The sequence below is a fragment of the Centrocercus urophasianus genome, unplaced genomic scaffold, assembly GCF_019232065.1.
Source record: "Centrocercus urophasianus isolate 14NV4802_14NV808 unplaced genomic scaffold, USGS_Curo_1.0 seq_15, whole genome shotgun sequence".
NCBI lineage: Eukaryota > Metazoa > Chordata > Aves > Galliformes > Phasianidae > Centrocercus > Centrocercus urophasianus.
The window spans coordinates 36398570-36470658 of record NW_024884697.1 but is presented as its reverse complement, the minus strand read 5'-3'; the positions used below and the strand labels follow the sequence as shown (position 1 = coordinate 36470658).

Genomic DNA, 72089 nt, shown 5'->3' with positions numbered 1-72089 from the left:
GTCCAGTCACTTTTGCATCTTGGCTCTGGACAAATAAACTGTAAATCAGAATGGCCAAAAATTTGCCCCTCTGGGAATAAATGAGCTAAGGCAACAAAGATGATTCAGAATGGCCAGGGTTGGGAGGGACCTCACGGATCGTGAATTCAGAGTATACAGCACCTCTCCTATGGGGACAGGCTGAGAGCTGGGACTGTTCAGTCTGGAGAAGCTAAAGCTCAGGGGCTTTTTCATCAGTATCTCTTAATATCTGGAGGGAGGGTGCAGAGAAGATGGGGTCAGCAGTTTTTCAGAGGCCCAGTGCCAGGATGTGTGGCAATGGGCACAAACCAGAACACGGGAGGTTTTCTCTGAACACCACAAAGCACTTCTGTGCTGTGAGGGTGATGGAGCGCTGGCAGAAGCTGCCCAGAGAGGTTGTGGGGTCACCTCTTTGGAGATCTTCGGATGTCACATGGATGTGGGCATGGGCGCCCTGCTCTGGATGCCCCTGAAGAACAAGAGTCGGAGTGGATGGACACAAAGGACCCTGCCAGCCCTGGCCTTTCTGGAATAGTGATGCAGTGAAATTGGATATCCTCTGGGCTCAGGGCACTTGTGTCTTAAGTCACTGAGCTCTTAGGGCTGTGAAGGAACAGAAGAGAGAAGCAGCCCAGGAAGTGCTGAATGCCAAAGGAACACAAATTGTGGGCTGACAATCACAGAATCACAGAATCACAGAATCACCCGGGTTGGAAGGGACCTCAAGGATCATGTAGTTCCAACCCCCCTGCCTAGCAGGGCCACCAAACACACACATTCAGATCAGGTTGCCCAGGACCCCGTCCAACCTGGCCTTAAACACATCCAAGGACGGGGCATCCACAACCTCCCTGGGCAGCCCGTTCCAGGGCCTAACCACTCTCCTTGTATAGAACTTCCCCCTAACATCCAAACTAAATCTTCCCTCCTTCAACTTGGATCCATTTCCCCTAGTCCTGCTGTTGTCAGCCCTTTTGAAGAGTTTACTCCCCTTGTGGGTGTAGGTTCCCTTCAGGTATTGATAGGCTGCAATGAGGTCACCCCGCAGCCTTCTCTTCTCCAGGCTGAACAAGCCCAACTCCCTCAGCCTGTCCTCATAGGGGAGGTGCTCCAGCCCCCTGATCATCTTAGTCGCCCTCCTCTGGACCCTTTCCAAAATCTCAATGTCTTTCTTGTACTGAGGGCTCCACACCTGGACACAGTACTCCAGATGGGGCCTCACAAGAGCCGAGTAGAGAGGGACGATCACCTCCCTGTCCCTGCTGACCACCCCTCTCCTGATGGAGCCCAGGATCCCATTTGCCTTTCGAGCTGCCAGAGCGCACTGCTGGCTCATGTTCAGTCTCTCGTCCATCAGGACCCCCAGGTCCTTCTCTGCCGAGCTGCTCTCAAGGACCACTCCTCCCAGCCTGTACGGGTGCCTGGGGTTCTTCCGGCCCAAATGCAAAACCTTGCACTTTGCCGTGTTGAACCTCATTAGGTTCACCCGAGCCCAGCCCTCCAGCCTGTCGAGGTCCCTCTGAATGGCATCCCTTCCTTCCACCGTATCAACCGCACCACTCAGCTTGGTGTGGTCAACTTGGTGACAAGTGATGAAGCAACTGGAGCATGGAGACCAGAAGGCAAAAAAAAAAAAAAAGCAATAGCTAAATGAGATGCTGCACTGCTCTCCCCCCAGTTGGAGAGACTATCCTTCTGGGGATATTCCCAGGCCAGTTACCTGGCTCTGATCTCGTTTCTGTCTGATGTTTTTCTTTATTTCCCTATACTGGTAGGATTTACATTTGCTTAGAGTGGAGGATCTGGTTGGGACAGACGTCTTCGTCAGCTGCTTATTAAAATTTATGATGAGATAGTACAGCTTGTGGAGTCCTTCTGAGCTCCAACAGGGGCAAATAAAAATGTTGTATGTTTAGGATATTTTTACTTGTCACTTGGCAAATAGAAGCTCTACTTACCACCGGGTCTTAGCAAATTCCTGATAATCTGCATGCTCTGGAGCTGTCATTGTTCAAAATCTGTGGCACCCCATCTTTTGCAAGCCATGTCTAGAGACAGATGCAGGGAGAGGGAGCAAGAAAGATATGTAAGGAATATATATAAGGAAAACATGTTTTAACAGGAAAGGTTTTATATCTACATGTTAGCATAGTGATTGTGTGCATCAACAATCACTGCAAATGTGGAACAATAAAACCTCTGTCCTGCTATCCAAGATTCCTGCATGCCCCTTTGCAAGCCCCAGAGCAGGTCAGCAAGGGCAGCAGGTGCCAAATGCAGGCAGGACTCAGCTCTTTATTCCCCCCATAAAAAGTCTACATCTTTCCAGCAAGCTGTTGAGACAAAATGTTTTTGGAAATGGCTACTGATGGGAATTAGGGGCTATATCTATCCTAGCAAACCAAGCAGTGCAGCAGATAGCCATCTATCCTGTTTAACTGAGTATTTGCAGTAACACATTACCTGGCACAGGTTTGACCCACACCAAGTGGTATTTGCCTGGAAGCCAGCCAGATGATACACAGTCCAGAAGGCAGATTGAATGAAATCATCACATCCAGAAGGACAGGGGAGGAGTTTGGTTATAGGAGCACAGACCAGAGTTTGGCACTTCCCTTCAGGATCAGAGAACAGACTCACTCATCCTTATTTATTAACACCAATGTACACAGGGAGACCTAAAGTCAGACTGTGGGTAATTTTTTGTTGTTTCTGTTACCATAAATTGAATGGCACAGGATTCAGTCAAAAAGAAAAAAAAAAAAAAGAGTCAAGATATTAAATAGCTCTTCAAAGGCTCTGAGGCACTTCTTCTTTACTTAAAAGGCCCCTCTTTTTAAAACCCATGGCTAGAAGCCAAAGGAGATTCCCCTGGGAAGCTGGACATTCCCAGAGTGAGGCCATCGGAAAACAAGACACCATATTTCCAGGAAGATAGCACTAGCTCTGAGCCAAGGACGGGCACAGAAGGTTATATGCTCAGGATACCAAGAATGGCCAGAAGAAGAAGGCTTTTCTTTCTTTCTCAAGAAAACAAAAGCAATCAAAAGGAAATATTTTCAGATGCTTATGAAGTGTCTCAGGAAGTACATTAGCATGTTGATTGAGGTGTCAAGTATCTGATACACTGCACAGGGATATGCAGTTTTATACATACATTTTATTTCTACATATGGTTCATAGTCCAGTGGGGAAACTTATCCAAAATCTGAAATTGCTAACCAACTTTCAGCCTGCATTCAGTTTGCTCTTCTTTGTTGTAAATGTAACTGACTGATGTTTGCATAAATGTGTGTGTTAGCATCTCGGATGATATTCGCTGGCAGTAAAACCGCCTTAATTAAGTTATGGCATTTTAAAGTAAATTTATTTGAATTACCTCTGTGACTATGCATAATTTTGATTATTTCCTTAGTGGCCCCTGATGCATCTCAGGAAAAATCATAACTGAAACACTGAGCATTGGTTTAAAGCCTTGTACCTGTGCAAGCTTCCACATCCGCAGTTGGTGTGTGCTGCCTTGCCATCACTGCTTACCACTAAACTCAGGACAGTTCTGTTGACACACGCTAAGTGATGTTCCAAGTCACAAATATCCACAATTTATTTTAGGTTGCACCAAATGGTCATGGAGAATGAGCTTAAGAGAAAACTTTCACTCAGGATGATAGCTTGCACTTGAGCTATAGTGCAACATGCCTAGTGTTAAGGCCTTGCCATTTCTCTGCATTTGATCTAGTTTCCATAGTACTAGCAAAAGTGGGAGAAGCTGCCCAGTGGCACAGCTTATCCTTTCTTACACAGCATTCATCATCCACTGCATCCAGCAATGGGGATATGGGTCTGTGTCCCCTGGGCCCCAAGGCAGATTTGCCAGAAGCCATCTGAGGAGTGCTGATTCTGGAGTGCATGCCTATGACAGCAGCAGGAAAACCTAACACCACAGAGGACACAGTCATGCAAGGAGGTCAGGAGCATTCTGAATAGCAAGCATCAGACAAGCAGGAGTAACACTGGAGGAAATTTCATCCAGAGACAAAATGGGCTGAGATAGCACATAATGAATGATTTCTCAGTTTTACTTACTTCAGTTCTTTCTTTTTTTTTTTTTTTTCCCCTAAATCAACAGCAGAAAATATTCAATGTCTTTCATTCTGCTTCCTATAGTTTTAATAGTAATCAATCACTTTGTAAACTCATCATCTTTTTTATCTTCCATGTCTATGCAATATCTTTTCTGGTTTTTGGAAAATAATATTTATGAATATTTTCTTATAAAATCAAATAAATGTATTAAAAAATCAGCTACACCCTGGCAGGTAAAGTTGAATGCATTAAATTGCGCACTATTTAATAGAAAAACTATTTTTGTTTGAGACCTCCTCTGCCAGCATATCAGCCAATATTCATTCTGCAAGTATCACTTCAAATGTCATTTTCTGGCTTATCAGATGAAAACATTATCATATACAATAGGGCCTTACAAAAGTATCAGTAACACCTCACATTTGCACAATAACCAAATTCCCTCCCTTTTACTTGTTAGGAAAATGTACCCTTTCAAGACAGTTAATTCGGTAATGTTTTGATTTTTCTATCAAAATGTACTACAACACCTGGGAATAAATCCGCATTAAGTATGAACACAAATATGTCAGTCAACGAATAGCACAGATACAAGTGCTCACAATTTTCACCTGCTATGTGCTATCAGATACAGTCTTCACCAGTATACATATACTTCGTTCTTCAAAGGCACCACTTCCCCCAAAATAAATATTAAAAAAAAAAAACAAAACAGGAGAAAGCAGCAGAAAGCATTTCAACATCAACTTCAGGATAATAGTAAGCAGTGACTTAGGGCAATGAATGTACACGTGATAGCACTGAAGTGAATTTGGGCTTGTTGCCCAGCATTTGCAGTAATTTCTGGATGAGTTTTCATGTTGAGCTGTGATTCAAGCCTGCAATGGCTGCAGTGCCATTGCCCATGGCTAGCCTGCTGTCCTAGCATAGGAGTGCAGGGCTGTAATCACTTCAGCCAAGGCACCAGGCTGCTATGGATGGAAAGGCTCTGATGATGCTTCTCCAGCAGGAATGCCTCCAAACATGTAGGCATAGACTGCTTTGAGGACAGGGCCCTTCAAATGAGCAGTTGTTCACTCATTACTGCCTTAAAGCATCTCCTCCCCTCTCATGGGGGTGGAGAAGGGAGCCAGGTCTATTCAGGAATCAGCCCCAGAACCACCCCGCCTCCACCGTGCTTTAGCAGCAGCTCTGCTCCTCAGTCTGTCCACTGTACTGAGAAGCCCTGAGGAAATTCAATGCTGAGATCAGCTGCAGGGACAGAGCTGACTGCACAGCTGCTGAACCCAAAAGACATTATTTTAGAAAGGCCCAGTCTTGTGCTCTGGTAGATATTTCCTTGACTTGAGGTTGAGAGAAATCAAGTTCTGTAGAAAGCAGCTCCTAATCATCCATATCTGGGCAAAGACTCCTCAGCTCCTTGGGGATAAATGCCTCCATCCACTCAGTGGTGAAATTGAAGTAGAATTACAGTTAAAAAAAAAAAATGATGCTGCTAGCAATGGGCAGAAATAAGGAGTTAGAGAACATGATTGGAGAGAAGAGGCATCAATGGCCAGCTATCCAGGAGTTGCTGTTTATATACATGAAGAGCAAGTGAAATGAAATGCCATTAGCACGGCCCCATTGCTGGGCAGGGCTGGCAGTAACATCGATACCAAAATGCAGAAGGCTGACGCATTCAGGCGGTGCTTCCCTCAGGTGTGAGGAGCTGAGGTGACACCAGCTAGAGCCAGACACTGGGGACTGAATGACTGCTCTGTCCCACACAACCTGCTCAAACCTCCTTGAGTCTGCGAGAATGGGCAATCTGCACCAGTACGGATTAAAAGGAACCAAGAGCCAAGGAACTCTCTGAATTATTAACACAAATCCTAGACCCATCATAAAAATCCAGCCTGCAAGGTTACAATTACAAGCTTAGATTGACATTGGTCTTTGATAATATCCAGGCAAGGCTGGCAGGGAAAACAATCAGCAAGGAGTCAAAAGAACAAGTGATTCAATCAATATTGTATTTTATTTTTCAAATCTACCTCAGAAGTTTTGTGACATCACAGATTTGATTCGGTTACTCAATTTCTATGAAGAATTACAGCTAGTCCTTCATAATGTTCTTATAAAAATTAGCTGTACAAGAAAATCAATGCAGACTCATTTAAAAAAGATTAAGAATTGCTCAGATTGTAGATCTCAGAAAGGCATTTGCTGTCACCTAGGGTTTTGCAAGCAGAAGCCTACAGGGAGCTGCCATCATCCCCCTCAGTAACTTTATCAATGATCTTGAAGAAAATATTAAATCATTGCTGATAGAATTTCTAGGGAATAAAAAGGAAGAGAGAAGAGACGATGGGCATATGTCTGGATCATTCAGAAAGGCAGCTTCATTTGAATGCAAACTTCAACGCAGACAAATACAAGGTTACACTCAGAGAATAAATCCCATTCATAAGGGAGGTCATATCTGAAGCAGTGGCTTTTAGAAGGACTTAGTAGCTGTAGCTGATAAGCAGTACACTGCAACAGCTGAAAGAGCAAACCCTGTCCATCACCATGTTAACAGGCAAATGACAAGAGGGAATGTGGAAATAGCATTATGTTGTTGTATATGATGTTCATTACTTCAAAATACAAAATTAACTATGAGTGTCAATGGAGCTGCCACTTTTGTTTCTCAGGTGGCTGGTCTACCCTTACAGATTCTGGTTTTCCTATGCTGGTTCCATGCCCAGTGGCAAGACCAGGCCAAGCTCATTGCTCCAGAGGAAATGGGTAGGATAATCCGTAGGCACCGATTATCCCTGCTATGATGTCTAGAGATGGGGATATGAGGGATATTTTACTATTTAGGAACTAAAGGAGAGCTGGAAAAGAATGATCTGGTTTAGGAAACATTCTCTGGTAAGAAAATCTAGAAGTTTCATCTATTTTGATTACCCAAGAAAATGGTAAGAAGTGGTTTTATCACAGTATAAAAGAACTGTAACACGCAGGAGACGTTTCACAGCTAGCAAGTCTTCAATCAAACAGAAAAAGTTACACGATCCAATGGCAAGGAGCAGACAAACTCAATCCAGAAATTCTTCCATTTCAAAACGGAGAGTAAGTAACTACTGAGCCTTCACTGTGAGCTTTTAAGCCAGGAGTGAATGTCCTGTACAATGATGTGCTATGGTTCAAACAAAAGTCCGAGCTGGATGGAGAAATCACTGCATAAACCTCATTGAGAAACAGACTGGAGCACAGAAGGCCATTCTAAACAATCATTATTATTTTGGTATTTTTCCCAGATCTTGGGATTCAGGTGGAAGTCTCCCACTATCCTTTCTTATATTTCATTCTACCTTTCCGAAACTGTGGCACGACATGGAAAATGTACAAATCCAAATTCTATATATTTTGTGGTCAGGCAGATTTTCAATCCTGGATTTGTAGACCTACAATGACTACTTAGAGAACTGATATTGATTTATTTTTCTTTTTTTTTTTTTTCTTTCAAATACACGGAAACAGCAACTTGCATTAGTATTTTGTACTCTAGGCATAAAATAAATAAAACTAGGCAGATTTTCATGTCCTTTAGCTAACTGTGCATTTCAGAACATTGCAAAACTTTGTTTTAAGGCTACGTCAAGCCATTGTGGTTTCAGAATGATGGTACTTTCCTGAGCATATGAACTTTAAAAGTTGGAGGTTGTCTCTATGACTGAGTGACTTTCTAATCACTCAGCTTCGTACTTAATGCCTATTTTTAGATTCCAGATGCACTAACTGTGTTGAATCCATACTGTAATAAAGAGTCATGTAGTAGGCAGCCTATATTGATTATTAAATGCAGGCAACATGGAACTGCAGTAATTTTACTGTGATTATTATGCAATCTACCATCTAATCTACAAATTAAAATATATGCTACTTTGCCATTAATGTTTCAGCTGCACAGAAGGACTTAGGTTGGAAGGGACCTTAAAGATCATCAAGTCCCAACCCCCAGCTGTGGGCAGGGCTGCCACCCACCAGCTCAGGCTCCCAGGGCCCCATCCAACCTGTCCTTCAGTGCCTCCAGGGATGGGACATCCGCACTTTCCCTGGACAGCCTGTGCCACTGCCTCACCACTCTCTGAATAAAAAATTTCTTCCTAACATCCAACCTAAATCTCACCTTTTCTTAATGTAAAGCCTTTCCTCCTTTTCCTATCACTGTCTGTCCGTGTGAAAATTCAGTCTGCCGGAAGACAAGTATCCCTTCAAATGTTTTTATAAAAACAGAAAAAATTGTAGTGCAAATGTGATCTGCTCCATGGTAAGTCTCCAGTATTTCTTGCTTGACAGTTGAGCTGACTTGTCCCCAGTGCTGGATGAGTTACTTCAAGGCTAAGGGTTGCTTTAGTACTGCTCCCACCAGGCCTTACACTTAGGATAAACAGAATCAAATCAAAGCCAATAATGTGTGTTCCTTGCAGCTTACTCCAAGGAGGATCATTGGTACTTCAGCAACAGATTCCTCACTCATGCATGATATGAGACTATCCATGTGCAAAATTTGTCTTCCATTATCAGTAACCATCTCTCTATGCTATAATTCCATCTGTAATGAAATAAGTAAAAAATCTCTTAGAATATGAGCTTTTGAGTCAGTGTCTTTTCTTTCCCATCTCATTTTACTATCGCTATTCATTCTCTTTCCCTTTTTTCTTACTTAACATCTTATCTTTCTTGTCATCAATATCATTTTTATACAAATCACTGTATTTCAGGCAGCAGCATATCTGCGTAGAATAGGCAGAATATCTTTTGTAGACTCTAAACTACAGACTCACACTGACATTACTCACCTCTCTTGAGAGTTACATATTCTCTTTCCTGGCTAACTTCACATAAGAACAGCTCAGACTCAAAATCCACTTACAGATTAGATTTTGTAAATGCTTTTTCTTTTCATTTCCTTTTTTTAAAAAATAATTTATTTTTCCATTTACTTCAGTCTGGCTTGTCTCCAGAAGTTATTTCAGAGTAAAATACAAGACCTGCTATTTCCTTTGGATGAAATCTTTAAACAGGGATTTGGGAAGCTTTAAAGCACTCAGAAACAAAACACGTGACACCGTATAGGAAGGTTCTCTTCCTTTCAGCTTCTTGGGCCAGGTGGGAGCCCACCCAAGGAGCAATATGACTGAAATGACCCCAGTTGAGCAGAAGCAGCTGGGCAGAGCAGTCAGTACTTGAATTTACCAGGCAGAGTCTAAACCCCATGGACATGGAGGGAATAGTCAGCATTAATTTTGTTATAGTAGAAAGTATTAATTTTATTCCACAGCTTCTGATTGGAAATGTGCCCTGAGTTACCTTTTCCTATGTTCACACCTCTGGAAATTTCTGGGAGCGGAATTCAGTTCCAGCTGTGACATCCAAACTCAGGTTTGTAATTCAGGGAGCAGACACAGTTCCAACAGTAGTTCACAGAGACCTTGCCAGATCTTCCAGCAGAGGTTATCTCAGCTGACCAACTGGGATGCATCCACTCAGGGAGATCAAAGTCACTCTACATGAGTTAGATCTCATCTGACTATGATAGGAGCCTGGACTCACACATTAAGATGCCTAAATCAAGTTTTTCCTACTGAAAAGCTGAGCCTTAATGAATGCATGCTGCCAATTTGTCTAGTAACCTAATAAATCTCTACATCCTGGAAGGTGCTTTAGTAAATTCCCCAAATCAGTTCAAAACCGAAGCTGAGACTGCTAACTAAAAAACTGTTCTATAACAGTGGCAATCTTTTTGCCAGATTCAGAATAAGCAGTATGTATAATAAAGATCCTAAATTATTTGTCATGTTTATTCAAAATGTCTGAAAAAAATTACTTCTATGCAATACAACCTCCGCTTTACAGCTCCATCCATTTCTGTTAGGTTTTAATACTGGGCCTAATTTGCATCTTCATGCTAAAACATGAAAATAGAACTCCTTTCCTTGAACACCCACGTTTTTCATTAATTTCAATAGAAATATCTCATGTAAAAGGAATGCCAAATCAGAAAGTGGTAGCTGCAGTATGAGCAAGGTGAGTAACAGCATGTAAGAGAGGACAGTGAGGATAGTGTCCTTCTATTGCTTTATGAAGAATACTCACTTTAAATCAGGCAATATCATGCCTAAAACTTTTCACTTATGCTTCATTGCTTTATGAAGAATATTCACTTTAAATCAGGCAATATCATGCCTAAAACTTGGAAACATTCTGAGCTTGTTTTTGGATCCCCTAACTACTGTTTTCAGAGATCCTCTTACCAATTTAAAGAAACATTACACAATGCCAAACTGGTAAAACAAGGTGCTGAAAAGGCTCCCCTAATTCCCTACAGAAAAGGGCATACTCATTACAGGAGGCACTTAGAACAACAACCTAAAAGCAAATCTCCAGGCATTTCTGTCTTCAGATGACACTGACAGCGATATCTTAAGGATCTAGCCACCTCTTTGATAGTATACGCCATCTTCTAAACATAAGCTTTAAGGTCATGGGGGTGTATGTCACAGGGTACATACAGAGAAAGTTTTCTGTTTCTACAGATGGTCTCCAGAGTCTTTTGCTTCATCATCCTTCAGCTGTAGGTACCAATGGCACTGCTTTTCCCCAAAACAGTTAGAAAGATGGCAGTGACACTGAATGCAGACGGACTTCAATGACACTGAGCAGATTAAAGTAACAAAATAGAAACCAAGTGCAACTGAAAAAGAAATCACAGTACAATTAGGGCTGTACACCAAGAGCACTAATGTCAGTCTCAGCACAGCAGCACACTAGTTACTCCTCACTCCTTTTGTTAAAGAACAAGTAAGTTTTTTAACTAGAATTTTGCATTTTATTCCTAATTGAATTGTGTATTCTCACTGAGAAACTGCAGAGGACACAAATATTTAAGTATGCGAAAATCAAGCAACAATGCAATGTCGCTGATTACTTTCAGTCTATTTTTCCATCATACACAGCTTCCTTGCCATTACAAGGAAATATCTGCCACATGAATCTGATGAAGTCATTGTGGCAAACTGCAATGCATTAGGTGGCTGTTTGGATTTACAATGTAAGAACATGTTGCTGCACCAGTGATTTCAGTGGGTGAGTTGCCTCTGCTGCAAGCAGGAGCTGCTAGGTCTGCTTTTTCTTCACTAGACAAAGTGGCAAACCTTATTAAGACACTGTCATTCTACAAGTGGCATGCTAGTTTGACAAGGAGCTGAAATTGTTTTTAATAAATCTTTTAGTACTCCTCCTACATAATGCCATGAGTGAAGAAGCTTCAAATGTAGGCTTAAATTAGAATGAACTCAGAAATACTGTGTTTAGGCCATTAAGTAGACTGTGCTTATTGCAGTAGCAAATAGTAAAGATATTTTTGTGCCAGTTCATTGGTTAAAAATGAAGATAAGCCTATACAATCATACAGATGGATCCAAAGCAGAGTACGTAAAAAGAGCAAATGAATTTGTAGATATGCAGAGCCTGAAAAAAGCCCAGTGAAGAAAAATAAAGAAATCTTCAGTGTGACAATACCTGTTACACCAAGTCTACTTGTGAACATTGAGATCCAGCAGTTCTGTTGGGTTGGCATTAAGACAAATACTCTTATCCAGCCCACAGCTACAGACTGAGCAGCAGGGAGTGAGACTCACTCAGTGCAGGGATCCCACAGAGCTCTCTGCACCTCACATTTGTGGGAGTTTCTTCTAAACAGTGAACAAGAAAATACTGGGCATCGACTGTCCTTCAGCAGTTTACCCTGAACTGATATTACCTATGCTATTTATTGTGTTCAGATGTAAACTCTGGTGTGAAAATTTCAATGCTAAAATCTCCAGCATACACAGCATATCAGGCCTTTTTTCAAAAACGGCACTTTTTTTTTTCCTGGGGAAATCTAAATCTTTTCATCCAAGTATATAATAAACTTATACATCTTTACAGCCCACATTCTTTGAAATAACCATAAAATCTTTTAGAGAGGCCGTGTTGTAATAAAACTGCAGACTTACTCTTTGATTTAGAAACAAGCAAACAAAAATCTATATTTTCCATTGAAAGAGAAAAATATCATATTACTTGTCTTAGCTCTGCTTTCTCTTTACTATATAAAGCAACATTAATGATCCACTGAGTAGTCAGGGAAGAAAAAGCCGGAAAGTGTATCTCCAGAAAGCAGAGTGAAATAACACGCCTAGGAGGAGGATGGATCCTCAGCTCCACCATCCTCACATTCTCTCAAGAGAATACCACAGACTGAACCTGCAAGCACTCATGCTGCAGGGAGCACTCCTCTGTAAAGCAGGGCATGGCATCGTGACCCCTTTGCAGTAAAGGCTGTATCTGTGTCTAGGCTGTTCAGAGAAACATAAAACCGTGGGATTAGGCTCTGGTGTATGGACAGCAACATGCTTCCCGATGACCTTCTGTTATCAGGCATCGCATCTCCTCCCAGAGCATCCAGCTCAGTGTGAGGGGAGCTGTTTCTGCATAGCTATTCCAGGAATGAGGGGTTCTGCAGTGCTGTGTTGTCCCTGCGTATTCATGCAAGCAGCCTCAGTACAGCCACAGAGGTGATGGCTTCTGGAGGGATGTAGTTCTCATTGGTATGCTCACCTGGCTTCTGTTTAAATCAGCAAACACAATGAAGATGTCATAGTGTTGAAATGACTAATGATTCTGAATGGAAGGTAGCTGGTAATGGTAAGCAGATCAGAAGCATATGCTTAGAGGTCAGATGATCCAAACACAGCTTATCTTTCTCTGAACATTTATTCCAAACAAAATCCCAAATAAGGGACGTGTGATGGTTAATTTGGGCTTGAGGGAAACATGAAAAAACCTACATGATAACAAAGAGCTTATAGAATCATAAATCATAGAATCACCAAGGTTGGAAAAGACCTAAAAGATCACCCAGTCCAACCGTTCACCTATTCCCAATAGCTCCTACTAAACCATGTCCCTCAACACAACATCCAGCCTTTCCTTGAACACCCCTGGGGTCGGTGACTCCACCACCTCCCTGGGCAGTCCATTCCAGGGCCTGGCCACCCTTTCTGAAAAGTAATACTTCCTCATGTCCAGCCTGAATCTCCCCTGCCATAGCTTGAAGCCATTCCCTCTGGTCCTATCACTAATGACACGAGAGAAGAGGCCGACCCCCAGCTCATGAATGAAGAAAAAAAGATGAAAAATAAAATAAAAAAAAAGGTCAAAGAAATGAACGGTGTCTTGAATCAGTTGGGGAAAGGAAATCTTTAGGACTGAAGAGTTGTATAAGGCCACTGTGCACAGTAGCTTGCACACTTGGCATTTTCCTGGTGCAGGGCACCTAGCTCAGCTGCTCCACGGGGACACTGCACCCCATAGGACACACAAGACTACAGGACTCCTTCAGAAGCAGTGTCCAAATCCAAGCCACTGAAACCCCATGAAAGAATAAAGTCCACTGGAAACTTTGAAAACTGGAGTTCAAAGAGATTTCCAGTAGATCAGAAAAAGGAGAAAAATATTTCATCTCAGGGAAGAAGCTGAGCTGCTGCTCCGGGATCCCCTCTGCAGGTGCCTCACAAGGCTTCTGCTAAGTTTGGCAGGGTGAGGTTTGCTCACATAGCTTCATCCATTTGAAAAAAAAATGCAGATTTAAGCCTCTGTTTCTCCGGCTAGTGATCAGAACTGGCAGCTTCAGGAGAAAATCCACCACCTGAAAGGCCTACTATAGGATGGGACAAAGTGCCTGGCAGGGTTTCCCTTTTCTTCTCCTCTCTCGCTTCTCAGATCCCAGAGGGAGCACAGGTGAAGAGCTTGCTCAAGAGACTTTGCTTTAGATCAAAAAGTTCTCTGAAACAAATCCTGCTTTCAGCTTTTTCATTCATTTCTGGGAACTACCACTATGTCAGATTAAGATTGACAACTTCCCCTCATGGAAAAGCACAGCAGAGGACTGCCTTTACTGAATCACACTTGATTTGATGTTTCTTGTGTTTCTGTGTTTGAAATAATTTCCTACATGTAATTATACACTTAAGCAATATTCATGTGCATAAAACAGCTAACAGTTTTCCTGTTTTCCAAAAGAGATTGGCTTGCCCTAGGAACATTTTGCCTCACTGCTGTATTTGGACTAGATTCTGTATTTAGGATAAAAACGTGGGAAAGAGATTCTGAATTGTAATTTTGAATGAGTCCTACAGGAAGGTCCTACATGAAGCCATCCATTTGTGCATCATATAGAAATTGTGTAGACACAGTGCAGTGCTGCACTTATGTTGAACATACGTATGCGTTACAAAGAAAAACACTGGAAATTCTTTAATGATGTGCCAAATATTAAATGATGCCTTTCTAATTCAGATTCACAGTAAATCTTCTGATTTTTGAGCAATCCATATATTAGCAAGATGGTTACATTTCATTTATCTGCTTCCTGACGAAAATCAGCCTCTGTCAGATTTTGAGTGAATGCAAGGTTTGAAAAAGCCTCAACGGTAGCCAAATCCTGCGGTGCTCACACAGCTAAACCCCGACTGCAAATTGCAAGCGGTTAGCGGCTGCGAGATAATGGTCTCCAGCCTTTGTTAAACTCTCCATCTCGGGGTTTAACAGCACAATTCTGCAGGCTGCAGGGAATAGTCCCGCTTTAATATGACTCATTTGATTTTTTGTCTGCTTTTCCCACTTAGTACTCAATGTGATAGAGCATATACCCCCATGACCTTCAGGGAAATTGCGAGGATGTAAATGAGAACGGTGCTTAAACTAAAATATTTGTTGAGTAAAAGCTCTTGTAAATTAGTCTGCAAACAGCCACAGAGTGATACAAACCGAACAGCTTTTATAGCATACTTTACAGTGTTATTTTAGCTTAGCAGCTGAAGTAGGATTTTACTCATTACAATTCTTCAGTGGTCTCGTTCCCTATGCAGCCAGAGGAGGTTCAGGGCAGCTCCAGGCCAGATTGATATATATACATATATAGATATATATGGCCATAATCCCTTGAAGGCAGGTGGCAGCTCTTGAAAAGATGCCACCTCGTTTGAATAGCATAATGTCCTGGATCCTTGTTTTTTCATACCTGTGGCACCTGTCAGGCTGCCACCCAAAACAGTGGCAAGAGGCAGATCTGTACAAGCACCCAGAAACAGTTTTTCCCCCTAGAATGGCATGAAGATGGACAGATTAATCCAGATGTGCTCAGCCAACACAGGCCTGATAGAAGATACAGTGTTCCAATGTAAAACATGGCCAGGCAAGCTCAGGGGGAACTTCAGCCTCTGCAAGGATCATTAAGTACAGCTGGTCCCCCAGTCTTAAGTGAAAATTAAGTGCAGGTGCTGGGACCCAGCCCAGGGACCTTAGTCAGAGCTGGCAGGTTTCAGTGCGCTTCCAGCCCCCAAAGCCAAGAAAGATGGCTGGATCCCAGCCCCACGGGGAAGGGTGTGTGCGTGCTTCTCTGCAGCTCATAAACATCAAGAGGTTGCTTACAGAATGAGGCCGCTTCTTTACAGAGCTGTAAGGCCAGTCCTGCTTAGCTGGGAGGAGGGCAACTGCTGCTTTTGCTGTGAAGTGAATGGAAATTTCTCTGTTCTTTGCCAAGCAAGGCATAAAGTGATCTGTACAAGAATGGCAGTGCTGATGGTGCTTCTCTGCCTGGGATAAAGGCGCAACCTGCTGCTACGTGGTCCACCAAAATAAGGCATGTGCCATTTGCTTGGAACAGAGGAACTGAGAAGATTTCCTCCATACAAACTTTGGATTGCCTGCAAGAAGCCATGTGTAAAGACCACTGGATGTCTGCAGTCAAGGCAAGGGATACTGGAAGTGTTAATTTAATCAGTGCTGCATTTCTGATCAAAGGAACTCGGAGTCATGAGAAAATCTCTTTGAGAGCACAACTTAATATGATTACCACTTGTCAAGTTTTTCAAATAAGGAAATTATCCATTTTCACTTATAACACCTTCATACCAGGCTATGCAAAGATTTACAGGAACTGAGTATCTGTTTGCAAATCTTCTAGGTCCTTAATCATATGGCCAACTTGATGGCCTTCTTGTGGAAGAACTGAGGAGTGATGCCTTCCAGTATGACTGGCCCTTTCTGTCTGATACGTTGCTTTGGAGGTGATTTTGCCAGACTGGGTTCTAAGCCCTATTCCGTTGGCTTTGGTGCCTCCCTCCATGCACTTTTACATAATCATTAATGGAAAAAAAAGGAATTAAAGGTATGCCTGAGTACAGTCAAAAGCATGAAGTCCCCAGCTTCCTGGGGAAAAGCCAATTCAGGCTTTTGTTTGAATTCTTGCTCTGTAGACCATCAATTTTGCCTTTTACATTGCCATAGTTTCATTTGGTAGAGTTAAAGATTCCTATTCCCATAAATTTATCTTCTCACTTTTCCAGTCTTTTTTCCCATCCATCTTACTTATGGGATATTGAGTAGCACAGTCCCTACAAGTTGGGAATAATAGGTTGAAACCCACATTTCACTGTCTTTGACCAAAAACTTTAGGTTACTACATGAAAGATGAGTTGCAGCTCAAATTACCTGTATTGAGTAGGAAAACCTACAGCATTTACTATGTCTTGCATCAGTTCTCCTGCTGTCAGTCAGCACTGGTGTTAAAAATTGCTGCATTATTGGGGCTGAGAGGCTTTTACATATGTCTAATACAAAGGGAGACAAATACCATTCAGGCCAAAATACAGATTTTTCCAAGTGGACCCAGCTGCCAAGTCTGAAGCAGAAGACAGTTCTAAAGGTACATGAAAATCCACAAAACAGTTTTAGGATAGCTGTTCCAGAACCCTTCGCATTTAATCTGGAAGTATGAGGTTTCAGGTTTTCTTTTACTCCCAGTTTTACTTCAAGATTTTACTGTTTAAGATTTATTTATTCTGTTCAGGCTGTCGTTGCTTACTTCCCCTACCAGTTGTCTAAGTGTATTACTAGGGTAATTAGCTGGGCTGAATACCTCCTTTCCACTCAAGGCCTCTGCTCTGGCCTAGTTACATGAGGGCTATGCACTTGACCCCCATGGGGGGTGATGCACAACTCCCTCCAAACCTGCCAGCTTTGCTTTGGCACTGCTCTGCAAAACAGCCTTCCTGGGGAGAAATATCCACTTCTCATTTCTCTGCTTGGATTGCTGTGATGGTACTTAGTGACTTCAGGTAGCGTTGAGGGTCAAATTCAGGCAAATATTGCCAAAGACAAGAGGTAATGGCCTAGGACAAAAGGCAGCAGCCTCAAATTGCAACAGGGGAGGTCCAGGTTGGATATTAGGAAACATTTCTTCTCAGAAAGAGTGATAAGGCATTGGAACTGGCTGCCAAGGGAGGTGGTGGAGTCACCATCCCTGGAAGTGATCAAGAAATATGCAGATGTAGCACTGAGGGACATGGTTTAGAAGGCATGATGGCAATGGGCTGGTAGTTGGATTAGATGATCTTAGAAGTCTTTTCCAGTCTTAATGATTCTATGATACCGGATCTGCACAAGCTTCAGCCATGTCTCTTCAATGGGATAAATTCTTTTGTCACAGTGGAGCTTTAAAGATAACTTTGCTGGTATTTTTGAAGCGCTCTGGTTTCCCAGTGACTCACAATTCAGAAGAGCACACAAGGAGATGATTACATCCATTTCATGCAGCACAATGCTTAGTTAGAGCAGCACAGAGCCCCTGCACAGGGAACTGGCGAAAGAGGCTCGCTGAACAGATGCCCATCACAGAGCATCCTATGTACCAAGCAAAGCTGGAGTTAAATGGGGAAAACACAGTATGTGATCACGTAATTAGCAAATTTATCATAATGCTTAGGCATAAGGCAGCTAAATTAAGGTATGGATATGTAATCTCAATTTCTAGTCCCTCTCTTAGCTGGCCTGTAAGATCTCCATAAAGACTGCATTCTGTCTTCTTTTATTGATGGATGCTGTATGCGATAAACAATCCTGCAGATAGATTTTCTTGCTTGTGTACATGGCTGCTAAATTCAGCATTTATTAGTGGTGTCTGAGAGGGAGACTGTTGTTATTGATGACAGTCTGTAGAGGCAATAGTTACAATACCGCAGCTACTGCTCTGTAGAAATGACTGGGAGAGAATTTAACACTTTAAAATTGCTGTGCAGGGGTAAGCATTTCTGGTACTCTACATGGCACGTGAATAATTAGGAGGCAGGATAGCTTAAAACAGAATAACTCTGTAGGGTGGTGGTGACTGCCTCTCTATACTGACCTGCTCTGATGCTCAGTTTAGATGGCTGTAATTGCTTGCATGTAGCTGAATTAATGGTGTGTATGATATATTGTAATGCTCAATAAAGGTGTTCCAATACTCTCTGCTCAGGGAGAATATTGAGTGGGAAAGATATACATGAAACAGGGAAGACTGAAGCTCCAATCTTTCATTTTTATTATGGATGGGCCTGAAAGTAGTCACAGTGTTTCATAGCCTGCCTGGAAATAACTGATTTCCAAAGCATTTATGCTTTGCAGCATGTGCCTTCCCTGGGCAAATGCCATAAAGGGCATCATCTGGCTCACTGCTCCTTGAAGACCGCTTCTTTGCTCCAAGCTGTGACTGGTCAATGACCCACCAAGATAAAGCTTATTAATGTGGCATGTTACCATGATGATAAGAAGTGTTGGGAGGAGGAGGGATCCCCCATGCCCTGAAGCGTGCTGTATTTCTGCTCTGCAATCAGGGCTGATTTACATTTGTATTGCTCACATACATTTTAAAATGCATAAAGACTTGAGTTACCAAATAAATGTGATACCAGTACCTGTATCTTTGCAGAGCATTTCTGCTTACCAGCTATGAGATGACACTCCTGTGCAGAAGGGTGGACTGGGAGCCCAATTTAGACCACATTCCTTCCCCAACCTTCCTTTGTTTGTAGGCTTAGCGTAGCAAAATTTTAGACTACCTTCCTCCTCAGAGATGAAGCTACAAGCAGCACAGGTGGGTCCAATTTTACCATCTGTAAGTGGAGAAGGTGATTTGTTGCCTCCTACAGATGCTGAGAGGTTTCACTCATTGCCATTTTGTGCTTTGCATGCAAAATGCACTACGCAAGTGTAGTTTATATACAGATATTTGCCAGAGGCTTACAAAGCTTCCCATATGGCATCTCCACACAGTGCTCATGAGCTCACATTTTATCGGCACAGGACTGCTGCAATGAAATAGTGTCTCTGTCAAACTGGAAGACTCCAAGAACCAGCACTAATTCTGCAAAAACATTTAGAAGGTTTTTAGTTTTTTGTTTGGTTTTTTGTTTTTTAAGCATCTGAAACTCTTCTGTTTTTTCAAATTTTTGTCCTAATTCCCATCTTAAATGCTGTCTTCCCCATTCCTTTAGCTTTTCTCTCTTTCACTACTAGGAAAACAGAAAACAACTTTAGGAGGTTGAAATGGAACTGTTGCACTTTAAAATGAGATGCTTTGGAAGTAACATTCCTATTTACTGTTGGAATTGTTGCTGCATGCTAAAAGTAAGATTTTCATTCACTTCATGTCTCGACCTCAAAAATGTTGTTACAAATTTTTCCCTTAAATGTAGACAAGAAAATCTTTTGTCCTCTTCCTAGGTTTAATAATTTCCTCTGTAAAGAGAAAAACAATGTGCAGAAGGAGAGATCTTTCCTCTTGTGGTCCTGTCCTATCCCTTCCATTGCCCTGACAACAAAAAACATTTGCCCATTTTTAAGAGACGTGCTAAATTTGAACTGTCATATTTATTTATGAGCAAGAGGGATAATTCTCAGTGAAGACTAATGATACACTAAGAAGTGATACAGAAGGTCCTTTTCTTACACTTCTCATCACACTCTCATAGCTCATTAATTAATCTTAGGACATCTCTGGAAGGCAAAGTCTGTGCCTGTACTTCAGTAGGATGTAACATATGGGAATATAACACAGTCACAGGATTTGATTAAACTCAAGCCTGATACCCTTGTCTGACCTTAGTATTAACTGGTACTCTGATTCAGCTAACACAGTCACCAAAAATGCAATTTCAAAGACAGTAAGAGAGAAGGCAAGCGTTGTTTAAGAGAACTATGATTAGAACTGTTTGTAAGTTTACCCATTGCACTCTAAATGGTTTTTTTGGGGGGTTGGGGAGGGGGAGTGAGGGGACAAATGATTTCAACAAAATAAAATTTGAAGAAAAAAAAAAAAGACTGAATATTTTAATAAGGTTTAAAGGTCATTGACTTTAAAATTTTTTACTTAGGAAAAAAAAAAACCAAACAAGCCCATAATATTTTCTTTAAAGGTCACCTGGTGGTAAATTCACAGTGTCTCAGTCATCTCCCCTCTGCCTTTGTGACTACTAGATTTCAGTGCCCTACAATTTAGAGAATATTTCTCCTCACACATTTACCAGTATTGTGGAGGAAGCATTTATCCCACAGGCAAAACTGGAATATCAAGACAGTGAGCTATTTAAGAGAGTGAAGACAGCTTTAATCTGGGAGAAGAACAAGAATCACAAAATCAAGAATCATTAAGACTGGAAAAGACCATTATGATCATCAAGTCCAATCGTCAGCCCATCACCACAATTCTCACTGAACAACATCCCTCAGTGCCACATCCACACGGCTCAACACCTCCAGGAACAGTCACTCCACCACCTCCCCGGGCAGCCTGTTCCAATGCCTCACCACTCTTTCTGAGAGGAAATGTTTCTTAATGTCCAACCTGAACTTCCCTTGGCACAACTCAAGGCCCGTACCTCTTGTTCTATTGCTAGTTACCCTGTAAAGAAGGAAAGAGTTGTGTACAAAAAGAATGGAACCTAGTTAGACCCCTCACCCTCCTATGCGAGCCAAACACCAGTCAGCCCCACAGTGCAGGGCCTACAGTGTGCTGGTAGGTGCCAGGCCTCTCACTGCAGGGCACCTCTAACTGGAGGTGCATCCCTTGTCTGCAGCACACATCCCCATTATCCAGTGTCTTCCTCAGCACCTTGTGGGGACACCCCCAGCTCTGATGCTCCTTTCAGTCTCTTTGCTCAGGAAATACAATCCAGGCTCAGGCTCAGACTCAAGGCCACAAAACAGTTCCATGGCTGAGTCGGGAGACATACTTAAGCATCGCAATGGCCCCATCTTTGCACAGCTCTGAGAAAGAAGCTCCATATGGTTAAATGAGTGTATGAAAAGGTAGAAATTTATAGCTTCAGAATTGTATCCAGGCTGTTATGACGATTTAGAGTTGGGTCAGAACCAAAACCTTTGATCGTGCACAGAGATTTGGGTGGTATTTGAAATCTGGATCCACTTCTGAAGTCTCCATCTGACTCATCTCTAGCTGCAGACATGGTGTTCTACAGTTTTATTTCTATTCCAGAGGGACATTTTCATGCATGCCTTGTAGCAGACAGAGGAGGTGGAGATCTCTCTATGATTTATATGCAAGGTAATGCATACATAACTACATCTCTATTTCTCTAGCACATAGCAAGATATAAATTTAACTTTATTCATTTGCTGCACTAGGAAACAATACAGCTCCCTTGGCAACACACCAGCCGCAGACAGAAGCTAGGTAGAAGAGAGATTCAAAGCCAGTCTCCTAATTGACTTCTTGAAGTCATAAGCCATTTGTATCCGGAGCAGTAATGATAGTAAACAGATAGTTTAGAGACAGTAGAGAAAAAACCTCCAGCAGGAATATTGACCTAAGGGAAACCTGGAATACTTCACATGCTGCCCAAGAGGAAGCGTTTCTTGGCTTGCTTTGGTGGAGTGCTCTGCTAGTAAGGCCGTTGAAAGCAAATTCCCAAACATTCAATATTCTAAAAGGTTAAGACTTGTATATTTTTTTAAAAACTGGTAATTTAATCTCTGTGTAACAGAAGATTATATTACCCTGGAAGAAAAGTAATTTATTTAGCTGGGAATAGATGACCTTGCTGAATATGATTCACTTATCTGCGGTTTCAGGTGAACAGCTTTTTTTAAAATTGATCGGGAGCACAAGCTGTTTGGCTGGCTTTGGCAGGAAAAGAAATGTTTTCTGGAAAAAAAAGGCAATGGCTAATGGTTGCTTCTTTTTGTGGAAAATATGAATTCTAACAGGTGTAAAGCAGAAGAAAATGAATGTGAAAGCAAGAACACATTTACATATGCTATTTTGAGAGCTCTGGGAGGAACTGAATCAGTTTCCACATGGAAAGGCAGCAGCACATGCACCCAGTGGGATATTTCTGTTCTCTAACCAACACATGCATCTTCCTGAGGGGCTATACAGTGATACTGAACCACATTTTGAATTCCTAGGGAAAAACATCAGAACATGTCAGGAGACTGCAGCCAGCTCTGTGTACGCAGCAGTACTGCTGTGCATAGTGACAGAGGTTCCTCTTTGCTGCTCCTTTCTCCCTGTTCTGGTTTGGCAGGGATAGAGTTAATCTTCTTTCAAGTAGCTAGAATGATGCTATGTTTTGGATTTAGGATGAGAATAATGTTGATAACACACCGATGCTTTATTTTATGCTGAGCACTTCTTACAAACTCAAGAATGTTTCAGTTTCTCCTGGTGCCTTCTAGAAAGGAGGCTGGAGTGCACGCGGTGCTAGGAGGGGACAGAACCAGGGCAGCTGACCTAAACAGGCCAAAGGGATATCCCATACTCATCCCATATCCCATCCCATATGACACCATGTAGAATTATGGAATTATAAAACTGGAGGAGTTGACCAGGGGCAGAGGGCTGCCACTGCTCGAGAACTGGCTGGGCATTGGGCAGTGAGAAATTCCTTTATGCATCACTTGTTTTGCATATAACCAAATAAATAAATAAAATTATTCTCCCTTCCTTTTCTGTCCAATTGAATTGTTTTTATCTCAACCTGTGAGTTTTACTTTTTCCTATTTCTCTCCACCATTTCACTGGGGGGGGGGAATGAGCAAACTGCGTGGTGCTGAGCTGTCAGCCAGGTTACACCACAACAATCTCCCTGATAAGAGTCGTTCCTCCTCCGGCCACTGCTTCACTTATCTGCTGAAGCACTTACAAGCAAGGTCAGATTTGGGGTCCTTTGGGGTTACAGTCACATATTTCTCAGCTACGCCACCGGATCCTGTCTGCTATTTATCAGCTCATAGAGGCCTAAGTAATGGGTGCATATTTCCAGATGGACCTCTGTAACACATCCTAAGATGACATAAACTGAGTTAGCCAATCTATAAGGAACCCTGCTTCCACAGCGATTTTTTCTGCGATCTTCATGGCCCTACACCATGCCCAGGGAGAGCCAGTCAGCCTAGGTCACAGTGCTGAGAAGTCACCACCTGAGCAGGGGCTGCTGTATCTGGCCAGGAGGAAGTGAGAAGAGAAAAGCAGGACTTCAAAGCTAACTAAGTCCTCACACTGCTCTGATGGCAACTCTCAGCTGTTGCCTCCTCCTGGAGCTAGGCCATCCAGCAGGTCTGTCATAGAGCAGTCACAGCTGTCTGAAAGGAGACCATGCATTTGAGATGCCTTGGCGCATGAGAAGGGTGTGGGAAAAAAAAAACAAAAAAAAACATAAGACATCTGCATCCTGCTGGAGGTTACCCCAGAGCATCCCAAACAGCACAAGAAATACTCATTTAGGTAACTGAAGCTGACCCCTGTGCACACATAGGATCACAGCATCACAGAATGGCTGAGGTTGGAAGGGCCCTTTGGAGTCCCTCTGGCCCACCTGGAGCTGGCTACACAAGACCTTGTCCAGGTGACTTTTGAAGATGTTCAACAAACCAACTGTCACAGCTCCTCCAACTGCCCTTCAGCACACACCTGCAGAGCTGTGGCCTTAGGAGCCTATCACACCTGTCCAGACTGCCAGAAATGCTGAGGGTGCTCCTGCTTAGCTTTACCTTCAATACTAACAATGTGCTGCTGGCCTATGTTTAGCATGGATTTAATGCCTTCAGAGACTGGGACACATATCTGAAGCTGGCATTACAATAGTGCAGTCAATTACCTTAGTGCAGTCAGGTTTAACCGAATGTTTCAGTGGCCAAAGTAATATCAGAAAATTTGCAGACATTTCTACTCTATCCTTTTTACATCTGTTCACAGGTAAAACAGTACTGCTATCTGAACTAGTATGAACTGATCTCTTAAAATGAGCATTACTGGACATAGAAGTTAGAATACCACATGGATGCTCAAATTCTGCTCTTTACACACAAGAGAAATGTCACTAGTATAAGTCTGAAAAAAAAGAGCAAAATCTACTTTCTCTCTATCCAGCAATGCTCTGCACCACTGATGTTGCTAGATTTGCATGGGTCAGCATGGTTTTCTAGGCCCAGGGGTGATATTAATAACTCCACTATGCAAACAAGAGAACTAGTTGTTACCAAAAGGCATGCTCCCTCTTTCCCTTTCCTCCTTCCACTTTTCATTTGGCAATTTTCCACTTGCTGAGCTATCTCCAGGAAGACAGATGAGCACCAGTGCCAGGAAGGTGGTGGGAACACACATAGAGTACAGGAAAAACCACCGGGATGCCACTTTGGGGGCAAATACCTGTTAAATGACATTATCTGCAGCATCAAACTGCATGCCCACAGGTGGACTCAGCCCCTTCCCAGCACAACTTCCCTTTAGCCAAACTGGTGAAGTGTCTCATGTCTCTGTCTCTGTCCCACGTGCCCAATGGATGGCATTGACTCCAGCAGCAGAGCAAACAGCAGGGTTCTTTGTGAAGGAGGATTAAGGTGATGCTATTTCTTACAGACATTTTTCACTCTATTTGCTCACCTTTTCACTTCTTTGTAGAGGAATTTCAGAACGATCAGTGGAGTAAAGCTGATAGCTTGACACCCAGGACCCATCTTTATGCATGCAGCCTGATCAGGATGGAGGAAGGAAGTGATTTAGTCTTCTAGACTCTGAATGCTGGTGCTTGCTCTACAGCTTGGAGAAGGAAGCACATGTAAATGAATTCCAGGAGCTGGTGAGTAATTCTGTGCTTTTTCAGCTGCATGGAAAACTACAAACACAGCATCTCTGCCATATTTGTGAAATGTAAAATGAAAAGATATTGATGGCTGATATCTGCAGCTGGGTTTGATCTGCTATTTAGATCTCGTTTCAAAAGGGAGAAAGTTAGAACAGCATGTTAGTGCTTAAACAGAGAGTATCCTCATTTCAGGACTTGGACTAAAAGAATACAAAGCAATTCTGCCTTGATTCTTGTGCTTCTGAAAGCCCCCTACAGGAAAGGAGAAATGGCAAGGCAGCATATTTGAGTTCACAGATGCTGAGATATTTGAATTCATGCTGGTTTTTTTTTAATATACCTAGAAAATAATAACAAATAAATGATCCCAAAGCAAAAACGTGGCTGTTCAGATCACCTTTTTAAAAGGATATTTGAAAAGTGGTAGTCTTTCTAGCCTTACTGCCTCCCTGGAGCTCCTGAATAAACTAACCAGATCTCTAGGCCTTTGTACTTTCAAGTAGTACCTTTTGTTTCTCCTTATTCCCTCCCAGTTTAGGTTGTACAGTTTTTTAGTGGATAAACTCAAATCATGCACAAGTATTTAAAATTCTGAAAATCCTCTAGGCTTACAGCAGCACTGAAATATTAACGAGCAATTGTATCCCTCCCAACAAACCTTGTTATACATCTATGTTTATACAAAATACAAATGCCTTATGCTGTCAAGGCAGAGACCTAAGGGAGCACCAAGCACCTTCACATTCACAAGAGAACACAGTCCTCCCTACAGGGTGCTCCCGTGGATTTGGGTTGGATTTCTTCACTTAGCATTTCCTGACTCATAACCTGCATGCTCAGATTAAGAACATCAGCTGAAGGTCTTTTTTGAAAGGTTAAAGTCAGCATTTTGGGAGTCATCTCACCTTGAATTTACTTGAATTTTATGTTTAGATCATTTCACATGAAAACCTGGCTTTACTTTTATTTTGTTCCATGCCGGAGACTGCAGAAGTTGGGGGAGCAAAGCATTATATTACACTGCTGATTGAAATTTGCTGCTTTCACAGTAAATGAGTAAGATGAATTCATGCCTGTGACTGTGGGGCCAGCTCACAAAGACACTAAGTCTTCTTGATAAAGGACTTGCTAATATCATTTTCAAGGCAGAAACTTGGTCACGAACTGTAAGTTTGATGGCTTCCATAGCCTTTTAGTCTGCAAACAAGATAAAAACACCTGAGAGGGTCAATTCTATCCACTAGAGAGAATTAAAAACTTACATTACTGTAATGCTCTTTTGCATCACTCTGGTCATAGCAACCACTCTGAAGCACAATGCAGCTGTTCATTAGGAAGAACTAAACAAAGCTAAACTTTCCTATCATTCTCCTACTGCCTTACACTACAACCCCAAGAGCTTCCATAGACACAAGAGGCTTTTGCCAGCCCTGCCTCGGATCCAGAATGAAATGCCAGGTTCTTTATTTCTCTATCAGTGAGCGGTATTAGCTCTGCACTGTGTCACTGGGAACGTTGGCTATACCTAAAGTTCTCTCCCAGTGCTTCCTAATATTGATGTACTTACTTATTCATTCACTCACTTCTTTTGAGGGAGTTGATTTGGCCGAATGCTGCACCAGGGTCTATTTGTTCCAAATGTAACCTCAGCTTTGTTTTTAACCCAGACTGTCTTTTGCTGATAGTTCAACACAGGCTGATAAAATTTAGCAAACATCTCTTTTAAAAAATTGATGTGCTCATAATGAAAGGGAGCATATAAGCAGATGAAGTATCCCAGCTTTCCTTTAAGGCATGGGTTCACAGTTTATTGTTTTCCTTGGGTTTGTTTTTCCCATCTTCTTAAATAGTCCATATCTACCTGTCTTTTACTTTTCCTTTTCAGAAATGTAGGTTCTCTTGTCTGACTGTCACAAAAACATCCAACTCAAGAAGAAATGAAAGAAGTAGGATTTGTGAACTCTTGTCTGTCAAGAAATCAGTTGAACGTAACACAAAATCTGTTATGTTCTAAACATTTAATCTTCTCAGGATACCGCTGTGTTAGAGGCAAATACTTATTTACTTCCATTATACTCCAGTAACAACATGCACCACACCTGAGAACTAACACATTTTTGTTTAAAGGGGACAGAATCCCAGAAGCAGTGTTTGTAAGCAGATTTAAACCTCGAACCATCACAAACATGTGAGAAGTTCATCATCTGCTGCTGCTGCTTTGGACACTACAGCTGGAAAAACTGCCTGCTGTCATCTATTGATGGAATAGCAGAAGGCACTGGACTAGCAGGAAACCTTCAGCAAGCATTTTCCTTGCTTGGGTTAGAAATCAATTAGATCTGAGGTGTGGCACTCCAAGAGGAATCCTTATTTGGTGACTTAAAACCAGCCGAATGAATTAAGGCAGCTCAAGCCAAAAGTAGGTTGCAGCCTGACCTCATCTACATAGCCCAGCAGAGCAACAAGCATGATTAATGCATAGTACACCCTTCACCTGATGGGCTAACTTGTTAGCCTTATACACCATGAATATGCTTACTGCATCTGCTTTGCCTTCCAGTGGCATGAGAAGCATGAACCTGAGCATTTGTTACCTTCATCCTCCACCCACAGCACCGATGTCTCTTGGCCTAGGTAAAGTAAAGAGCCTTCCAGACACAAAGATGGGAGCAGCAAACATCCATGACTGCTGCTTTCTGTGGCAGCCCTGCAGCTGCAATCACTGCTGTTAGAAGAAAGCAGGGGGCACTGAGGCAGCCCTTCTTAACTGTCAGCTGCCTTTGCCATTGCAGTTCAGTAACACTTTTCTTCCAGGTGAAGGAATAATTCAGAATCTGCTAGGCCTGGTGCTGCATACCTCCACCATAGGCAGCACCCCAGAGGGGATTTCCCCAAGGGCACAGTGTCAGTCAGCTGTCGCCAAAGCCAGACCTTCTGCAAGTTCAAGGTACCTCTGGAAAAGCACAAAATGGCTGTGTCCACCAATTAGACTTGTGAAAAAATCACAAGGATTGAGAAAAAAAAAAAGAAAAAAAATATAAAACATCCTTGGACTTTTAAGTGTGGCTTTCACCTGAGAGCCAGAAACCCTTGGGGTGAGTTTGAATGGCAAGGGCTTACTGAAGGTAAGTGACTGCATCTTCGTAAGCACATAGCACAGCAAGGAAATTTATTTGAGTTTCTTCAAGTCTAGGCAGCAAAAGGATTGGGAGGGCTTCTGTCTGTGAGCAGAGGGTAGAAAAAATATTGCAGAGCACTGTAATGAAAGAAGCAAGTTTTAAAAGGAATCTTTACTCATGATCTGATCCTAGTTAACCCTCGTAAGAAGAATGACAGCAAAGTCTATGAGTTAGTCCCAGTAGCTAACAATAGGGTGGAGAGAAAGAAGGTAGACCATCAAAGAGCTGTGATCCTGTTGGAATGGGTATTTTACTTACTATTGGCATCCTGCTGATTCACTGCTGCCATGATTTTCTTAAAACAAAAGAGCTCTGCTCCTTTCCTCTTACTCATTCCAGTACCGCCTTTATGTGCAGATTCAGACTCTAAGAGCAGAGAAGTACTGACCCCTGTGGGCCTCAGTGGAGATATCAAGATTTGGATGGGAATGTAGGGAGAATGTGGACTCACACCTATTTTGCTTGTTTTATTAACCTCCTAGTTCACTGAATTGGAAACTAATGCTTCTTCTGTCTATTGATAGGGAACTGTTTTCCCTGTCCATAAAAGAATGAGTGTTCTTGTATAGCTCACATAGGCTAGCAACAGCATCTACAATCCCTGACATTGGTTTTGATGTTATTTTATGAAAATATTGCAAAGAATTTTTATTCTGAAACCTGAAACATTTATCTTCTGAGGTAAACACATCATGCAAGAGAGGTAAATGAAGCCAAAGCAGCAATAATGGAATATGCATGACTCTTGGATTTTGAGCCCAGGATGATTGTAATTTATCTCGAAGAAAGGGGCATCTGAAACTCAGTCAAGTAATAAAGAAAAAATGGCACTCCCTTGTTTGACAGGGAGACCTACCCTGCACGCATAAATTTTTTCACTTTGTGTTTCACCTGTTTCTATTAGATTGCCTTTGGTATGTGAACACAGAGAAAATAGACTGGTAATCTGTCTGGAGAGACAAATAAACTTTACAGGTTACCTTAGAAGAGTCCTGTACAGTCAAAGCATCTGCAAGTGTAGGCTTGGTAAGAAAATTTGCTTTACCAATTAATTTCTTAAAAGTCAAACAACCAGAGCCTTTTTCTTGTGATTTAGGTAACCGTTCAGAGATCTCATCCCATAGCTGAGCTCTGCTAGCTGCAGTCTGGCAGACCAAGTGACCATTTATTTAGCATTCATTTCAGATTCTTGCACCTGTGTTGATGTGTACTCAGTATGCCCCTTGCCTCCATGCAGAGAGGCACTGTGCTGACAGCTCCTTGATCAGTGCTACGTACAGCTGAAAGAAAAGAAAAAGGAAAGCTGACATACAGTCAATCCACAGCATGTACTACTCACCAACACTTTCAGAAGTATGACAGTGAGAAATACTGCTTTTACCCCTCCTCCTCTATTGATATAGGTAGCTTCTTGTTTTCATTTGAATACTATAGAAATAATTTGCTGAACGTTTCATTTCAAGGAGAGGTCATATGATTCCTAGCTCATATGGGTGATTTAAATACATTATAGGCATTTAGAAATGTTAGAAGTTGAATTTCTATTTGCTGCTTCTTTTCTATATGCTTTTGCAAGTATTCATGAATTTCAGTTTCATAATATAACATTTTTCAATGACTTTGTTTAGAGACTTAGTGGGAAATTTAACGGCTTGTACACTGCCAAGGCTCAAAAATTGATTTTTAGAGCTCACAGAAACAATTATGTGTGCTTTAGCTCACAATTTGTCAGTCTCTCTCTCTAATTTTGGCAATGGCTTTCTCTCACAACATGCAAAGGTAGTAACATCAGTAACATCTGTTCTTTTTTTTTTTTTTTTCTCTCAGATCTGCAACATAAATGGGACATAAACATAAAATAGTAAATAGCACTCACTAAGGCTTATTCCAGGCCTTCAGTCATCTGACTGTGTTCTCTACTGCCATATCTACTCAGTACGTGGTGTGTACTGGTGTATTAGCAAGGACACTTGTAAGTAGAAAAACCTTCAGCATAGGACTGGATCTCTAAATGCTCTCTACATTTTCCTGCAAAGACAGAATACATTCATAACACTACGAGAAATAAAAAGCTTATACCAGCAGCTTTTATAAATACACGTTGTAAATGAAATTTTAGCGCAAACACAATAAAAAAATGACACAGTTCCTGAGGATTCAGCTCAAAGGCTGAGCACTAACGTGGTCAAGAGACTTGAGCATGGCTATCTCACCTGTTCTTGTTATTAATGTAACAGAAAAATTAAGTCAGCTGTGGATGAAATGTTGCCTGGGACAAGCAAATCTTGCTAGAAACTCTTACACGTCATTCAAATGTCTCCCATCATAACCACTTAGCATTTTCCACTAACAAGCCCTTACTGTATCAGTGATCTTGGGAGCTGCCTGTCACTCACCTGGTCAGAACACCAGAACAATATCACTACAATACAGAAAGCACCAAAAGCTATTTTTAAAAAGCCCACTGTACAAGAGGTAAGTGCTCCCCCATTGAAACTGCTGGATCATAACCGTCCTCTCTTCTGGCAGCATCCTGGGGGACAGACAACTTCAACTGACTTCCATACAGATTAAAACCAGTACGGACGTTGACTACATTTGTTTACTAACTGGAGGTGACTCATACTAGTAACCTACAGCCTTGCTAGTTCTTTAGCAATTTCATGACCCATTCTGTATCTTCTCCAACAAATAATTTGACAGTGCAGAAGGCAACACTGAGTGAAATGCAGTACCTGCAGATGCAATGAAGGAACTTTGCCATACTACAGCCTGGTCATAATATGAAGAATAATACAGCATAGATAAGCACAACAACTGTAATGGCTTGATAAGAGATGTAAGAATGATGAGAAGCACAACACTACAATAAAAATAAAAGGTTACTGCCATTTTAAACTCCACTCATATTTTTCCGTCGCTCACATCCACGATGAGCACAACACAGTTGTACATGGGCCTTTTTGTAAACCAAGGAACCCTTGGAAACACATATAGCAGCCCAGAGTCATGAATACAACATGTAACGTCAGTTCAAAATGAAAATCAGAGCATTGCAGTAATTGTGTGAACTTACATATCCAGTCTTATTGCTAATATGTGTATGTAGTGGCAGATTGAAAGATTTTCTGGTGAGTGGAAAATGTGATGTCAGAAGTCTCAAATCATGTTGCTGAGGGCATCAGGTAAGAACAATTGTGGTGTAGGTCTAACTATGAGAGTAGTATTTACATTACAGCTGTTTTTTATCACATGGGTACCAGAACTAACTATTCTTCAAAAACAGAGTGAAGACTATTCAAGTGATAATATATATGCCTGTTACAATGATTGTGATGAAGATAAGCACTTGGACTTGCAGCAGCACTGACTCACATGACACTATCCTGGTTCCACTACCACTGTTGGAAATTTTAAGGCTGGCTATAAAGTCTTGAGCAAAGAAGGCGCTCTGAATAAAATCTGTACAGTACACAGAAAAGGACTTTATGAACAGTGTTTGAAAATATGAATTAAAAACTGGGAACAACCAGAAAAAGTAGACTACCAGGATGGTATTTATCTGTCTTTACCTGAAGTGGAAATTTAATTTAATGAATCCAAATCACAGGTAACTCATCTTTCTGTATATGAAAGGTAACTAAAAACTTATTCCTCTCCCCAAAACAAGCACTATTCCTAAATACTGCCACTCACCTTCTGCAGTTTGAGTGGAATAAGGGTTATGGCACTTTTTCCAGCTTTTCATCACTCCTTTTCTCACAGTGAATTGCCAAAAAAAAGCAGAATAATGATCAACAAATGAAACTACCGCATATATTTGATAATTTTCTGTACTACTTAGTTTCCACTGCAGATCTATGCTATATCATACAGAGATGTCTGATTCCTTCACGCAACACATTTTTTTTGCTATATCCACAGCTTCATAAAACCAAACAACAACAACAAAAAGAACCCACCTTCATTCTTTTTGACAACATCTTGTTGTTTTGCTACATGCTTCATGGATAATTGCAGCCTACTTCAAGGACCAGTTTATCCTACTGGTAATTTCAGGTGATGCTATCAAACTCGAGTTTTCCTATCTCAAAAAATGGCAGACAGCCTGGCTTTGAAATGTCTTTGGCTCCCTGTTTTCACAGCTCTGAACTTAAAATTGAAAGAGATCCAGAGTAGATGAAACTTTTTTTTTCATTTTTGTTAGCAAGTGATCTACTGTGTGGAAGAATAAATTTCAGACAGTATTTCACGGAAAAAGAAGAATATGAAAAACATATTGTGTATAAATGGTGCCTGCTGTCTGTCTACTTAATAACATGGAGCTACAGCTGTGTGACTAGCTACAAAATGCTATTGTGAAAGCGAGGTTCTAAAACCTAAAACTGCCATGCATGATCTAATAGCAACTTCCAGACACGCCATATCATCTCCACCTCCATCCTCATCTCTGTCATTCACTAGGCTCATAAAGTTTGCTTCCTCTCTGATTCCAGAAGCAACCATCTGCTCATTCAGATAGTCTTAAGGATCCCTTTCTGCAGGGCTTGTCAAGCTTTGCTCACTACTATCTCTGCTGTTAATCACATAGCATTCTTCCATGATGACCTCTGTGGAATGATCTATGTTAAAAATTAAGCAGAGGCAAGTATCTCAAGCCATTCTGCACTATGTCTACTTTAAACTTTGTTGTAGACATCTATTTTGTCTTTTTCGGTTCCTGTACACAGGCTCAGTTACCTGTTGGCTGAGATGATTCTGTCAAGTGCTGCTCACCATTTTATATCTCTTTTCAACAGCAAACAAACAAATTCTCTTCCCCTCTCCCTCAAGAAAGACTGAATGGGGGAAAAAAATGGAATGAGTGAACAGCTGCATCCTAACAAAGGATTAGAAGTGTTGTATTTTTGTTTTTATAAGATAAAATGCTGTGTCTTACTGAAAATATCCTATTCTGAAATAGTTAAGAAGATAGTCATTTTTTTCAGTACTTCATACAATAAAAAAATAGCTCAATGTAGAACATGGCAAATAGAGCTTATTGTGCAATGAATGAGAAGACTTTGAAGAGAATCATCTTAAGATTTAATCATTCAAAGCAGGATTAATAATATGCCACTGGCTGCTGAAACTAACAGAATAGTAAATGGTTCATTAAGACTTCTGCTTTGTTGGGTGCCAGTGCAACATTTCTCCTCAGGGCTGACTGGGATTCCCAGTGGTGTCTGGGAAGGACATTAAGGCACCATGACTGGGCCATCTTTCACTCCTCCATGGTGCCTGTCAGTAAGACAGTGGCTCATCTACAACAGGCCAGGCAGACAGCAATTGTAGTGGTTTTACTGAAAAATACAGCATTTGATGCAAAGTTGAGTTCTCTACTGTTTAGCCTCTAGCTTAATCAAGGTAAATGCAGAAGAAAATAGTGCAAACGTCAGTCTGGATCTGTAACTCCATCTGAAACCTCTCTTCCCGTTCCCCATCAGAAAATCAGCCATCTTTGTTCTAGACTCTTCACCTCCAATTCTTTCCCCACCAGCTCCATTTCACTCTGGACAAACCTGGTCTGGGTATTTCCTGTTCTCCCCTAAAGCAGCAAAACTTTTCTAACTGGAAAATGGAGGAGTTCTTCATGTCACATACTGAATGGTATCGAGTGCTCTAAGATGTCTCCAAACACTCCCAGCTACCCCTCCACAAAGGTGCAAGACTTCCAAAGGCCCTATGTCATATTGGGCAACCCCATGCACAACTCTTGGGTACCATCCACATTTCACTGGATCTCTCAGAGGTCAATGGGCACTTCTGTTTAAGAAGCTGAATTGGGCTGACTAGCTCTATGCCTTCACCTCCTCCTTTCTGCTTCAGAAAATTATCTCCTGTGGGACTTCTCCTGGACAGGAGTGGGTTCACCCTCTGGAGAACTGTTCTATCATTCTCTGAGCATCTCTCACCAGTCAGTTGTGCAGCATGCTGTGTGAGAGGTGGAGCAAACTGGAAAAGCTCAATGCAAGTGTAAATAATAATCTTGTTTTACAGAATGTGGATCAGAAAGCCAAGTTGACCAGCTCACTGTACTGGGCCAGTTGGGGTTTTATTAAAAAAGGTTTTCCCTAACATTACCCAAAACAAGCACAGTTACAAAACAAATCAGATTTACCTCAAAGAGCCTAAAACCTGTAACTGACAAACTGGCCATGCTTGCGTTTATGGAACTGGCTCTTGTCTCCAAGTCTGCATGACATTCATCAGCACACATCCATTAAAATGGATGGGTCTCTGATCCTTAACTGTGCTCATGACTGTTCAGGCTGACTCAGAATCGATATAAAAATACATGAATGTGCCAGACTGAAAACCTCCCACCTCACTCAAGATTTCACTTTCCAGAAAGAACACAGGAAGGGAAACTATGGGGCTATGTGCAGACTCTGGAGAGTGTTACTGGACTGTGCTGCACCCAGGTGCCATGTGTGTGGTATCAGGTCCAATACTGCAAAGAGTGAAACATTAAATCTGTTGGTTTTTTCATGTTTTGGTAATGGCAGTCAGAGTACCACCACAGGCAATCAGGTTAAGTTACTGTGGTCTGAGAAGCTGACTCATCATCTGAAGAATTTTAACTAACCATCTGCATGCTTCTGACTCACTGTAATGGAGGAATAATAGAACTTATATATTTAATTTAGCTTAGCATATTTTGCTCTGCTGCTGCACCAAGTTAGGAGTGCATGCACAGGCCAGGTTACAGCAAATCAGCTTTCCATCTGGAGACTGATCATCTATTCAGCTATTCAGACATTCTGCTCAGCCTATCAGGAAAAGTTTATAAAATATTTTGGTCCCTCAGCATTTTGTTTTCATTTTGTGCTCTGAAAATCCCTCTTTAAATCAAAGATATCCCCTAAGCCTTGTACTCCTAGCTAGAGCTCCAACGAAAGCTGTTCAATTTACAGAAATAGGTTTGAGCTTCTACTCAGTTTCCCACTGAATATTTTTCTGGCAAAATTTTGACTTACTGTTTGTAAATCCTCACAAACTTAATTAGTTTGAGTCAAGCCTAGATTTCTTTGGTTCAGTGAGTGTTCTTCAATGAGAAGCAGAATCTTAGCAAACTGGAAGTATATAGCACAGCTCCCTCTAGAAATAGATTAAAATTCCCCAACTGGAGTAGAGTTACATGAAATGTTTTTTAAAATGTCCAGATTCAGGCTTTTTGTTAAACTTTACTTGGTAGAAATTTCCCCAGCTACATGAAATCTTACTTCAAATTTAGATTTTCACATTTCATTTTACTACATGTTCAGAGGCTAGATTCTATTTATGTTTCCAGAACAGTTATTTTAACTGCATTCTTCTAAAAAAAAAATATGTTCAGTGTTGAAATCAAAGCCAAGATATTGAGAAATATTTTGTTTCCAGGTACAAGAACATTTTCTTCCCAAAACAAACATTCACTCAAGTGCAAAGAAAAGAAATTGCTGGCTCTTCAGACAGAACATGTATCCTTAGGCTATTCTGCCTTTTTGTTCCATTATGTCTGCAACAACACTCAAATTGATCAGAGATAAAAACACATTTTTATTTTGTTTATGATCAAGCCAAAGTATTTGTCCAAATAAATGGATAAAAACATTTGCCTATTGCAGTTGAAGATGTATTTGGTAGTTCTAGGTTGCTTGAATATGATTGATTTTCTTCTTTTTATCCTAGTTCGATAAAATAGTAATGTAGACATATATAGGCATAATACATGGCTGGCCATTCTCAAGGCTCTGAAGTGTTCTATACTATTTCCCTTGAAGTCAGTGTATATTTTACCAGATCAGTTGTACAATGTTTTTATACAGCAGCACAAAGGTGCCTTTGCCTAATAAATCCCTTGACTGTAGTGCCCATTTCATAGACTTTTGCCATTTCATCAGGTTTCTACTACAGTAATCAAACAAACAATCCCCATATATTGCAGTGCAGGAAAAATATGGAACAAAAAGATCAGATTAATAGGCACATAATCACAAAAAAAAGAAATTAAAACGATATATCGCAAAATGGACTGTCTTTGCATTTTTTAATGTTTGGTTGCAGGTTCTTTTCCCCTCATAACACAGAAAAGCATATCTTTTAGAAATACTCAGGATAAGCAACAATATGGAGCACAGGAAATACTGCTTTGTGGGCAGAAGGGACTACTAAAATACTAATAGCTGTTTCAGCCAGAGGAGCCCATACATGACAGGACATGAGATCACCACTACCTCACAAGCCAGTAGAGGACAATCACAGGGCTGTGGCTCCCATTTCAGAAGGAATCTGATGAAAAGTCTGGGACAACTGGGCATCCTGAAACTGTTGTCTAGCAATAGGATTTACCCTCCACTTGAACTACCGACTTCCACCAGTGATACAACAGAGAGCTGAATGAGAGTAACAAAGTACATGGGAGCCCACACTTGTGGGGCTTACTGCAGGAGCAGCCCATTTCATGAGTGGGTTGAGAGAAGGCCCACGTCCTAGCCCCTGTGCAAGGCCTCTTTAAGTCTCACACTAGTTTAGCCTATGTAAAACATTCCTCAACTGACATAATAAATAGGCACAAACATTTCAAGGCAGTTCATTCATTCTCAGCAATACTTCCCCTGATTCCAGCATGCTCAGCTTGCACGTCACACTCAGAGCTGGGATTTGCAAAGTCCCTCTTTTCCTCCGTGGCCACAGGGGAAAGGGCAGTTCTGAAGCCCATGTGCAGAAGGCTAAGCTCAGAACAAGAAACAAGCCTAGAGCCACAACTCAGATACAAAAAATGGCCACAAGATATATCACAAAGCTTGTTTTTAAATTGCATTTTTTTGCACTGATATTCTTAGGATTTATGTTTTTGTACTTTTCTTTAAAGGCAGCTTCCATCTTTGAAGATGATGATGATGAAAGTTTTCCTTGAGCGCTGGCTGTGAGAAAGTTACTCAGGAGAAAGACCAAATGTTATGAGGCTGGTGATAAAAGGAAGAAGCAAAACTGCATCAGTTTCTGGAGGGCCTGAGGGAGCCCAGTGGGCTTCACTTTTTTTGTGCTTTTTGTTCCCTGCCACTCCTTTTGCCAACACCTTCCTTGCCATGATGCTGTCCTTCTGGACTCGCTAGATGCTTGAATGGCATTAGCTGTCCACCCTGAGCTGCAGGTGGCAGGGTCTTGAAGCCACTCCAGCTCCTTCTCAGGGGCTGAGCCTCCAAAGACTGTGAGGCATCCGGCTGCAGCAGGCCTTGGGAATCTTTGTCCCATCTTCAGGTAGGCTCCCTGCTTAAAGCCAGAAGGAAGGCATTAATACATTAATATTCTGTCCTTAAGTTTTCAGAGCTGCCACTTCTAGTGCGGTGCCCACAGGGGCTACTTCTCAGCACAGGAAAGCAGGAGATGACATAGTACCCTTGAAATCTCTTTATGACAGAGGGGAATCAGCTGGGAGAAGGCAGAGACAGCAGGCTGTCCAAGCAGCAGGCTGACGGCTACATAGATCTTTAGGATCCTTGAGGAGAAAAGTTTCCTTTCTATGGGAATCCAATATCTCAGCATAATCTCTCTTGTCAGCTGTCAACTGATCAGCCCACCCCGAGCCTGTACCAAGATATTTGGACGTTTGACCTCATCTGCACCTTCCTCAGGCTCTTTCTATCTGCTGCTACAGTCTCTGTCCTTCTGTCTGAACAACAGTAGTGACAGCCACAAGCTCACAGGCAAACACTATCTGTTTTCCACAAGTGCTGGATGGTGCCCCTTCCCACAGTGCCTTTGTGACTCTGGGACCAGTTCTTCATAATAAACAGTTCCTGCTGCACAGCATCATTTTCCTCATGTTGGAACAGAAATGTTAACTCTAGAAATGGGAATCTGACCTATTGTGAAAAGATGCAAAAGATGACCTTGTGGACAGGTGTGCTGGTAGACTCTCTAGAAAATGACACCCATACATAGGCACAAGTTGTTTTCTGGGCTTTAAATTTGTGCAGTTAAATGACTATCACAACCTCCCATGTCACTGTTTCTTTCTGGTGTATTGCCTCTCCACCCCTCATTCACTATTTCCCTCCACCTTGTTCCACAGGTAGCTGACAGTGTGTGCTAACAACACATCCAAAGGTATAGGGAAGCTATGTGACTACTGGCAATCAAAAACAAATACACACGTTTGCTTCCTGGTTGGACAATCAGGTTCCTTACTCATTCCCAGATCCCCTTTATTATATTTTATATTATATATATATATATATATATTATATTACTTATATTCCTTTAACATCCTACTTATCATATTATTAGTAGCTTTTCTAACTCCACAACACTGAACAATATTATGAAAAGCTGGAAGAGCACAAGAAGACTTCCACTTTTTTGTAACACAACTTCCTGTGGTTTTTAGGAGTGACAATTAACGTAAATCTGTTCGTTTTAGGATACCTGTTGCTACATGCTTCTAACCTTTTGCCTCATTAATTGATTATCCTTCCTTTGTCTCTCGTTTCTTCCCACCTTGCCGCCCCTTTGACAGAAGGTGACACACTGCTCCTGCTGGGAGTATCTACCAGATGACTGTGAAAACAAGCTCAGGCTTGTAGGCTGCTGGAGGAAATGACAGATGCCCCTTACAAAGTGCCAAAAAATACAGGGATGAAAATCAAGACATTCTCAGGCAGAAATGTTACCAGTTGCTGAGCGGCAAACAGGAGCCTGTATGGCGTAGAAGAGAAGAGACTTTTTGCTGAGGCAGATCTGCAGCAGCCTTCCTGGGTTCATTTCCTGTGGACAGACCAAAGATCTCGCTTCAGAATATCTACATTTGAACAACACAAGTTTGTATAAACAGAGCATTGCGTAGTCACCATATTTTGATAGTTTCATCATTAGATTTCTAATACTAGGATTAGTACCAGGATCTTCCTCACTGCTCTCTATGACACAAAGCAGTGCTGTATCTGCGCCACTCAATGAAGCAGCCAGAGAGCCCATACCTTGTGCATCCCCAGCTAGTGCTCCTCTGCTCCCCAATAATTATTACAGCAATATTTGTTTTTAAAATCCTCTGCTACAGAAACACTCTTCAAATACTGCACAATCTAACTAGAATCAATTAATAGCACATGGGAACACGATGGCTATATGACACTCTCTTTGAAAGAAGCCAAAGCAAATAGTTTTGCTTCCAACTCTTTTTCTTTTGCTGTTTTAATAACTAATACCAGCACTTTATAAATAAGAAGGGTCAAAGTCAATGCCTAAAATACTCTTGCTGGATACAGCTGTCCATGTACCTTCCATCAGTAAGCGCTGGTTAGATGCACCTGACTAAAATGATCACTGGATATGTTGGGTTTTGCCTTGGGAGTCTGGAGAACTTAAGATTGATGGGAACTTATGCAGAAGTTTTTATAGCCACTGAAACTGGCAACACTTTAGAGATGCTTTAACCTTCAAAACTGACGTGTATTTTTGGCTTTTTAAGAAGTAAAATGGTATATTTGCCCACATTATTTATATTAATATTGGATGGCTTTAAGTACTGCATTTAATGTGTGACTTCAAGATGTGAAGCAAATAGCAGTTAACAGGAAAGCAAGACCAATTCTAAGAGCCCTTTTCCTTTTAATAAACTTTGCTATGGAAGCTATTTTATAGCCCATGACTATAAAGGGGAATATGAATAAAATAAATGAATATTTCAAGTACTTCAGCACAGGAAAGCACCATTCTGCTCATCTTGTTTGGCACCGTTGGTTTAAAAACAAAACAAAAATAGTAACAAAACCCTCAGGGCATAAAATTTCATCAAGATGTTGCTGAACCAAACCCATAACTTTACATACTAGTACCAAGGTACAAAATTAATTCTGCCAAGTCTGCATTTTACTATAGCTAAGATGTGAGAAAACATTTTTTCTTAATAAGATATGTTTTTAAAAGGCTTGTACACCAGCTCTCACTGCTCCTCCCGACACGCTCAGCCTTGCCTTTGGGCCATCATGCAGGAAAGGGCTGTGTTACAGCACAGCCTCACCATTCCTTGCTACCACAGGACTCCCATGTAACAGGGCAGTATCTGAAGATCTGTTCCAGACAGTTCTCTGCTTGTCCAAGCAGTACAAGCAGCTGCATGGCCAAAACTTCTTCAGGTTTATAAAAGTTCTGCATACATCAGTATCAGCTACATCAGACCAGTGGAAACATTACAGACAGCAACAGCCCTGCTGTTGCCCTGCTGTGACAGCTGAAGGGAGAAGGCTTTCTAAGATAGGGCCTGACAAATCAAAACCACACATTTTCTTTAGTTCAACACCATCATCTTTACCTTCTGCTGGAAATCTAATTTAGAAGAATTTATTTCGCCTTTTCCCCTTTTTATAAGATCTGGTACACTTTATGGTTTGCCGTGCATAGCAGCCACAGAAAAAAATGTCACACTAAAATGGTTTTGAACTGCAGAATGGAGATGGAGGAAAACGAGAGCTATGGAAAGATCAGTAGGCCCTGAAGACAGCTTTGCAAGAAGAAATAGCACCCATGGGATGCCAGCCCTGCCCTTGGTCTCCATGTAGACCTACAGAAGTCAGTCCTGTCCCAAGAAGTTCTTGCTTCTCTCTTCTTCTTGCCTTCACATACCCTCATATTCCCACTGCACAGTGTCCCATCCCTGTTCCAGGCACATGTAGGGCTGAGCTGGGAGCTGGGCCAGGCAAATGCTCTGGGTCAAAACAATCCTTTTGTGTCTAGGGACAGGAACTCCTAAACCTGCACACCTGCTGAAGAAAGCATGAAATTAATATAACCTGGATGTGAGAGTGCATGGGTTTTGTTGAGTCAAATCACTGCAGAGATTAAAACAGCAGAAAGGCAAACAATCCACAGACCTCCAGAAAGGCAACGGATGGAGAGTCTGGAATGAGCAGCGAGGACAACTACTACACTTTGAACACAGCTGCAGTACGTGTTATCTAATTTCCTTTCTATCTCCATTTACTTTTCTTGTTGCCTCCTTGTCAAATTGACTGCAAAAATCAAGTATATTTAAAGACTAAAGTCCAGGCTGAATCGTGTTAGCCATATCTTTTTACTTAATTATGATACTGATGGTGATTTGATCAAGATCAGATACCTGAATCTGGATCCAAGACTAGTTATATTAAACAGCTTACTGAACAGGGAAGTCCAGATGCTCATAAAAGGCAGTTTCCTGCAAAATACAATTACATAATTGTATGTATAAATACCCCTTTCTAAGAATGCCTCCTTAAATACTCTGCAGAAGCACACGCTGCACTTCTGTAAGAAAAGAAAATGTGTTTTAGAGATGTGTGTCAACAATACAGTTCTCAATAAAACACACAGGGTTCATACAAATGAATGACATGAGAAGTTCTCAAACACTCATCCAGTGCAAAGTACCCTTGTGTCTTCCAGTGTTTTACAGAAATAAAAGACAAGAGCATCTACCTTGAATTCACAGAATCATAGAATGGCTTGGATTGGAAGGGACCTCAAAAATCATCTAGTTCCAAACTCCCAGCCATGGGTAGGGACACTTTACATTAGATCAGGTTTCCTGGGGCCCCATCCCTGGCCTTGAACGCCTCCAGAGATGGGGCATCCACAACTGGGTAACCAGTTCCAGTGACTCTCCACCCTCTCAGTGAAAAATTTCCTCCTGACTTCTAACCTAAATCTCTTTTACTTTAAAACTGTTCCCTTTTGTCCTATCACTATCAGAACATATAAAAAGCCTACCTCCCTCCTGTCTGTTAACTCCTTTTAAGTATCAGAAGGTCACAAGGAGGTCTCCCCAGAGCCTTCTCATCACCAGGCTGAAGAAGCCCAGCTCCCTCAAACTCTCTTCACAGGAGAGGTCCAGCCCTCTGATCATCTTCATGGCCCTCTACGGACCCACTCCAACAGCTCCACATCCTTCTTGTGCTGGGGGCCCCAAGCATGGATGCATTACTCCAGGTAAGGCCTTACAAGAATAGAGTAGAAGGGTACAATTCCCTCCCTCTCCCTGCTGGCCTCCCTTCTTTGATGCAGCCCAGGATACTGTTGGCCTTCCAGGCTGCAAGAAAACACATCTGGCTCATGTCATACTTTTTGTTCAACAGAACCCCCAAGACCTTCTCCACAGGGTTGTTCTCAGTGAGTCACTGGAGTCTCTGCCTGACAGTTGTGACTTCTGAAATATGATGAAGAGTGGTTTGGCAATCGCATCATGCAGTTCCTTCAGGACCATGAGATGTGTGATGTCTGGCCTTATAGACTTGTACCCATTTGGTCTCACGGGCAGTCTCAGACAGAGCATCCCATCGACATATCAAAAGGTAAACACTTCCATCATTAAAAATTTGAAAAGGGGCACCACAGGAGTGCTACAGGTAAAGTACAGAGTATTGAAGCCGCAAGATATCAAAGAGTTCTTGAAGTGAGAAGTGTCCAGAGAAATAACAGCACAACAAGCCCCTGTGCTGCAGTAAGGGAAACAAACACCTAAACTCAAATCTGGTGACAGCATAAACCAGAGTTCCTGTCTACAGCATGCTGAAATTTACCTTCTGCCTACATGACACGCATTGCATAACTCACGGATTTTCTGTACGAATATAATAGCCACACAATATTTCATAAGTCTTAAAAGGACTTAAATACGGTAGCTGAAGTGTGTATTTCTGTTCTTCCCTCTAGTTTAATAAATAAGGCCTCTCACACTTGAGTTAGAGTTGCCTTGCTCAGTGAACAGGTGGTATATCAATGTACTTTCTTTGAAATCACTTGGCAAGCAGAAAGTGGCCCATTGGATTTTTTTTACCACATCCTATACTCATCAACTTTTATTTCACCTCTGAGCTATTAATACGTTTTTTTCATTTTAGATGCCCATATCACACCTATAAAAATGGCCACAAAGGACAAATGAGGAGTGACAGATATACGCTTAGACATTTTATTCTGTCAGATTTGTTTCAGCAACAGTTGATTTCCAGAATCAATACTGACAGACAGTCAGTCATTCTAAATATCAGCATCTTCATGTATCAAATCTTACACTATATCACTGTATCCATACAGACAGTATAAGAAAAGCAAAACCCCAAGAGATTCAATGAGGCAATGTCCATGACTGATGTCATGAAGTTCACATGTACTTTTTGCATAATTTGGCCTCGGCACGTTTACCAATTTCCAGGAGAATGCAAAAACTTTAACCAATCAACCTACATGTTTTCGAGACTGATATTACATGCTGCTTTACAAGCAGAGAGGTTGTACCCCATCCCCAGCTAGAGGAGTTATCAGTAAGCCTTGAGCAAAGCAAGAGCATTTCATGCCTGTAAACCCTTGGCACTCATCTTTAGAGACGACAGCACGATTCTGACCCTGAGTCAGTGACACTAGTGACTAACGATAGCAGACTCATTTGTGCCATGGTTTGCACAAAAAAATTATGTTTTCACATGAGCTAAGTGCTTAGGAACATCTGCTATTCCTGGGCTAAGTGCAACCAAGATGTCCCACTAGAGGTGGTAGGGGGATGCAACTTCCAAATCACTCAGCATTTCTCTCCAGTCCCCTAGGAAAATCTGCTACTAACTTTCTGTGTGACTTCTCCAAAACTAGTAGAAGTGCTCATAAGCAACATAATCAAAAACATTTAGCACCTATGCCTTAGCCCGAGCTGGATCTCAGTTTCATGGTGGTTTGGGCACTGCCAGGCTGTGTGTGGAATTCCTAAAGCCAAGGTCCTGCTGTGAAAAGGACAGAACTGGATATTCAGCATCTGATATGCTGAGCCTGGGACATGTCTAACCCAGCTGACAGCAGAATGATCTGGAATCCTGCTGCTCTTCTGTGCCTACAATCTGTTCCAAGTATCTTCCCTTGGTCATAAGCTGGTTAAAAACACAAGATTGAAAACACCTCTTGAATTTTGGGTACCAAGCTGTCCTAGTGCCTGTTAGTCTTCCTTTCCTGAAAGCTGAGGAGGACAGATCTCAGAGGCAGATTTGTCTAACCATTATTCCTAGATGCCCCAATCTTCCTCATAGGAGCATGAGTTGCTAGCTCTGGACATCAAAGTCTGCTCAGGTGCATTTCCCAGTCTTTAGACAATTTGCTGACTCTAGTTATTATTATTTCTGTTGATGCCCAGATGAAGAGGAACACCATTCCTAATCTGGAAGGAAGTCTGTTTCAAGCAAGGCCAGAATACATCTGCTCAGATTTCTCCTGTACTACTTTCTTACAAGCTGTTGAATGAGAGCAAGTTGTTCCTTCACAACCCTCCTAAGTATCTTTAGGTTTCTCATTCGTACTGAACATTTTAAAAAGCAAAGGTCTAGCTGAAAAAAAAGAAGGCAAAAGAAGAAGCCACTGACTTTCCTGGAAATTATTTTGATTCCTTAGTGAGAAGGGTTAAGTAAAAGCAGCTAGATTATTAGCAGTTTTCACCAAGCAGTGAAAGCTCTGAACTTATATTTAGCCATTCTTGGTATTTGGCCAAAACAAGCAACAGTAGCTCCTATTTAAGTTTGGTGCCAGTTCTCTTGGTTAGATACTGTATTCTTTCTTGATAATGTGGGCAGCACCAGCAAAATCAGTTCTCGTCATTCCATCTAAAAAGACAGCCACCACACTGAGCCCAATTACTTGTGTTCCCAGCTACCTGGGGCATGTCAGAAGAGCACTGAGTAAGTTGAAAAAGCAATTCACTCAATGCTTGTGCTGAAAATGAGTGGCTTTTCAAAGCCATGTGAGTGACTACGTGGTTTTTGCAGTGTTCCAGCATTTCAAGAATAAAACAGCGCTGTTATCTATTTTAAGCACTGTGTCATTTGAGACAATTGCAAACTATGTTAGCAAGCTGCAGTGCAGGCATATTCAGAGGTTTCACACAATTACTAGAGGCCACAGTGCTTTGATAATTATTTTCACTTTTCACCTGCTCAACCAGAGTAGCTGAAAAAGATTAATTTCATGCTATAACCGAAATCCCAAAGGAACCAGAAGCCTCTGATTGCACATACTGCAGCTCAAATACAGCAGCTCATTCATACGCTGTAGAGGGCTTAGGGGAATAAGAACAGCAGTGCCACATAAATATTCAATTTACACCTGCAAATCAAATGGTAGCATTAATGCACTTGGAGATAAATCTATAGCTGGCTACCACAGCAGACCTCTCATTAGTTCATTTTTACTGTTTTAACAGATAGCTTAATGTAAAGAAAACTTTTGTACTGTGTCAGGCAGCACATTTCAAAGTGAAGTGCCTTCCATGCTTTATAATGAGCCTGTGGAGCTTGTCGCTGCAGAGCCAGGAGGAGTTCAGGAGGCTGCTTGTGCAGACTGGGTCCCAAGGCGACTGCTCAACATGGCGGTCTGGATGCGTTCTCCATATCGGGAAGTTCCCTATGGTGCTGGGCCTGGGATGGATAAGGAGGGAAAAAGGCATTTTCTGTACAGTCCCATTTCACGCATTCTCCTTAAGCATTTGCTCCTGCCTGCTGTGGGACACAGGACGTTAGGCAGAGCAGGCCCTTGGCTTTATGTGACATGGCCATTCTTTCTTTCTCCTGTAGTCAGCAGCAGTAACTACACTGACTGGGTATAATCTATGAATCTGTGGATACTGTCAGCTTTGCTCAAGGTACCCTCCCTGCATCTGACATCCTCTCTGCAACCGACTTTGTGTTTGCATGTGGTAGTCTTCAATAAAAGGGATATCAAGTGTGTTTGCACAGGTTAACTGCAGCCAACAGGCCAAACAGACCCCATTAGGTATGTTCCCTTCTGTCCTTCCTCCTACTTCTTTCTATCTCCTCCATATTTTAAAATACTTGACAAAAAGATAAAAACTGACATTGTGCAATCTTTTTTAATATGGATGTAAAACAAATTACTTTTATCAGTAAGAATTTTGGGTTTCTAAGAATATACTGAGAAATCTTGATTTATTAAATATCAACTACAAGTAAATAAATCCAATGATTAACGGCCATTGTAGCCTTGATAAAGAGAAACTCCTCATCTTTGTTAGTCAACCACCCCACATACGCTGCAGCAAGTCAACTAGCAAGAAGCAATTGAAGAGCTAATTCACTTTCCCATCCTCTCCTGTAATTAGTTCATATGTCACATTTGTTGAGACTCGGTTCACATCAGTATCACTAAGATTTTAGAGCATGTGACTTCATGGTTCAGTTCAAAAGTATGCAAATTAGGTATCAAGATAATTTAGTAGTATTGTTTACATTAAGTATGGAAATCCCTTTTTACATCTTCAGATAAACCCACACTTTAACATACTTACAGGGCAGCGCACAAACCTTTGCTTTACTGAATACAAAGAACTGTTACGAATGATTCTACATGATTTTGTATTTAAAATTATTTTACCAAATCATCCTCTTATCCTTTAATGTCTTAAGCAAATACTTCTCTGCCACAAGCAAGAAGATGCCTGAAAGCAGTTTGTTGAGGGTAGACATGTTCCAAACATCTAGATATGTGTTATATTTCAGACAATGTTATCTCTTCTTTCACAGGAAATACTGTTTGTATTTTCCCACAAGAAAGCCAGAAAGAAATCCTTTTACAGGGAGTGCAGTGATACAAGGGTTAATGGCTTTAAACTAAAAGATAATAAGTTTAAATTAAGTAGGTTTAAATTAAAGAAACTTGTTACTGTGAGGGTGGTGAGACACTAGAACAGGTTGCCCAGGGAAGCTGTGGCTGGTCCATCCCTGGAGGTTTCAAGGCCAGCTTGGATGGGGCCCTGGGCCACCTGAGCTGGTGGGAAGGGTCCCTGCCCATAGCAGGGGGTGAAACTGGAAGGTCTTCCAGGTGCCTTCCAACTCAAGCCATTCTGTGATTCTGCAACTGAATTTGAGAATCTTTCTAGTAAAGCGTGGCTCAAAATACATTCCAAATGCTCTATGAGAAAGTCTTACTCTCCATCTGTTTCCAAAAGACTACATCAGGCTTAAACACAACAGGCTTAAGTTAACGAACAAAAAAAGTGAAAAATTGATTCACTTGAAAATGTGACTGGTTGATGAGAAAGGAGATTTTCCTGTGGATTTCCCTGTAGTGTATACAAGCATGAAATGCAAAAAGGGAAACACAAAAGGAACTGTCTAGAGGGTAGGCAGTCTTTCTGAGTTTGTAAATTAGGACTACATTCAATCACTTCCACTGTGATTGAGAGCTGTTGCAGAAAGTCATGCCTAAAACTACACCAAGCTCTTAGCAGTTCCTCAGTTGATTTGTGAGGATTGTAGGGCACGTCTTGAACAACAGACAAATGTTACTTGGCTTTTATTTAAAAGAAACTCACAGCTTTACTCTATGGTGGCATTTTAAAGCCCATTGGGGTAGGGTTCTGGTATTATTCTATGGCATTAGCTGACCTCTTTCAAATCATCCACATTCATACATCAGAGAAAGAGGAAAATATTACTCTTGGCTTACAAATATCAGAGAAATTGAAGAGCACTGAAAGCAATTTTTAAGAGAGATTTTGTAATATAAATATAGCCCATGCAACTTATATCATAACAATGTTATTCTGTTCTCTAGCCCTGACAGGACCATTACACATAGGTATTTCAATTCATTCCACTTCCAAGAGCCTTCTTTCATATCATGGAACAAATTTCATTAAATCACAGCCTTGATGTGCCAACCATAAGTTTCAGTTGGCTTCCATTTTCCTTCAAGTGCACTGTAAGTATAATACTAAATCCTCACAAATACCAAGAGGGCTTGCTCCTGTAAGGTGCTAAATGTCCTCCTCCCTTTCCAGGTCAAATAAGCTCCAGCTGTCTATCAAATGCAATGCTGAACTGTTGCTTTCTTTCAGTGTCACTATTTTCAAAAATGCAGTCATAGGAGACTTCAGATATATTGTCACCTCTGCTCAGTTACATATTGGCAATTTATCTGGATTACAGCCTGACCTCGCTGCAAGTAGAGACACTTCATAGGGCTCTGTGCAGAACCAGCCCAGCACTAGTTTATTATTCCAGGGACTGCACTGCATGAGCGCACCTGTATTGTTCCATACCACAGCCTGGAAGCAATGCTTTGGTGGAAGCAGTCCAGCTAGTAAATACTGCTGCTTTGCCAGATTGCAGTTAGTGACCTACAGAAGCACAGCGCTGTCTCTGCTCAGACTGCAAGGACTGAAATTGAAATTGAAAATCAGGTGGAATACTCCTTTGCGTAGTAGGATATAGGGTAAGCACAAGAAAGCTCGGGGCAAAAAGAAAGGGTTAGGGCAAGGAAGAAAAAAAAATGACAGAAGCAATGGTAGCTCAGACCAATATTCCACTTACAATGGAAGGAAAGAGGCTAAAAGTATGTTCATGATAAGAAGCTGTTCTTCACTATAATAAGGTTTATAAGCCTGGGTGCAGGGTCAGATGACAGCAGCTTGAGCTCAAGAGCCAAGAAAAGCACTTCTGAAATGTAAACCTTCAGACAACATAACACATTGCCACTGGGCTGTCTGCGTGGCATACGCTTTCTGGTTCAAGACATACCCAGAAGTTCAGTTGCTCCAAAGACAGTTGCACCAGGCTCCATCTTAAACAGATAAACACTTCCAGATACCTAGGTTGAGGGGTTCAGCTTTGTCCCTGTTTTCTCCTGTTGTCTGTATGTACCAGTCTCAAGCTAGATACTGCCAGTAAATACAGCTGCTGGGGGGGGGCAGTGGCCCAGCCTAGGCCCCGGCCTACTTCCTTCCTAGCTGATGGGAACCATTCAGTTGCAGAACCTACTGTGCTTCTTCCCCAGCAGATTCATTTTCTGGGATGTGGTGGTCACAATGTGGAGGCCTTTTTCACAATAACTATCTATTCTTGGAGGCTGAAGTCTGTCTAAGGTGCCCTTTCACTTCAAATTTAAATCTGATCAATTCCTTACAAATACCTAAGAGCTTCCTCAGTCCTGTAAACAGAAGAGCTTTTCCCCAGTTTTGCTTATTAAGAAGAAATTTTCTTTATATTTTTGTAGCCGTACCTTCAGGCACTGGCACCAGATAGGCCACATAAACACAGCACACATGGAATATGAGGGAGCAGTAGTTCTCCTTACTACATGAGAATCTGGTGAGAGTTTCAGTGACACGTGGTAACTTGCCAAAGCAATAAGCATCGAAGATATACTGCAAAAAAAGAGCCATATCTGCTGTCTTCCCAGCAGGTGCAAAATTTGCAGACAAAAAATAAAAACTGATAAAAGTCGCAGATGAGAAGAGTTGTCATAGAGGAATATGGGTAGCTTGAGAAGAGCAATTTGCAAACAGAAAACATTCGTACTCCCTTATTCATCTAGGAAGGGGCAATGCAGGTCCCCTGAATAGCTGTGGGGCTACAGAGCAGCGACTGTGAAAGATCTAAAGCCCATAGGTGACAATCAATTATTAATGAGCTCTGGCTGCAGTGCTGTATAAGTAGGGATAGTGCAGTATCTGCATTGGAAGCAAGGAGCAGAGCAGCCTTTTTATCATCTTAACTGAAGTGCTAAATCTATCAAAACTGAGATCTTCATGGAAGGATGGTAGCTGAAGAAATGAAAGTGTATACTTTGATTGATACATACATTTCATCCGATAATTTGCTTTGTGAAAAATTAAGGACTCCCAAATAAAATTACAAACCTCTATAAAGTTTCGTATTTTCTTCTGGTGAAGGAGAACCTTCTTGCATACAGTTTTCTAAAGAGTGTAGATTAGGAGTGGGCAATGATTTTTTAATACAGTAGAAAGCTGAGATATCTGTATTTTAAAAACATGTGCAGGAAAAATGGAGAATCTGATATTAAAAAAAACAATTCGTTTGAGAGCATCAGAAAATGGCTTTTAGAGAGAAACAAAGGCTGTCGTTCTGAGTTTGTTACTGACTTATGGTTCCAACATTCACATAGGAAAAAAGGAGTGCTTGAAACGTACTGCAGTTTAGCATCAAAAATCCCAACAGGAACGTAATGGCTTGAAACTGAAATAAGACAAAATAAAATTAGAAGTAAGGGGAAAAAAATAAATATTATCCCATTCTCCCTATTAAAACTAATAAGAGTGGAAATGATGAATTCACAGTCTTTTGTTGTCTTCAGATCAATACCACAGGCATCACTGGAACACAAGCTGTAGCCAGGCAAAAGACCTTTAGATCAATACAAGGGTAATGAACGAAATTTAATAGCCTGCAACACACAAGAGGTCAGATCAGATGATCTAATGGTCCCTCAGGATTTATAATCTGGGGACAACCATACAAGATCAAAGCACACTGGGCAGGGTAATGAAATGAGCTAGGAGTGTGCATGGCAGTCTTTGCCTGGACTGCTGCACTAGAAAGCTAAGAAGTACAGGATTTTGTTTTTCTTCTTGCTCATCCATCTCTTGATTTTGTTCCTCCATCAGAAGATGCTTTGTGGATAGAGTTCACCACTGACTGCAAATGTTCTTACAGAATCACACTGCTGGGGTGATACTGAGACTTCTGTTATAGCATTTACATCCATCATTTTCAGGTAACAGCCATGTTAAAACAAAAACCCATGTTTTCCACATTTGGTCTCAAGAGAAATTTTAAAGTGATTGAGGGAGGACAGCTGTCCTGGTTTTGGACTGAAATCAGGAGGAAAACCATTCATCTGTAAGAAGAGACTTGGCAGTCTCTTTCACTGCTAATTCAACAAGCCAAACTTTCAGGTGGTAGGTCCATGGAGGAAACTAGTGCTGTTGAGATATCTTATACAATGAAATAGTAGCAAACGATCACTAGAGAGCAGTTTTGAATATTTGCAGCAGAGTGCATCCTTCTTTCTGTTAAACTACTGACAGTCTTATGGAACAGCAAGGCTTTTTCTGTGAATGTTAGGTAGAAATGGCTGTATGGTTGTGTACTTCATTGATATTCCACAGCAGAAACAATTCCAGAATTTAAGTTGAATCAGTGGGAGGTATGGTCTCATGCCTAAATAGCATCTTACACTACGAGCTTCTGATTTATCTCAGGTTGAATCTAAACAAGTTAAGCAGAGGTACTAAGGCACTTTTACTAAAGGTAACCTGTCAAGGCAGAGAAAAAATGTACTCTGTGTCTATGACATGGAAGCCATATATCCCAGTATATATCCCAAACTTCTTATCTTTTAGATTGAGGGTTGTCCAGGGTAAAGATGTTATGGTCTACCCTGGAAGACAAGCTTTCTGCCAACAATCCCTATGGCTTTCTAGTTTCACTATGTAATACTTTAGTAATTGTTTTAATAATTATTACATTAAACATTCTTAGTTAAACAATTAAACACTGATTCTTTGTTTGCATCTTTCTGCTGAAAAGTCATCTATCTGTAACCCTAGCAAAGAAGGTTTATGCTACGGGACATTAAACAAACTATATCTCATTCAGAGCAGAGTAATGAAATTGTAATTGTACAAAGAGCTGATCATTAATAACAATTTAATTTCACCATCCAGTAATCGCTGGAGGTGTAACGCTACCTTTGTGAAAGTCAGCACTCTAACAACACCAGCTGGAAGTGATTTTCAGGTGCAAGCCTGATTAAAGAGATGTGATTCAGTGAGCTACCTGCTTCCTTATGCGACCTTTGGCAGGTTACTTGAGTTCCAACTCCTAACAGCATCGAGGCATAGCCTCACCAGTCACTCAGCTTTCAGAGGGATTTCCCAGGCCAGCTGAATGCCCTGGTGCACTGCCCACTGGGCAGAGCTGTTTGCCTCCTGTGAATGGCAACCGTGACCTCCAGCAAGGCTACACCTGAACAAGGTAATGGAAATTCTTGAAGCAAGGCATCTGGAGCTCATAGAAACACTTGGGCTCAAAAAGACCTTCAAGATCATCAGGTCCAACCATCAGTCTGACCTACCCATTCCAGTCACTAAACCAGGTCCCTCGGAGCCACATCCACACATCTCCTCAATATTACCAGGCAGGGAGGCTCCCCTACTTCTGTGAGCACCTGCTCCAATGCTCTGCACAGAGTACTGTATTTTCATGTCTAGAAACAAAGTGAATGAAATTGATAGGAATATTTGCTTTTCAATTATATTCACATTAAATAGAAAAATACATGCATTAATCCAGGTACCACTCATACAAACCTGGAAGCAAACAGCAGTGGGGGGAACATGGTTAGATTTTGCTTTTAGTTCTCGCTGCCCAGCTCTGTTATTTATTAATCGGTAATAAATCAAATTCCCCCGCCCCACCTATCAATATGTCTTTCCCCTACCGGTGACTGGTGAGGATCTCCCTGTGCCCACCCCCACCAGCGGCCGTCCCACCCTGCGCCGAGCTGGGGCGCTGGGGGCACAGCCAACCCAGGGCGACGGATGCAGGTAATGCGTGCATCACAACACCGCACGTCGCTCTAATGGCAGAGAGCGGTTTAAAATTAAAGCTGGTGCCAGAGGCTCGATGTTTACCTGTTACCCTATTAGAAAAGCTTCCTCGCGAAGTAACAAATACGAATCGTTACACATTTTATACGTTATCTCCGAAGTCTTCTTTCTGTGGTACTCAATCCTGAGTCCCGGGCGCTCGGTGAAGGACCGTTCCCCCCCCCCCCCGCAACAGAGCAGGGCAGCAGCGATGCAGCAAGCGCTGCCGCCAGCACAGGAAAAGTTATCTTCAGCCCAAACTCGGCTTAAAAAGATAGCTGAATTGCACCGCACATTGAGTATCGCTCGGGAAGGAATCTCCCGCTCCTCTGAGCAGAGAGCTGTCACTGGGGTACTCTTCACTTCACTTTTCCCCCAGCTTTGTGCCCGTCCGGCCACTGTAGCACAGATCCAACTCCGCGCGCGCCTTCCCGCTGCCCCGCGCCGCCCGCGGCCGTTCGGGCGGAGGAGCCGGGGGGAGGGGAGGGGAGGGCCGCCGGCGCCCGCGCGAAGAAAAAAGGAGCGAAGCGGCCCCGCGCGGGCGGGATCCTCGTCCCGCGCTGCCGCGCGCCGCTCGTCCGCGTTCTGATTGGCCGGCGGCGCGGCCGGCGCTCCCCGGCAGGCCGCGCGTGATTGGCCGGATCGCGCAAGCGATGGCTGAGGGCGCCAGCGCGGGGACTGCGGCGCCTGGCGGGAGCGGCGGGCGGGCGGGCGGTACGGCCCCGGCCCTGCCCCAGCCGCTGCTGAGGTGAGGCCGCGCCGGCACCGGGCGCCCTCCTGCCGCGCTCGGCCCCGCGCCCGTCCAACCCCCTCCGGCGGGGCGGGCTGCCCTTAAGGGCCGGCGTGAAGGCGCCTTCTCTCTGTGCAGATGGAGGCGAACGTCCTGAGTCTGCGGGACCTGGCGGCCGTCCGGCCGAGCCGCCGAGGCCGCGCCGAGGCGGAGGCGGCGCAGAAGGTGAGTGAGGTGCGGTGCGGCCCTACGCGTGTCCCGCGGGGCGCGGCGCTCACCTGCCCGGGGCGCTGTCAGCGGGTGGGGGCGGCACTGCGGCGCTGCTCCCCGGGAGGGGTCCCGGCTCTGCCTCGATACGGAGTTCGACGCTCGTCTGGGGCTTTGCCCGCGCCGCCGGTCCCGGTATGCCGATCGCCTGCGGGCGTGCCGCGGTAACGGAGCGGGTCGTGCTGCTCGACAGGAGCGGGACCGCCGTCCTCCCCCGGGGCCGCGGGACGGAGCGCTCCGTGCGGCGGTGTGTCCCTCGGCGACTCCGAGCCGGGCCTGGGCCGCTGCCCCCTGCCAGGGCCGGCCGGCGCTCTGGGGGCCGCGTTATGCTCATGCTCCTTCGCAGACGTGCCCGCTCCTGTGTGCATCCCGGGTTAACCTGCAGCCCTCTTGCGCTCTGAGCCATCTCTCCTTGGATCAAGGTGAACCTGGGCTTTCATCAGTCTGGCTGCTCACCTCAACGGGCAGTTGTGACATTCCACACGTCAGGGTGTGGGAGGCTGATAGCGGAATGGATGTGTGCATCTCGAAGTAATGCTGCCGCTACTCCTTTGCAATATCTGCACAAGGACCCACGTTTGAGGTAGGGGAACCGCGGGTTCTCCAGTGGCCCTCACTGCAGTCCCGCTGGCACCAGCCATGGTGAGCAGAAACATGAGGGGAAAGGGACTTCCTCTGCTGCAAAGTGTTGATTTGTTGCCAGATGGGAACTTGCAAGAACATACCGAGTGCCAGCTCTATGTAAGTATGTAGTCCAAGAAGCACTGTCGCCTCTAAATTCACCCCTATTTGTCACAGTTACAGCTGGCTGCTGTTAATTGGGAAAGGAGATACTTATTATCTCATTGTGGGATATTCATAGATAAATGTACGCACAAATATTCCGTATCGTTGCTCAGAACGCAGTGCTTTTGATGGGCCAGATTGATCCTCACACTGAATGTTGCAGAGCTGCTCCTGGTAAAAGCCAGCTTTAGTTGTGTTTTCTGGCTGGCTTGGACTTCATGAAGTGGTATTTGGAGTCACCTTGCTAGTGATAGCTGAACTGTTCCTGATAAACAGCAAAATATAACTTGAACAAGTTATTAGAATCATTTAATCCTTTGAGTTGGAAGAGACCGTTAAAGGCCATCTAGTCCAACTCCCCTGCAGTGAACTGGGACACATCACATTGTTCAGAGCCCCATCCAACCTGGCCTTGAGTGTTTCCTCCAGGGATGGGGCTTCTGCCACCTCTCTGGGCGACCTTTTTGCAGTGTGCTTCCCCACCCTTATAGTAAATAAATAAATAAATAAATAAAAATTATATCCAATCTAAATGAGCTTTTAAAATTCAACTCATTTTGAAAAACAATTAAGCGGAAATGTAGATCTGAAGAAGGCAAATTGCTGTGTTTGTGAGCACCAAAAAAGCCACAACCAAAGCAAACAGCAAGCAGCTGCCATCCTGATTTGTTGTCTAAGAGCAGTTTATGTGGTTTTGAGGGCTTTCTTGAGTCCCAATTCCAGCAAGCTATCCAGAAGCCATCTGCTATTTTTTCTCGCATTCCATTCAAGGTGTGTGCAGTCAATCTAGAAATCAGTGAGAAATAATAGCAACAACCAAAAAAAACTCCCATAGTATCCTGTTTGTGGGAGGCTAAGTAAAACTGAGTGGTAACTGGATTGCCTGAGAACAGGCTGTTCTCTCAGGGCAAAAAAAAGTTCCTTCTCTGTGCCACCTGATGCATCCTGCAAAGACAACAGTGTGACCTTCTGTCTTCCTCATTCCTTCAGCCTTTGTGACCTGCTTGCATCCACAGGCTGCAGTGAAACACTGTCTTCTGTAGCTCAGAAGCTGGTCTCTCCGTGCCACTGGTGCTTTCTGGAATGAATTCCTTTCAGCTAGTTATTGGTCAGCAGTGGGGGTTCTCACAGTAAGGGCAGAGATAAGGAGTCTGGCCCTCCAATGAGACCTGAAGATGAGAGAAGGTTGGGTTGCAGCTAGAGACTGGAGGGAATTGAGCTTCGCTTCATTCAAGGAACGATGAAAATCAGCTTACACCTTAGACTTTTCCTTCTGGCAGCTCCCAGCTGTGGTCAAGGAATGCGGTTATTGAGTTCTTTGTAGTTCTGAGCAGCGGATAGAATGGATGTAAAGCTTGATCCCCTTGCATGTGAAGTTCATTTCAGTGTTATGTTCCTGAAAGCCCAAGCTGCGTTCCCAGCATGGCTTTTCATTGGAGACTTTTCAAGCAGAACCTCGTATTTTCGTTTCAAGTGTAATGTGACCAATGCATTCTTTCAATCCAATCTGGTTATTTATGTTCATGGGCAATGCTGTCTTGTAATAATGGAACTTAAAAGCATAGGCCAAGTTTGACTGCTTGACCTCAGTTTCTGTAATTCAGGGTTGTGTCTTGTATACTATCGCATAGAATATTTCACTGCTTCTAGTGAATGCAGAAGAACTGCACTAAATACAGTGGTGAGTGCCAAGGCATGACTCACCTGAGATTACCTTTGTAAGAGCAAATGAAATTGATTGTCGAACTGTTGTCTTTCCTTTTTTAATAGGAAAACATACTCGATCGATCCAGGATGGCCCCAAAGACTCCCATTAAGAACGATCCAGTTGACTTATCAAAGCAGAAGGGCTGCACCCCGGACAGAAACCCAATGACACCTGTTAAGCTCATTGACAGACCTCAGGCTGACCCTTGGACCCCCACTGCTAACCTGAAGATGCTCATTAGTGCTGCTAGCCCTGATATGAGGGACAGGGAAAAGAAGAAAGAGCTCTTCAGGCCTATAGAAAACAGTGAGCAGAATGACATACCTGACTCGTTACAGGTAAGACTCAGAATATGTTTAGTCACAGCTGAGACCTTCTTTTAACTGAGCATTAGTCCTTGGCTCTTCTGTAGGAAATCACAGTATTTCAAAACATTTCCAAGGGCAGTTGCGAGTGCAGCACTACTTGACCAGTGTGAATTTCAAAGACTGAAGGTAGCTCTCTTACCAGTGACTGACTTGGGACCACTCAGGAACCTGAAGATGAATTGATCTCTGAGGACAGTGGAAGAAGTAGAGCTTACAGCAGTGAAACCATCACATTTAAGTTCTCCTGAAGCTATTTTCCAAACTGTATTAGAAGAAAAGCTGCCAGTTCACACCAGCCTACAAAGTTCCCTTAAACTAACAGCGTAACTAAGTTTAAAGCTGGGTAGTGCCTTTTATAGCCTCTTGGTATCATATTTGCCCTTCTTCCCCACGCCAGCCGGCCCAGTTCCTTTAAGTTAACTGCTGTGAAGGGCAGTAATATCTCCTGAAAGTGGTTTCGCAGGAGCTGTTTGATGGTTTGTTCATCTTTTATGGATTTATTAGATCCAGAGGTGTTAAAGAAAATATTTCTCTTCCTCTCTTAAACAGAATTGTTCCTTCTAAGTTCTTATCTGCTAGTTTAGAGTTTCTTATGTTTTGTTTATGCACAACATTATTGCATGAACTTGCAGGTAAGAGTTTTTCATTACAGGTCTTGTGTGTTGGATTAAAGAGCATGCAAGCAGATGTGTGTCACCCAAGTGCTTTGCTCTTGCAGGAAGCTCACATTAGAAAGTCTGACTATTGCTGTCGTCTGAAATATACCTTCCTTGACTATGCCTTATTTCTGAACACCTGCACTAAAGGCTTAATGTTTGTATTTTAACAGTATGATATGGTAGATGATGGCACGGTTGATGAATTTGAAAAGCAAAGGCCCAGCAGAAAACAGAAAAGCTTAGGACTCTTGTGCCGGAAGTTTCTAGCTCGCTATCCAAGTTATCCATTGTCAACAGAAAAAACTACAATTTCTTTGGATGAAGTGGCTTCAATTCTTGGTAAGTATACCTGCAAAAATGGGGTGAATGATCACACAGGGCAGCCTTACAGTTGCAAACAAGTAGGTGTAGGAAATTAATTGGGGAATCGATACTTCATAACTTAAGTACATACCTGACATACCATCCATTGTTTGTCAAAGTTATCTTAGCTTTAAATATTGGCTGGTGAGGACAGGTTGCCAGGAGACCTGCAAAAGTAGAGTGAGGAAGTGTGTTGTACTGAGGTAGTGAGACTGCATCAAATAGTCTGTTTTCTGGGTCTTGTTTTCAGGTTTGGTCTTAAGTAAAAATTAATGAAATTTCTGAGAAAGGTAATAGAACTTGGGAGAGAGGACTCAAATCACACCAGTAATGAAAGGATGCAGTTCTGTTGGAGAGGTTGTCTCTTAAATAGGAAGGACTGTACAAAGTCATCTTTAAATAAATTACCTCAGTTTAGAATGTGGCTGTTTAACAGAAAAGAGGTAGCAAGAATGAAATGCATCTGTTTTGAAAGGAAAGGGGACAGGAAAATCCTTTGTGAATGGTAGGAAGATCCTTGAGCAGTGTTCTCTGAGACTCTAGTAAAAAAGTCCATTTTGGTACCTTTGTAATGGGAAGTGGAAATAAGAGAGAACTCAGATCAAGTAAACAGTGAAATAAATTACTACTTAAAGGAATTATTCTTCTAAATGTGGCAGATATTCCTTTGTATATGATATTCCTTTGTATATTTGCCCATAACTCTGATTTTCTAACTTTGTGTAGCTGCACAGGAGTAGTGCTTTACTCATGTTGGGAGTGGTGTTACCTCACCTTCCTCAAGACAAGAAATTTTGCTTCTGGTGTATGGCGGGCACCAAAATTTTATCTCTTATCAAACTCTTATCTGGAGTATCTTTCACTCCAAGATGCCTGTACTCTTGGAAATATTAATGAATTGTTTGTTTTAATATCCATTTGAAGTTGTGTTATCCATATCATGCAGATGGGTAAACAGATGCATCAAGGCCTTGCCTTCTGCAGAGAAGTCTTTGAAAACCTTTGCCTTTGGCTAGCATGTGTTCTGCTCAGCTAATGCTAACAGTTATGGGATTTCAGGTGCACCTGCTGCCCATAGTGTATTGTACTCTGTGTCATACCTACCACCATGCTTCAAACAGCACTGGAGGGCAGTACCTGGGATAGCAAGTGCCTTTTCATATACAGTCCCCAGCTTTGCTGAACTCTAATGGGTGTTACTTTGTAGATTTCCCAATGGTGCAAACCTGGTTTTTGCCGAGGACTTGTTTCCACTGCAGGTGTAAGATTTTATATCTACCCTGTGTCAGTGCTGGGCTCAGACCCTTTCCTGCCCTTCCTGACACACATGCTTTTAGGCAGGTCCATGCCTAAACTCCTGAAAAGAACACTCTGAAAAGAAGGGCCAAAGTGCTCTGCAAACCTTAGGACAGTATAGTTAAGTCTGAGTGAAGCTGGACAATCTGCAGCTAGTTCATCTAAGTGTCAGTGGTTCAAGATGAAGCTATGGTTGGTTTGTATCTGCTGAACAGACAGAAAGCATCATACCACAGTCATGCATAGGTTTTGATTTTGCACATTTGGGTGGGTCTAATGTAATATGTGCAGGAGAACAAGTGAAAGATGCTTTGTGAATACTCAGTGTCGAGAACAGCCGGTTCTTTGTTCAGCTTCTGATGAAGAGCATGTTAAAACAAGCATCAATGTCTCTTTCATTTTCCCCTCTTAAAACAGGAGTCGGGAGGAGACGGATTTATGATATAGTGAATGTGCTGGAGTCGTTGCACTTGGTTAGCCGTGTGGCCAAGAACCAGTACTGTTGGCACGGGCGGCACAACCTAAGTCAGACTCTGAAAACGCTTCAGGAAGCAGGGGAGCTGCAGTATGGAGAGCTAGTGACCTCCCAGTACAAGGAACAGGACACAGAGTACAAATCTGGAGAGCAGAAAAAGGAAGCAGTGGCAGACTCACAAGACAGAGCATTACTTGACTTTGCAGAACCAGATTGCACATCCGGTAAGATAACTAGTGCTTCGATGTGACATACAGATATAGGTCTCTTTCTCCTGCTTACTGTGTGACCTTTTCCCTTGCTATGCTTCTAAATTAAATGGTAAAAAGTTACTTTTTACAAAAGGGTGCTGACTTCACTGTGTAGGTGACGGAATTCATCCTCCTGTCCTACCCCTAGCACTGGTGTCAGGACAGATTTCCCTTTTCTCGTTGGGCTGGCAGGAACCTCTGCAAGATGCACCAGTCCTTTTTTCCCCACCCATACCTGGCAATAAGTGTATTATTTTGACAGAGGGTGCCATATTCCATTTGTCCAGTATTTACACGTTCCCCTTAGAACGCGTAGTGCTTAAGTTCTGAAGTGCATTGAAATGATAATTGCACAGAACTGTGTAATACAGTGGAGAATTAGCTTTGGAATCTGTCTTTATAAAGGCTATTTCTGTAAGCTTTAATTTGTATTGTCTTTTGAAGAGAGGCTTCTGTCTGCATTATTCAGTTATTTTCTGCCTTTCAAAAGATTTCTGCTTCCCGACAAGAAAATACTTTACTCCTTTTATGTGTGAGAAACCTACTTATTAGTTTTCTGGCTGTGATGGATGACATATGCTAAGAGGCTTGGGTGTTATTTGTAACACAGCATCTGCAAACAGCAGAAAGGACAAGTCCTTGCGGATTATGAGCCAAAAGTTTGTCATGCTGTTCCTTGTCTCCAAGACCAAGATAGTCACTCTGGACATCGCAGCGAAGATATTAATAGAAGAAAACCAGGATACGGTGGACTACAGCAAGTTTAAAAGTAAGCTGGCTGTTGAGAGACAGATCAGATAGTGAGTAAGGAAAAGGGGCATGTTTGGATTGACACCAGTAGGTAACAGCAAGAACAGGTCAGGAATCTTTTGCCAAAATATGGTTTGGGTTCTATTGACTGGAAACAGTAGTTTCTCTAAATAGACCTTGGAGTGAGAAGCATCAATTTAATAATCATCTTAAAGTTTTAGCTTCACAATATGGGAAAATTGGGTTTCTGGGTTTAATTCTTTATACCTTATTTCCTCTTCCTTTCTGAATGACGTGTTTCAAGACTTACTGAGATGAAATGTGTTGAATTGAATGGCGTTTGTGTTTTCTCTGCAGAAGTTTGTTACTTCTCCTTTTCACCCCAGAAGTCTTTCACTGCTAGATAGCATAGTTTTGTTTCCAGTTAGTGGAGTTTGGTACTTAGATCTCTCAGATAACTTGACAAAAACAGCATTAGCAAAGCATTTTGCATTTTCAAAATGATGTATCACTAATTCAGTCTTAAAATGCTATTTCAGATGCCAGGAGAAATGAAAGAATTTTAGGTGAGCAGTGGATATGTGTACTGTATCCAGCTCAGAAATGTTATTTATTGGAGTCTCAGAGATTTTTTTCTAGGAGTGTTTCGTTTTTGAGATTGTAAATATACAATCAACTGTGCACATTCACAAGTTTCTTTATTCTATGTGTTGCTTTTTCCCTTTATTGAAGTTGCTGCCTTTTCTGGTCATCCAATGATGTAATCACTCCCTAAATCATTGCCATCAAAACGAGGTAGGCTGGATGCTCAGCTAAAATAAAATGAGTGATGACAAGCAGGTGGAAGTGGGAACTGGCATGGCAGCCTTTAGAGGGGTTTCTAGAGTCCATCCCAGTTTGATTTTACTTGTTCCACCTGTGAAATCTGTGATGATACTCTGGAATGAAATAACTACATAAATACATACTGTATGCATTGCAAATGTGACTGTCTTGACTATTTTTGTTCTTTCCTCTTAGCAAAGGTACGAAGGCTGTATGATATCGCCAATGTTCTTACCAGCCTATGCTTGATAAAGAAAGTTCATGTCACAGAGGAACGAGGCCGCAAGCCAGCTTTCAAATGGATTGGGCCTGTGGACTTCCCTGGCAAGACTGGTAAATTGTGTAGCTCTCTCCACTTTTCTTTTGACATTTGTTTCCAGATTATAAAAGGTTGTTTTCTGCATGTGAAGAATGACTTGACATTCATTAACCATTGTGTGGTTATCGACCACTTACCAGCTCAAAATTTGCCTTCAACAAGCTTATCTAATGATAATTAACTAGATGAATTGTAGAACAATAGAAGATTATGCCTACATCTCCAAATGTGGTTCTGTGAGTCTTAGGGATTACAACACCTCAGTATTTCTATCATAACTTGGTAATTAGTTGTTTTCTTGGTAAGGGAGCTTGCCTTGTATTTCCCCATGAAGAGGTTTGTAACAGAGAGGATTGACCCGAGCTCTTGTAAGCTGCTGATTCTTGTCTAGAAGCAAGTGTGAAGGAAGGCCTTGTGCTACTGTATTTTCTATGTGTCAGGCTGGTGCTATGAGCAGATAAAAGTAAAGCATACTTGGTTATAAACTTAATGGTACCTCAGTGTGTCCCCTTTTTCTTGCTGGCCATACATGCTGGAATGTAGCTGCTTCTTGCAGCTACCATGGAACTGAAAAGAAGAAAGCCATTGTCTTGTTTACCCACGCTTACTCAACTATGATATACTTAGTGCTGTGGGGCTTGGGATGGCATAGAGGTTACCTCTTCTCCTTTGGCCAATTTTAGTTACATGGCAAAAGTCTAAATAATGAGCTGTGTTCTTTGAATGACTTGTACAAAACTGTATTCCTTCAGGTGAGCCAAGAGGGCACTGCCCAACATCTGGTCCTCCAGCAGAGGCACGAAGAGGAGCCCGTGCCCCATATCAGATCTGTGCTACTGGAAAACAGAGGTTCACACGTCATGCTTCATTTAACAGTGCACAGCCCTGTGAAGGCACCAAAAGGAAAGTCAGCTCTGAGCCCAACAGCCCAAATCGAGAAAGACAAGGTAACTTCTGAGGAAGTGTATTTGTTCGTGTGCTACTGAATCAGCCCAAATCTAAGCCCACTCATTAAGGCAGTTGACCAAGTGAAACAGCCTAATAAAATATATGTGAATATATGTGAATTATCTTAGATAGATGCCAGTATTTCCACTCGTATTGTGGATCTTCCAGGCATGTGTCTAAAATTAAATGAGCTGGGTTTGGGCAACACTGCCTTGAATCAGCAGCTTGTTTTCTGGTAAATGTTTATGGTCTTCGTCAATTGCAACTATAGTGTGGCTTCTTCTGTTAAAGTGTGGTATAGATATAGAAGAATTATTTCGACTCAAATGATTGCTTTAATTTATGGTTCTTAGTAAATTCCACTATATTGTAACACTCTAACAGATAGCTCTTAAATATGAGCCCCAGTTACAGGGCCTTTCACAGGTCCCTGTTACAGGAAATGATGTTTTCAAGCACCTCCTGAGTGGGACTGAGAGTTCTAAGTATCTTGCAGGTTCTGGCTTTAGGTGATCAGTAGACATTATAAAAATGTGCCAGGGAAGAAACACCACAGCCAGTATTTCATATGGCCAGCATCAAAATACACTTAGTAAACCTGCCTCTTATTAACTGAATGTTCCTTTGTTTTTTCAGCTTGCATTGTGAATTCAGATGAATATTGCTCAAAAACGATAAATCTAGCATCTGTCTGCAGGCAGAAGATAGAGGAAGATACTAGGTAAGATGGTGTTTAAAAACACTGGTCTTGTTTCAGCTTGGTGTTTGCCATGTGAAACTCAGTATTGCTTGTATGTTTGGTGTTTTTGTTTGTTTGTTTGGTAGTTTTTCAGGAGAATCATTTTAACATGCAGAAAGCCTTAATGTAGAACCAATCAAGGATATAAGCTTTTGCACCTCAAACTCCTTTGTTTATTTGCTCCCCTTACTATGCTGTCAAATCACAATCTAATTTTACTGCTGTGTTAATTAAAAGTTTTCTTCTGTTTAACTACTTGAGCTTATACACAGCCAACATGTATGTATCTATGTTTGTTCCACTGTGTCCCTTTGCTTCATTAGTAGTTCTTTATCTCAGGTGTGTTCATACAGGGCTTTACTGCCTCCTTTTTCATGTTATTTAGGCTGAGCAAATCACAATTCCATGGAAAACCTCTCTTGTCATATTAGTGGGTCTTCTCTATATCTATCCCGATTTGAATTCATGTCTGGATGCCAGGCGTAGCTCCCTATGGCCTTTTCTACTCCAGTCAAGTGCAGCTGAAAGCATTATTATTCTGCCAAACAATTGATGAGTCTGTTTCCCTATAATTTGATATAATAAAAAGTGACCCTCCTGGTAAACTGTGTAAAATAAGTGGAGTTTTTTCATGAATTTTCCATGTTTATGCCCAAGAATGGCATGTAGTAGCTTGTAAGGATAAACACAGGTTTACTTTTGTACTAAGTGTTTTGTTTATTTTTTGTCTTTAGGAGCAAAGGTTGTGCCACAGAAGCAGTACTCAATGCAGCAAGGAACCCAAGTGTAACCTCACCTCTCTCCCTTCTTCCAGTTCCCGGGGACTCTGATTTTTGTGCTAACCCTTTATCTCAGGCAGTTTTCCCTGTGGTCCAGGCAGATATGCCAAGCCTGTTGCTGCCAAAAGGGGTCAGCAGCCAAGCTCTGCATGCTTCCAGTGCAGCAGCCTCCAAGACAGAGAATGGAAAACCTCCCTTACTCCCCAGCCAACCCTTCCTGTGTTTCCCCTCATCATCCTTTTTTATGCTGTGCGGTGGTCTTCAAGAGAATCTCTCAAGGGAGAGTGGGAGCACAGAGGAGAAGGCCTTGCCCCCGGAAGCTCAGGGTGCTGTACCTCCAGCTAATTGCCACAAACGCAGCTCCCACAGGTGCACATCACCCTCTGCTCCTACTGATGATGAAGAACCAGCTGCTAAAAAGCAGACTGTCGAACAGAGTGATGTCCCTATCTCACTTGTAGTACCCAAGGTAAAGAAATGAATTTCTTTATCAGTTAAGCTTCCTATTGGCACAGAGAACTTTTTCCCAGTATAGTGTTATTAGAAATATCTCTCTTGTTATGGGTACAAATTAGCATCTTGATACAATTATGTGGCTGCTGTGTCAGGAAGTATAGACATTAACTAGGAGATGATTTTGCAGTATTAGCAGAAAACAGACTGTGATTGCTTTGCATTGCGAAGTGATGATCAGCTGTCCTTTGGAATCATTGTCTTTAACAGAACAAGCTGCTGGGGGGGGGAAGAAATCAATGTGACTATTATTTCTCATTCTCCATTCTTTACATAGGCTTTCCCAGACAGCAGCAGGATTGCTTACTCCACTGAGCCACAGAAAGTATGATTTGTACTTTCTCCCTAATCTCCAGACTCAGTATACACTGGTTATACACTCAGTATTGCCCACAGCAGATTAGTGAGAGAGCAGATAATGGTGAAAGTAAAGTGCATCTATTTCTCAGCTCTCTTTACTACTGAAAATAGAGGTCAGGCCCTGTACCAATGTTTGAATATAAATTTAAAACAGATACATGTTTTATTCTCTAGATGAGGAAGGTGTCTGAGCATCATACCGTTCTTCAGTTTGGACTCCTCATTACCTCTCTTGTTTTTGCTTAGAAGCCTGTTGAGTCGCCTAAGGCAGACACTGCTCCAGGAAGTGGCTGTGCATCTGCTGTGCATCTAGAAGCTTTTCATCTTGACCTCTCAAGTCCTGCTGCTCCAGAGACTGCAGACAAAAAGTCTACCAAGCCTTTGGATTCTCAGGAGCAAGAAAAATGGTCTCAGAATAAAGACCCTGATGAACCTTCTCCAGGAAAAGATCACATCTCTAAAGAAAACACCAATCAGCCTTTTGTACCGCAGTATCTTTATGTTCAGCCTGCTGCTGGTAAGGGCAGATGTGAGATCTAGAGGCACTCAAACCTTTCCATTTGTTCACTGAGGCATTCAAAGAGGGAGACCTACAGATAGGTCAGGAAGTCTGTAGTTGGCACAAGAAGTGTCAGCAGCTCTCTGTAGTAGTTTAATAACTCTAACTTCCATATGAATTGTTGCTTCTCTGAAAATGGAGGCTTTTGGGTTTTTTAGGCACTTAAATGTTACTAGAAATAAATAGCATGCATTTTGCATGCTCGAATTACATGCAGCAAAGTAAGACACATGCAGCAAAGTCTGACATTCAAAACTGAGGGTAGCTGGAAGTCTAGATTTGTCAGTAAGGTGGCTGGAATAGTGCAGCAGCATTTCCCTAAGGGTGAACTCAGTCATCTGCAAGCTTTGCACTTCCTTGTCTTATGCCTCAATGGGATCGTGCTACAAAAACAGAATTGTTTGCTGGGAGCGTCCATGGACACAGCAGTAAGGGAGGAAGCATCTGCGAATACAATAGGATTTCATGTTCCATCCTTGTTTGCATCTGTGCTTGCACAGTGACAAAGACTAATTTTTGGGAGCAGCACACATGAGATTTTTCAAGACTACTGCTTTAATATTTGATTCCCTTGTGGCATAGAATGGGGCCTGTGGACTTTCACTTTTCTGGAGCAACTTGTAGAATAGAGATGCTTGGTTGGAAAATGTTGATCTTGGAATTTTGAAAGGTCAAACAAAGTGGGAACCAGCTTCTTTTTCAAAATGATATTTCAGCAGTTTTAAGGAAAATGAGCATCTTTGGGGTATATCTAGATGTTTTCTAATTGTATTTTTTCTTGCTAAAACACAGTGTATATACTTTGACATAGCAGAGAATGGGGTTCTTGTTAACGTAAAGAGTTTGTTTAGCTAAGCTGTTGCTTGTTACTCAAGTTAGAAGCAGAACGTAGGAAGGTGCAGTTGGTGCTTAGTATGAATGAAGTGAACAGATGTAGAGAAAATGAACAGGCAGCAGGGGGGGACATGGGGGTATGTAGGAAAAAAGGGCCTGGCTTAACAGCAACAGTTTTGTTTCTTCCTGGCCAGCCTATCTCTCCTTCTTTCTTGTCCCTCCTATTCTATATGAAGTTATGTTAGCTTAATTCCAGTTTGTCAGCTGTATTAATGCCTTGCTGTTTTTCTCATTTGTTTAGGACTAAGCAGTTTTAATTTCCTGTTCTCTGCAAACCAAGCTCCCGGTGCCATCGGGCTGGCTGCAAGCCAGTTACCTTCTCTGAGTGTCCCCTGTGTCATGGTGCCATCAGCAGCCTTGGCTTCCTTTCCTCTCGTCTGTTCACCTGCAATTCCCAGCCGTCTCTCTCCAGTTCCCAATGGCTCCTCAGCTGCTGCCTCCATGAATATCAGCATGCCTGGCCTGGCATCGACAGCGCCTGTTTTCATAGGCACCACAGCAGTGGTTACTCCAAATGCCTCACCTTCACCATCAGTGGATCCCCAGCAAACTGCTCACCCTGCTGCACATCCGAGACCTGTGCTCGCGAGATCCTGCAGTGCTGTTAAACTGGATTCCCCTGTGTGTGTGGGGCATCCAGTCACCCTTCTGAAACTGCAGCAGGTAAGCATCAAAGGTGACTGAATGACAGTGAAAATGCAGTTCCAACTCAGTGGGACTGAAGGCAGCTTGTGCTGCAGGTTGGTGCCTGGGCGCCAGAGCAGCAAGTTGGCAGGCTGGGAGGTGGTGTCATCCACATAATTCACATGTCCATCTGTCATGGTGGGAGGGCTTGGGACAGTCTTTGTATAAACATATGGCCCAGTGTAAGGTGTCTCATGCTGCGTGGTAAAGTGGTGAGTTTCCAATTCTTACAAGAATTTTAAGATCTTAGAAGTCTGACGTGAACAGAGGAAGAAAAATGAGGGTTTTTTGGGCTTGTTTTCCCAGAGATCTGAGTGCTTTGGGTTGTTTTTTTTGGGTTTTTTTTTTTTTTGTTTCTTCCCTGTTTGATTCTAGCATTCTAAGTGTATCATTCAGGAACTGCAGAAACACAGTAGGAAGATGGGAGGATTGTTTGTCATCATTACAGAATCAAATGTCCAGAACAGGTGGTAGTGTTCTGGGTTACCTCCTCACCCCCATTCTAATCTCTGCTCACTAAGTAAAGGAAGCTTAGTGGCAACATCTGACAGAACTGAGTGATATCCACTTGATCTTTCTTAAAGATCAACAAATATTTTTGAGAATTTACCATAGTAGGGGATTTTTTTAATATATAAATGAGAAATTCACAAATGAAGGACTCATTAATCTGAAGTACAACTAATGAGATAAAATAGTCGTGTCACACTATGTTAGCTGTGCACAACTATTCACAGTGATATTTTGGCACTGCTTCAGCTTACATTTTTTTAGTCTGTGATGTGTTTTCCTACCATCTAAAAAAGAGACAAATGGAAGCTTTATGAATGTTACTTTATGTTAATTTTGTTCAAGCTTTACAAAAAGGCTGTAATAGAGTCAACCTGTTTACAGATACCAGCATTAGAGTAGCACTTAGATACCAGCATTAGAGTAGCAGAAGACGCCTGGGTTTAGTAGACTAATTTTAGATCTGTTTTGTTGTTAGCAAATAACAGAATTGACTGAAATATTAAGGAGGGGAAAGATCCTTTTGAGCTAGAGGACAAGACTGGCATAAGAATGAAAGAGTACAAACTAGTGGTGAATATACTTAAGTTGGAAATGAGATAAAGGTTTTCAGTTTCCCAGCAGTGACGTACTGGCAGATAGCCCAGAGCTTTTCATGTGGAGCTCCTGAATGTATTGTGTGACATGGCTCCCTGTAGTAGCACAGGATGCTGGGCTTCTTGCAAACCGAAGAGAGCTTGTAGGCATGCTTGCATGTAGACTTTGATTTAAAAAAACTACTGAATTACCTTGGTTCTGTTTCACAAATAGCCTTCATCAACTCCTGTCACTCCCAAGAGCGTTCGTCCTGCACGTCACGAGGCGTTCTTCAAAACTCCTGGAAGTCTTGGAGATCCTGGTGCATGGAAAAAAAGTGAAGGCAACCAGACCAGAAATGCCAGCTCTGTGCAGAGAAGACTAGAAATCTCTAGTACCAGCACTGACTAACTCCATGCATTGCAAAGGTTGGGCAGATTGTCCTAGGACACAGTATTTGTTACAAGAGAACAAGCTCTTAATCTGACAAGAAGAGCGTGTTGACATGTCATCCCTTTTGGCATGCTTCCCCACTATCCATTCACCCACCAGTTCTGTTAACCTTCTCCACAAATCAGACTTGGTAGTGAAAACCTTTTACTTAATTGTTCCTTCAGTACTGATCTGAATTCAGATGCTGTAGTTCACGTAACCTTGTGGGCATCAAATTTTATTTGTGGTTTTAATCTGGAAAACTCTTTATCAATGTGAGGAGATGTAAAGAGATCTCCTTGGAATCCCCACGGGTTCTTTGCTCGTGGTTTTAAGTGAGACATCTAGCACTTATCTGGGGTAAGCAATTTTTTAACATGTCTGCTTACCCTGAGTAAAGCTGTGGTGAAATTGATGAGCTAAAACAATCTGCCAAACCCTGTCGCCGCAGTACAGCCTCTTGCTATTTATTTGGTACATTAGAGTGGGAGCTTCAGAGTAACAGATTTTCTCAGGGTGGGATTACTTGAATGTCAGTCAATTGTTGTACAATTTGCCCAGCACTTGTGGTTAGGAAAACGAATAACAACACCATATAATTGAATGTATACATTTGAAAAATATTAAGACCAAAATAACTGTGAATGTTAACATTTTTATAGTTATGTCAATGAACTGCGTTATTCCTTGGGTTTCTTTCTCCTAATCTGAGCAAAAGGTACAAAGGTAGATATGAAGAATACAAAACCTGATTCTTGGAAAAAAAAAAAAGTTTGACAAAGTCATTTGAGAGTGTCATGCCACTGGGAGAGCTGTGCTAAGATTTAGTTTCCCGTGCGATATGTGTTCTGGACTTTATGACAAAGGGACAGTGGTAAGTTGGTAAACACAGTATGAGATTCACTTTAACCTGAGTCTCCTTAAGTGCCTTCTTAGAGGTTTACTTCAATCTGTACCCCTTAAGTGGATTTTAAGTGCCTATCTGTTCATCTGTGGGAATTTTGTAACTAGTTAATAGTGTTTGAATGTACTTGGAAGATGAGGGAGATTTTATCTTTTGGCACATACCTGTCAAAACCACAAAAGAAGCTGAAAGAGAATGGGAGTCAAATTTTGAAAGTAAAAAATTACTTGTGTTCCTTATGAGAAGATAAGGAGAAGAAAAGGGCATGTGTAACACTTAACATTCAGGGTCCTCAAATAGTGAATGGTGCTATTAATAATATAGGACATAATTTTAAGGGTTAATACTCTTATGGTTGGGTATGTTCTTTACTGGTATAGCTGCCATGAAACTTGTGCAGTTTCCTTTTCAAAAGACAGAATGCATCGCTGTTGACTGATTTTACTCTGGATTTTTAGCAAACACAAGGCCAACATCATCAGCTCTTCCCTCACAAGTAGTAACTTTGCTTTGATTGGTACTGGTGTTTGAAGGTAGATAGGCTGGTGTGCTGCTTGGTCAAGGGAGGCTAGGATTTATGTGGGAGTTTGGAATTTGATGAGGATTTTTATTTTCATAACGAAGTGTATTACGAAAAAAGAATTTAAGAAAAATCTTTGCCAAAACTGGGAATTTAGTCAATGTGGCCTTATCTTAGAATAAACAAATAACAGCCTTGTAAGGAGAGCTGGTTAGCCCTCACTGAAGGGAAATCTCTACAGTGGAATTGTCATAGGAAATTTCAGGGATTATAAGAAGAAATCTTCAGACTGCTAAATTTAAAGTTGTTTTTTCTTGTGTTGTTTTTTTTTTGTTTTTTTTTGTTTTTTTTTTTAATCACACTACAACTGTGAAAGTTTACAATTTTTGCTTCTGAATTATTTCTTCTTATACCCCCATTCATATTTATTTCATTTTGAAAAGTTTTGAAATGGGCACGGTGCTGCCACTGTAACATACAGTTGTTACTGTTGTGGCTGGAAAGAGGCTGCAGTGATTCTGGTGGACATCGTGGATGTCGATTTCCAAACCTTGTCTTTTCCTCTCAAGTGTGGTGCAGCCTTTGAATGAAATAGCAGCTGGCAGCAGAGGGGAGTGCTGGGGTCAAGTACTGGCTCTAGCTGAAGCACGATCATGATATTTGCCTTGTGTTGTAGTCTGTGTCATAGCATACTTGAAAATGCAGGGATTGAAAACGTATCTTCTGTTTCCAATTTCTGCATCTACTTTTCAGTTTCTGTAAATACAGCAGACCTGGAAATGAGGATCAACTCCCTCACAATCAAAGCTGTTTGATGGGTTGCGGTTGTGAAAGCAAAATTGGGGCTGGGAACAGGAGGGTGTTTATGTGATGTTCTGGTTTTGTCATTGCAAAATTATCACTGGAGGAGGTGGAGGGATGGATAGAGAAGCAGCACCGGGGCATTTGGGTGACACTGGGGACAGTGCTGCTTGCAACTGACTGGCAAGGTAGAGGGGTGGGCTGTCAGGAGGAAATGAGTTTATTTTCTATCTTTGCCTTTGCTGAAAGCAAAATAGTAAATTAAACTAGTAACAATTCACCAGGAAAGTAGCTTTGGAAAAGCAGAATTTGTACTCACACTGAGGAAATGTGCATACCTATGATGTTTTGCAGGGTTTGTAAAACCTTTCTGTTCCAAAACAGTTGTTAGGGAGGGTGAGTGTGTAACTTATACTTGAATCTACCTGCCACGTTTACATTTCTGATTATCTTTTGTAAATTGGTGCTATTTCTGTATTTAAAAAGCGGTATTTTTAATGTAAAGCTGCTTTCAGTTTGTATCTTTGCACTGCTAGTTTAATATAGATATTAATTTTATTGCTGCCTATAACTGTTGTGCTTCTCCTGCTCTGTAGCAATCTTTTTAGCTGTTTGCTTATAGCTTTACTCCAATCACAATGTTGGGATTATTATCTTTTAATCCTATCTCTTAGCAAAATATTAAACTTTTACAGAATAAAAGTGGAAGTAAAAACAAGTCTGAGACTGTGATGTCAGTATGGAAGCATTCTTTAAAATAAATAACCATCCACCATGCATTCAAATTAGTGCTGTTGAAGCCTCAAGGACCAGTGCAACGTAAGCTGGCTAATAAAGTCCTGGAGCTGACTAGGAGCATGGCTCTGCCGCTCGAGTTCTGCTCCTGTAATATGGGGCAGATGTTCTGGGTCTGACTGTCATCGTTGAGAAGCTGTAGTTGGTTGTCTAAATATGTGCCTAGGGCCTGTCACCTTGGTGCCTCCTGGCATGAAAGGTTCAAGCCCTTGCCTATGTGTGGAAGTTTCCCAGAAGCAAGGCCCTGGACTGGGTTGTGGGCAACTGTCCTTGGGAGCTACCAGCACCACAAGGGACTTGTCCCGCTACCAGGGACCTCGGGGCTCCATTAAAACCAGGGATCATTTCCTTATTGATTTCACCAAGTCCTGTGTTGCTTTTCCCCAGTAATTAAAGAGATGGGACTTAATGTCACTGAGACCCGGCTGCAAGATGTCTGTGAGTTACGACTGGCTGAGCTCCTCAGAAGTCATTTTTTAAAATGAAAACTCAGCAGCTCAATATCGTTTGGCTTATTTCTGACCTGTGACTCCACCAATATT

The 72089-nt window shown here is 42.1% G+C and overlaps 1 protein-coding gene across 1 annotated transcript; it reads left to right on the top strand.

The window, feature by feature from the left end:
* The first annotated feature begins 53604 nt into the window (after positions 1–53604).
* On the top strand, positions 53605–70259 carry E2F7 (E2F transcription factor 7). Its single transcript, XM_042815786.1, has 12 exons — positions 53605–53691; positions 56290–56565; positions 57425–57593; positions 59331–59612; positions 60250–60408; positions 61410–61547; positions 62286–62480; positions 63118–63202; positions 63955–64468; positions 65119–65389; positions 66567–66988; positions 68330–70259. Exons 1-12 carry the CDS (start codon positions 53605–53607, stop codon positions 68504–68506), a joined length of 2775 nt encoding a protein of 924 aa, XP_042671720.1. The 3' UTR covers positions 68507–70259.
* Positions 70260–72089: the final 1830 nt, after the last annotated feature.

Bases quoted from the DNA above. Each gene is read 5' to 3' on its own strand.
- E2F7 (XM_042815786.1), top strand. From the start codon at position 53,605: ATGGAGGCGAACGTCCTGAGTCTGCGGGACCTGGCGGCCGTCCGGCCG. The intron at 61,548-62,285 runs GTAAATTGTGTA...GTATTCCTTCAG, and splicing joins GGACTTCCCTGGCAAGACTG to GTGAGCCAAGAGGGCACTGC. The intron at 64,469-65,118 runs GTAAAGAAATGA...GTTTTTGCTTAG, and splicing joins TCTCACTTGTAGTACCCAAG to AAGCCTGTTGAGTCGCCTAA.